Here is a 72,089-nt window from a genome sequence, read left to right as displayed (position 1 = left end):
GTAGTTTAAACCTATTAGTGGAGAAATACCGTAGAGCTTGTTGAAACTGGGTTGCATGATTGGTCTCTCTAAGGTCTAGATATTTTCTGGTAGAAGTGTTTGAGCAACAAGGAAGACAGTGTAGAGTTTTATAATGCTTGCAATATGTTCTTATGTAAGTTTTGCTGTACCGGTTCATACTTGTGTTTGCTTCAAACAACCTTGCTAGCCCAAAGCCTTGTACTGAGAGGAAATGCTTCTCGTGTATCCAAAACCTTGAGCCAAAACCTATGCCATGTGTGTCCACCATATCTACCTACTATGTGGTATTTCCTGCCATTTCAAGTAAATACTTCATGTGCTACCTTTAAACCTTCAAAATGCTTCTCAATTTGTGTTGATGTTTTATAGCTCATGAGGAAGTATGTGGTGTTTATCTTTCAATCTTGTCATTTACTCCTGACAGACTTTCATAATGGACTAGTGGCACATCCGCTTATCCAATAATTTTGCAAAAAGAGCTGGCGCGGGGTTCCCAGCCCCCAATTAATCAACTTTCATTAATAATTCTCTTCACATGTTTTGCTCTGATTCATCAGTAAGCAACTTAATTTTGCAAATAGACACTCCTTCATGGTATGTGAATGTTGGAAGGCACCCGAGGATTCGGTTAGCCATGGCTTATGAAAGCAAAAGGTTGGGAGGAGTGTCAACCATAAATAAAACTAAAATACATGTGTAAACAAAAGAGAAGAGGGATGATCTACCTTGCTGGTAGAGATAACGTCCTTCATGGGAGCCGCTCTTGAAAGTCTGGTTGATGAGGTAGTTAGAGTGCCCACTATCATTCGTTGACAACAACAAACACCTCTCAAAATTTAACTTTTATGCTCTCTATATGATTTCAAAACTTAAAAAGCTCTAGCACATGATTTAATCCCTGCTTCCCTCTGCGAAGGGCCATTCTTTTACTTTATGTTGAGTCAGTTTACCTACTTCCTTCCATCTTAGAAGCAAACACTTGTGTCAACTGTGCATTGATTCTTACATACTTGCATATTTGCATTCATCATATTACTTTGTGTTGACAATTATCCATGAGATATGCATGTTGAAAGTTGAAAGCAATTGCTGAAACTTAAATCTTCCTCTGTGTTGCTTCAATGCCTTTACTTTGAATTTATTGCTTTATGAGTTAACTCTTATGCGAGACTTTTGATGCTTGTCTTGAAAGTACTATTCATGAAAAGTTTTGCTATATGTTATCTATTTGTTAGCAACTATAGATCATTGCCTTGAGTCACTGCATTCATCTCATATGCTTTATAATAGGATGATCAAGATTATGTAAGTAGCATGTCACTACAGAAATTACTCTTTTTATCGTTTACCTACTCGAGGGCGAGCAGGAACTAAGCTTGGGGATGCTGATACGTCTCCAACGTACCTATAATTTCTGATGTTCCATGCTTGTTTTATGACAATACTTACATGTTTTGCTTGCACTTTATAATGTTTTTATGCATTTTCCGGAACTAACCTATTAACAAGATGCCGAAGTGCCAGTTCCTGTTTTCTGCTGTTTTTGGTTCCAGAAAGGCTGTTCGGGCAATATTCTCGGAATTCGACGAAACGAAGACCAAACATCATAATTCACGGAGACGGACCAGGACACCGAAGGAGACCCGGAGAGGAGGCCCAGGGGGCCCACACCATAGGGCCACGCGGGCAGGCCCCTGGCCGTGCCGGCCTATGGGGAGGGCGCCCTGGTGCCCCTCCTGCGCCGCCTCTTCGCCTATAAGACCCCTTTCGACCTAAAAACGCGACACCAATTAACGAAACTCCAGAAAGACTCCAGGGGCGCCGCCACCATCGCGAAACTCCAATTCGGGGGACAGAAGTCTCTGTTCCGGCACCCTGCCGGGACGGGGAAGTGCCCCCGGAAGCCATCTCCATCGACGCCACCGCCTCCATCATGCTCCGTGAGTAGTTCCCCCATGGACTACGGGTTCTAGCTGTAGCTAGTTGGTATTCTCTCCCCCATGTACTTCAATGCAATGATCTCATGAGCTGCCTTACATGATTGAGAAGGTTCTAGAAAAGTCCGGAAGAAATCACCATGGAAAGTGGAGTCCCGGAGGGACTCCACCTTGCATGGCCGGCCAACCCTAAGGGGGAGGAGTCCCAGGTGGACTCCCCAATGGTGGCCGGCCAACCCCCCCAAGGAAGGGGTGGGAGTCCCACCTTGAGTAGTATTCCCCCCTTGGGTAGGTTTTGTCCCTATGGAAGGTTTTGGTTTCGGGTCTTATTCGAAGATTTGGATACCAACACTTGGGGATTTCCACCTATATAATGAGGAGGAGAGGGAGGGGGCTGCCCACTCTTGGCCGCTCCACCTAGGGCCCCCCATGGCTGGCGCCCTACCCCCTCTCTCTCCCCAAACCCTAGCGTCCCTCCTCCACATACTACTCCCGCAGCGCATAGGCGAAGCCCCGCCGGAGTTCTCCACCACCACCGCCACCACGCCGTCGTGCTGCCGGGATTCCGAGGAGGATCTACTACTTCCGCTGCCCGCTGGAACGGGGAGGAGGACGTCGTCTTCATCAACACCGTACGTGTGACCGAGTACGGAGGTGCTGCCCGATTGTGGCACCGTCAAGATCTTCTACGCGCTTTTGCAAGCGGTCAAGATCTTCTACGCGCTTTTGCAAGCGGCAAGTGATCGACTACATCCACCACGAGATCTAATCTCGTTAGGCTTTGGAAATCTTCAAGGGTTAGTCTCGTGATCCCCTCGTTGTTACCGTCTTCTAGATTAGATCTTGGCTTGTGTTTCGTTCTTGCGGTAGGAATTTTTTTGTTTTCTATGCTACGAATCCCAACAGTTTTCCGTCAAAAAAAGATCTAAACTGTTCAGCAATATGAACACCAGTCTATTGCGAGTACTACACCAGGACATTCACTAACAAAATCCAGAAATATTTTTTTCGAAAAGGGGGAAAAATCGCCCCAGCTTCTACATCCAAAGGATGCACACGGCTTTTTATTAGATTATTCGCAAACCTTACAAGAAGCAATACAAAAAATCAAACTCAAAGCCACCTCACTAGACCTACAGTGGGATGAAGGGGGTGACAATACACCACCTGACATCATCCAAAAATCAAATGCCTTCCCAAACCGCCCAATAGCAGGTGAGAAGCACATCCAGTCAAGCAGACTTTCCGCGCACGCCAACGCACACGCCACAGAAGTTGCTACCACCGTCTTCCTCGACTCCATCTTCAAGAGAGATCATCGCATTGACCATGTCAGGCCTGCCATCGATGCCGCCAAGGCACCAAACGACTCCACCATCCAGCGCATGTCCATCACACTGCATCCGTCCCGAGACATCACTGCACCATGCCGTGGCGACTCGACGACTCCGACACAGCAAACGCACACCGCTCCACCTTAGCACCACCGCCATCCGTTGTCTGCTCCAAAAACGATACCCCCAACAGGGAGAATGGCGTTGCACGCCGTCATCGTTCGATCCGGGAGACCCGAGTAAGGGGTTTCCCCCGGAGCAGCCCAGACGAATATAGCTGCAGGAACAATGCCTTCAACAAGGATGCGACGATCAGGCGCCGCCATCGTCCGCCATGACTGCAGTCTAGGCCGGTTTTCACCGGCAGCCACGCCACGCCGTCTGGGACTAACGCAGCTGCAGGAACAATGCCTTCAAAAAGGATGCGACGAACAGGCGCCACCATCGTCCGCCATGACTGCAGTCAAGGCCGGTTTTCACCAGCAGCCACACCTCGCCGTCGGGGACTAGATGACGAATCGCGAGACCCGCCAAAATAGCCACGAAACTGGCCGATCCCCTTCGACGAAAGAGGTGACCGCCACCGCCCAAGCTTCCTCATGCTGCAGCCCTGACCCAGGAACACCGCCGACAGCCCACCCGGGACGCCAGAGCTGCAGGTGTATAAGCCCGACCAAGCCCAAATGGGCTCAGACCTGGCCCGCCTACCCGCCGCCATGGCCGTCCGCCGCTGGAGATCCTGAGGAGCCCTGGCCGCCACCGCCGCCTGCAGCAGTGCCGTTGATGACCGGAGCGGGCTATAAATAAATTCCGCTCCATCAGTAAGACGAAGTGCATACCACATAAATTGAAATGTTGATCTTGAGAACCTCCTCGGGGTGAAGATGTGCATTGCCACCGTTAGTGCCAGCTTCCAGCTCAGAATAAGTTTGGACAAAATAACGATATATTATGGAGCATTTCCAACAAAAACATCTGCGAATTGTGATACAACCCAAAAGTACCAGCCTTCAATATGGCAATCCCTAAATCATAGTTTTTTAACATTAAAACGGATTGCAACTTTGGTCTAGGGAACATCTTGACCAACTTAATAAGCAAGTCTTCAATATATACGTGTGTATGTGCTTCCCTCCACTACACCATCCAGATTCAACCCCGCCGGTTTCATCTCATCAAAACATTAGGCTTCAGTCTAACATCTGCCATTTCTTCTAGAACCTTTTGTGCGCTATACAAATTGTAGAAGAGTATTGGAGATTGCGGAATATGATGGATGTATTATTGAGCCTCATGGGCAAGTATATATAGGCGTACAAGGATCATCTTGGAGTGCAAGATAAGACACAAGATCTATCTCTATCCTAGACTACCTAAACCGTACGTATACTCTAACACTCCCCGCAGTCGTAGCGGGAGCGTCATGAACAACATGAACGGCGTGGACGGTCAGACTGGAGATAAAACAAAGTGGACCCCAGAAGGCTGACACTCCCCCGCAGTCGTAGCGGGAGCGTCGTGGACGGAGTTGCGTCGCAAGCGAGGTGGTAGCCCTTTATGCCGACGTCGAGGTAGCCGAGAGTGTGGGTGCTGCAACCTTGGTCGAGGGAGCCGCACGAAGGGGGTGCCGTGGTCGATGTCGTGGTCGGGTGCCGGTGTCGAGGTAGCCGCACATGAAGCCGCAAGCGCGTAGTGCGCGAGGAGAGTGACGGAGACGCGTCGAGGCAGTCGTGGAGAGGGTGTCGATGCCGAAGTCGATGCAGTCGGAGCCGTCGAGGACGAAGTGCAACCATAGTTTTGCCAGAACCAGGCGCACGTGACGAAGGCATACTCTGGTTTTGCCAGAACCGAGTACGCATAGAAGAACTCGGCGGTGACGCGGTCGAGGCAGTCGTAGAGGCGATGCCGATGAAGACGTCGTCGAAGCCGATGAAGACGAGGCGCTAGTCCGAGCTTGCCAGGCCCGGGGACGCGTCGGGGATGAAGGCACGTACCGGTGTTGCCAGTACCGGGCGTGCGGGGGTAGGCAACATTACAAAGTGCGCGCCATGTCGGAGTAGACTAGTAGAGGAGGTCTCGACGACGGTGTCAGAGTAGAGGAGCAGGTGGTGTAGTTGGGGTAGAGGCGAGTCTCGACGACGGGTGTCAGAGTGGAGAAGCAGGTGGCATAGTCGGGGAAGAGGCGAGGACGCTGACAGCAAAGCTGTAGTGTACGAAGACGTAGAAGGCGGCTAACCCAGCGGTGACCTGGGGTGGTCATGCTGGACGCCTAGACGGGCGTTGCGGTGGTCGACGAGCCCAGCGCGACCTGAAGTGGTTGGCGAGCCCAGCGGCGACCTGGGGTGGACGAGCGGCGGCGGTACACGAAGTAGGCGAGGAAGACCCGGCGGCGTGACGAAGACCATGCGCGGACAGAGGCGACCCACGCCGAAGGGACGGCGCTGTGGTGGCCTCGAACATCGATGCGCGGGGGACGGCGAAGGTGACCGCGTGCAGCGACGGCACGGCCCGAGGGGCCGGCGTAGCTGCAGGGCGCAAGTCGGGGCAGCGGCGGGAGGCCACCAGCGATGTACACGCCACGGAAGGCGCGTCGGAGGCCGGTAGCATGGACCAAAGGCGGCGGCGCTGCGGCCCGAAGGGGCAACGCAGCGGCACCCCGATGCTCGATCGGTGGTAGGCGCGTGCTCGGGGACGTGCTTGGCGTAGACGTGCGTGGGGTCGGTTGAACAGACCGACGGCGGCTCGATACGCGCCATGGCGTGGACGACGCGCAGATCGGAGCCGATGGCGCTGCAGAACTGGACGCCTAAACTGCCGGATGCACGGCTGGAACGGTCGGTTTGGGGTCCGGTACGACCGGCCTGGGCGCCGGTCCAACCGGCATGGGGCCTGGTCTGACCAGCCAGGGCGCCGGTCCAACCGGCCTGGAGCCCGGTTTGCCAGCCTGGGCGCCGGGTGACTGGGCGGAAGCCCCTGGATAGCGGACCGGTAGGGGCCGGTTCTGGGCCCGGTTTAGTCTGGTCCGACCCGGTCTGGAAGCCGGTCCGGCCGGTTGTAGCGCCGGGTAATCCGGTCAGGTGGCCGGTCTGCCGGCCGTGGCGCCGGCCCGTCCGGTGTTGAGGCTGGTCGGCCGGGTCGTGGCCGCCTGACGGATCTGACCGACGGCGGCTGATACGTCCAAAACGTATCTACTTTCCCGAACACTTTTGTTATTGTTTTGCCTCTAATTTGTGTATTTTGGATGCAACTAACACGGACTAACGCTGTTTTCAGCAGAACTGTTCTGGTGTCTCGTTTTTGTGCAGAAATCCAACTTTCAGGGAAATCCTCGGAATTTATGCGAAAGGTCCTATTTTCCCAGAATACTGATGGAGCCAGAAGGGCAAGCCAGGTGGGGGCACGAGGGCCCCACACACTAGGCCGGCGCGGCCCAGGAGGGGCCCGCACGGCCCTAGTGTGTGGCGGCCTCGGCTGGCCCCCGACGCCCTCTTTCGGACTACTTATTGCCTTCGACCTAAAAACGCAGGGGGAGAAGTCGAAGTCACCAGAAACCCTCCAGAACGCCGCCACATCGCGAAACTCCGTCTCGGGAGCCAGAAGTCTCCGTTCTGGCACTCCGCCGGGACGGGGAATTGGAGGAGATCATCGCCATCATCGCCACCGACGCCTCTCCATCGACCAGCCATGTTTCCCCCATCCATGTGTGAGTAATTCCCCCGCTGTAGGCTGAAGGGGATGGTAGGGATTGGATGAGATTGGTCATGTAATAGTATAAGATTGTTAGGGCATAGTGCCTAGTGTCCGTAATTGGTACTTTGATGATATTGTTGCAACTTGTTATGCTTAATGCTTGTCACTAGGGCCCGAGTGCCATGATCTCAGATCTGAACATGTTATTACTTCATCATGATATTCATTGTTTATGGTCTTACCTGCAAGTTGTATACACATGTCGCTGTCCGGAACCAATGGCCCCGAAGTGACAGAAATCGGGACAACCGGAGGGGATGGTAGTGATGTGAGGATCACATGTGTTCACGGAGTGTTAATGCTTTGCTCCGGTACTCTATTAAAATGAGTACCTTAATATCCAGTAGATTCCCTTGAGGCCTGGCTGCCACCGGCTGGTAGGACAAAAGATGTTGTGCAAGTTATTGCGAGCACGTACGACTATAATTGGAACACATGCCTATTGATTGCTTTGTACTTAGACACTGTTTTATTATTATCTGCAAATGCCCTGCTTGATTGTTACATGAGTTTCTCTCATCCATGCAACACCCGTTATCCGTCCCCGTGCCTACAGTATTTTAATCCTGCTGTTTACTATAATCACTACTGCTGTCTCTGTTACTCTGCTGCTGTTATTTCACTACTGCTACTGCTATAAACCGTTACTCTTGATAAACTCTTGCGAGCAAGTCTGTTTCCAGGTGCAGCTGAATTGACAACTCCGTTGTTAAGGCTTTCAAGTATTCTTTGTCTCCCCTTGTGTCGAATCAATAAATTGGGTTTTACTACCCACGAAGACTGCTGCGATCCCCTATACTTGTGGGTTATCAAGACTGTTTTCTGGCGCCGTTGCCGGGGAACATAGCTTTATTTGGAAGTTCACTTGGATTGATATTGTTCGCTGCAAATTCTCCATCATGGGTAAACCTCGCGATCCTAAAGTCGCCATATTACCATCCACTACAAGAAAAGGTACAACTCTGAGTACCTCTGCTACTCTTGATTCACCATCTGTGATAAGTCGACTTGTTTCACCGCCACAAACTTCACTTGCTGGTACTTCTGCTGAATCTGAAAACTCTCATAATATTGATAATGTTTCTGCTGTGCTTGATGATAGTGGTTCATTGGGATCTTTTCTAGATGCTACAATTGCTAGGTCTAGACAAATTGAAAATACTGAAACTCCTAATGCTACTACACCTGTTAATTCACCTAAACTTGATTATTCTAGTGATGATCCTGATGAAGATTATGTGGAGCTTAATGATGATTTTATTAATAGATGCAATGCTACTGCTGATGCAAGTAAAATTAAAAAGTTTCTCACACAATATACTGTTAGACATAAGTTATCTCCTGATCCTAACATTGCCACCTCTCCTATATGCAATAAGGATAAAGATTATGATTTTTCTCTTGATCTATCTCATATAGCTATTGTAGAGAAAGCACCCTTTTGTGGTACTGAAAAAGAAAGTGCTGTAGAACACATGATTGAACTTTCTTCTATGAGTAGTTTGTTTTCTGATGATGTCAAGATGCGTACTTATTTTGTCGCTAAAATTTTTCCTTTCTCATTAAAGGATGATGCTAAAACTTGGTATAATAATTTGCCTCCTGGTTCTATTAAAAGTCCAACTGATTTGCGTGATGTTTTCTTTCGAAAATACTTTCCTGCTAGTGCTCAACATGTTGCTTTACAGAAAATTTATAGATTTGACCAGGGAGATGAAGAGAAATTGCCTGAGGCCTGGGCAAGATTTTTTTCTCTTATCAGAGCTCGACCTGGACATGATTTAGAAAAAATGATCTACTTGATATATTTTATAGTGGACTAACCATTGAGTCTAGGGCATATTTGGATAGTTGTGCTGGTTGTGTTTTCAGGAAAAGAACTCCAGATTTAAGCTGAAGAATTATTGGCTAAAATAGGCCGGAATCATGATGATTGGACTACGCTGAACCAATTCCAACGCCAATATTGAAGAAGAGGGGTTTAATTAAATTGAATGATGAAGATATGAGGGAAGCCAAGAAGTCTCTCAAGGAGAAAGGTATTAAATCTGAAGATGTGAAGAATCTACCTCCCATAGAAGATATATGTGAGATAATTCCCCCTTCATTCATGATTGAGGTAAACTCCCTTCAGCGCTTTACTAGGGAAGATATTCCGTATTCAAAACCTCCTGCGCAATGCTTAGATGAGTTTGATAATTATATTGTTAAGCAAGAAAATTTTAATATGAGAGTAGAGAATCACTTAATGGAAAATTCTCGAGCTATTGGTGAATTGCATGGTATTGTAGAGAGAACCTCCAATGATGTTAAGATGCTTGTTAAACATTTTCAGATGGTTCAAACTCAAATTGATCAACTTACTAAAGTGCAAAATGACTTATTAAAAAATAATTCTAAAGAGAAACATGCTTATGAAGTAACAACTAGAGGTGGTGTCTCTACCCAGGATCCTCTATATCCTGAAGGGCATCCCAAAAGAATTGAACAAGATTCTCAACGAACTGAAACTAGTGCTTCATCTAAGAAAAAGAAAAAGAAACATAAAACTGTTGTAGAATCCTCTGAGCCTGTTAATGATCCTAACAGTATTTCTATTTCTGATGCTGAAACTGAAAGTGGTAATGAACATGATAATAATAATGGTAATGATAAGAATGATGCTTCTGATAAAGAAGAGGTTGAAGAAGAACCTGAAAAGCATGCTAAAAATAAAAAGTATACTAAAGAAGATTTTATTGCTAAGAAACATGGTAATGAAAGGGAACCTTGGGTTCAAAAGCAAATGCCTTTTCCTGCTAAGAAACTAAAATCAAAGGAAGAAGAACACTATAACAAATTCTGTGATTGGATGAAACCTTTATTCCTGCAAATACCTTTGACTGATGCTATTAAATTGCCTCCTTATTCAAAGTATATGAAAGATATTGTGTCTAACAAAAGGAAAATTCCTAATGAGGAGATTTCCACTATGCTTGCTAATTACTCTTTCAATGGCAAAGTTCCAAAGAAGTTGGGCGACCCAGGTATACCGACTATTCCTTGTTCTATTAAGAATAATTATGTTAAAACTGCTCTATGTGACTTGGGAGCCGGTGTTAGTGTTATGCCTTTCTCTCTTTATAAGAGACTTTACTTAGATAAGTTAATACCTACTGATATATCTTTGCAAATGGCTGATAAATCTACTGCTATTCCTGTTGGTATATGTGAGGATGTTCCTGTTCAAGTTACTAATAATTGCTTGATATTAACTGATTTTGTTGTGTTGGAAATGCCTGAAGATGATAATATGTCTATTATTCTTGGGAGACCTTTTCTTAACACTGCAGGGGCTGTTATTGATTGCAATAAGGGAAAAGTTACTTTCAATATTGATGACAAGGAGCATACCGTTTATTTTCCCAAGAGGATTGAGAAAGCATGTGGAGTTAATACAATTTCTAATGTGAGAACTATCAAAGTGGGAACCATTGATTGTCCTATATATGAGCCTAAAGAAGAATATCAAACTCTCGTGATTGGATCCATATCAATACAATTCAAGGTAACATGATTGATTTGAGGTTTATTTCTTCTTATGCTATGTAAAATTTATTTGGTGGTAAGACTTGATCAACCTTGTTAACAAATACTTTTTATATGCATAGAGGAGGTAAACAACATCTCTTTCTTCCTCCACTTGTTCTACTTGCTGTAACACTTTTGTTTTGTAAAGTTCCTCAGTTAGTTAGAGATTTCAAAAAATTTCCTGGCCAGTAATAATAAACTTAATACCTAGAAATGTGCATTTTTCAAAGTTTTCAAAAATCCACAAAAATTATACCATTGGTCCTATTTTTCGATGAGGCACCTGGGAGCACCTGGGGATGACCAGTGGGGCACCTCAGGGTGGCACCCCACAGGCCGGCGCGGCCAGCAAGGGGGGCGCGCCACCCTGGCGTGTGGGTCCCCTTTGCCCCACTTCATCATCTCTTCCTCCCACTCTCTTCTCTCTCCCGAAAAAACTCGCACCAGGTTCCTCTCACTCGCGTTTTTGCTCAAGAGCTCCAGATTTCTCGATCTCTTTGCTCAGCCCAGATTTCTGTCTGAAATTTGGCACATTTGCTCTTCGGTATGTGACTCCTCTGATTATCCAAGTAGAATTTTGTTTGGTGGAGTATATCTTGAATATTTTGCTGCTGTAGGTAACATGTTTAGTGAGCTTGCATGCTTGTTCTAAGTGGTAGAAACTAGTTTTGATGCATGATTAGTACTCTAGCAAGTTCCTATGGTAGTTTCCCTCAATTATATGTCACCAAATCAGATTTTATATTGTTTGTTGAAAAATTTCAGAAAAGGGGGATGGACAACTTTAACTTTGGAGAAGTGTTCCAAGGGGAGACAACAAGCACGGGGAGGCCCTCGAGGTCATCTACCCGATTCAGGCAATCCTACAATGAGGATCTCATCGCACCAAGCTTCGCACCCGAGGAGGACAATGGAGTCCCTAATGCTTCATCCTTCCCATGTTATGACTTTTTGAGAAATGCAGGTTTGTTGGATGATTTCTTGACCCTTGTCGGTAAGGCAGGCTTAACCACCTATGTGGGAGATGAGAGTGAGCAATACTACACGCTCACTAAAATCTTTGTGGAGAGCTTCAAGTTCAACAATAAGCACTTTCATCCGACAGTCTCGTTCAAGATCTATGGTAAACCTATTACTATGAAGTTGGAAATTTTTTGTGCTGCATTGGGTATTGCCCCTGTAGGTACAACAAGGAAGATCGAGGATAACCCCAAGGAATTGCTGGAGCTCTATCGAGGGATCACCAATGATGATTATCGCACCATTCAGCGTGGCAAGATAAGAAACATTCAACTCCCCGCCATTAAGTATTTTGCTTATTACATCGGTACTAGCATTCTTGGTAGGGAGAATACTAGTAACATATCTAGCTATCACCTTGGTTTCTTAATTGCTGCACTCACTGGGGACACACCTTATCATCTTGGTGCTCTTGTTGCTCGCCGCTTGTCTAACAAGGGGCCTATATTTGGAGGAATTATTGCTTCGCGCGTTTTAGCATATTTAGAGCTTCCTCTTGACCCTACTGATGTAAAAATAACCCCTATGAGGCTCGATATTGCTGCTATGAAGAGTCACCAATTTGTTACGGCCGACTCTAGTTTAGATAACATTGTCTATAGAATATTGTTTGTTGACGGGGAAGAGAGGGAAATCCTTTTGCCGCAGCTAGATTTGTTCAGCATTGACAGGAAACCATGGTCGCGCTCTAATGAGGAGGTGGATGAGCAATTGATGATACAAGGCTTCCACCAGTAGCATGACTCCGAGGACGCCGAGCCCTCTTATGACTACACCGTCACGTATCCGGGTGCTTCTTCCAGCACATACCCGGAATATGATCCATCTTCGTCGTACTACGAAGGTGCTACTTCATGGGCACCATGGGATTGATCTCCACTTAGGCAAAAGCCTAAGCTTGGGGGGAGGTATACCGGCATCACTCATTCTTTGCATATTATGGTTGCTGGATACTTGTATATACTTGTTGAGTTTCTTTGAGTGGTTTTCTAATGAGAGGAAGATGATATTTGGGGAGGTGCTGCCTGAAAACAGATTCTGGACTATCACTAGAAAAATTCGTGCGCACAGACAGAACGTTATTTTGAGCTGCCAATTTTTGTGCATGTTCCCCAGGTTATTATCTAACTTTCATTAGTTGAACACTTTTCGAGCTGAGCAACGGAAGATTTTTGTAAAAATCGATTTCTGTACTGCTGTCAAGTTTTGGCAGATTTCTGCCATCTTGCTTTTCTGTGTTTCTTTTAGTTTTTATTTTCTTATTCTTACTTTGTTTCTTTCCTAAAGCACAAAAAGACCAAAAATATTTCTGTTGTTTCTCTTCACCACTTGTTTATTTTAGTTTCTTGATTTTATCTTGCTTTATTTGCTATTGCTAGTTTGCTATAAGAAAACCCAAAAAGATTTTGCTTTGTTTGCTTGCTTCCTTTTGTTCTTGTTTCCAAATTTGAAAACACCAAAAATATTTGCTGTTCTTCTTTGGTTTTGTAAAGTTCTTTATAAGTTCAATGGTCTTCGGTGGCTGGAGCGTGGTTTTCGTTCCATATTATTCAAGCTACACAAGTGAAAAGGCAATAATGACGATCTACGACAATCTGATTGTGGTGAGAGGCTGGTATGAACTCTATTTGTTTTCATTTTTGTACATATACTCATCCATGTGAGCATGCTTGGTTGGTTCATGTGAGGTATATGTCATTTAAGAAAGTCTAGTAGTTCATGATCTCTCATGTTTAGCTCCAATCTATTAATATGAGTAGCATGTCATGAATGTTTGCTTGCATTGTTTTATCCATAAATAGGTATGATATTGTGGTATCCTCCTCTGAATAATTCGTTTGAATAAACTTGGCACATGCTCACGCATGCATATGACTGAACAAGAGTCAATTAAGCCTCAATGATTTACATTGTCTCAGAGTTCTTGTATCACTTTTATGCCTCAGTTAATCTATTTTGCCGCAAGTATGATTATGACAGTTACTGCTCTCTTGATTGCCGCTTCCTAGTCTATTGCTAGCCTTCACTTGTACTGAGCGGGAACGCTGCTCGTGCCTCCAAACACATGAAAACTAAGTTGTTCCAAAGTGTCCACCATAAATATCTATGCATGGCATTTCAAACCATTCTAAGTAAATTCTCATGCGCTACCTTTAAACCTTCAAAATGCTTCTCAATTTGTGTTAATGTTTCATATCTCATGAGGAAGTATGTGGTGTTTAACTTTCAACCTTGTCATTTACTCTTGACGGACTTTCATTATGGACTAGTGGCACATCCGCTTATCCAATAATTTTGCAAAAAGAGCTGGCAATGGGGTTCCCAGCCCCGATTAATCAAACTTCCTTAATAATTCTCTTCACATGTTTTGCTCTGATCCATCAGTAAGCAACTTAATTTTGCAAATAGACACTCCTCCATGGTATGTGATTGATGGAAGGCACCCGAGGATTCGGTTAGCCATGGCTTGTGTAAGCAAAGGTTGGGGGGAGTGTCACTCATAATAAAAACTAAAATACGTGTGTAAACAAAGGAGAAGAGGGATGATCTACCTTGCTGGTAGAGATAACGTCCTTCATGGGAGCCGCTCTTGAAAGTCCGGTTGGCGAGGTAGTTGGTGTACCCATTACCATTCGTTGACAACAACAAACACCTCTCAAAACAATTTTACTCCTGTTTTAAAAATGAAAAGCTCTAGCGCATGTTAATCCCTGCTTCCCTCTGCGAAGGGTCAATCTTTTACTTTTACATTGAATCTCCATCCTTTCTTTGAGTACTTTCTTGAGAGCACAACTGTCATTCTTAGTGTAATATGCTTGTCTCAAAATATGATTGATTGTGGTATAACTTTGATGCTTTTATCTTTGACAATCACTATTTCTAGTCTTTCTATGAACTTCAGAGGTGCCTGAGCATTTATGTTTTGCTGATCAAATATGGGCAAGCGAGATACCACTCTATCATACTCTTTTATGAACATTGCAATCCTGCTTATATACATGATTCATGATGCTTATTATTAATTGTTGGTACCTTTCCATGATTGACATAGCTATTAGATGATCTTATTTGCATGTATCTTATTATGAACTGCCTAAGTGTTAGCCATAGCATGAGAATATTTACATCATATGAACAAATGTGTTCGTGAAAGTTCTTTTATCGCTCAGTTGTTAACTGAATTGTTTGAGGACAAGCAATAAGCTAAGCTTGGGGGGGAGTTGATACGTCCAAAACGTATCTACTTTCCCGAACACTTTTGTTATTGTTTTGCCTCTAATTTGTGTATTTTGGATGCAACTAACACGGACTAATGCTGTTTTCAGCAGAACTGTTCTGTTGTCTCGTTTTTGTGCAGAAATCCAACTTTCAGGGAAATCCTCGGAATTTATGCGAAAGGTCCTATTTTCCCAGAATACTGGCGGAGCCAGAAGGGCAAGCCAGGTGGGGGCACGAGGGCCCCACACACTAGGCCGGCGCGGCCCAGGAGGGGCCCGTGCGGCCCTAGTGTATGGCGGCCTCGGCTGGCCCCCGACGCCCTCTTTCGGACTACTTATTGCCTTCGACCTAAAAACGCAGGGGGAGAAGTCGAAGTCACCAGAAACCCTCCAGAACGCCGCCACATCGCGAAACTCCGTCTCGGGAGCCAGAAGTCTCCGTTCTGGCACTCCGCCAGGACGGGTAATTGGAGGAGATCATCGCCATCATCGCCACCGACGCCTCTCCATCGACCAACCATGTTTTCCCCATCCATGTGTGAGTAATTCCCCCGCTGTAGGCTGAAGGGGATGGTAGGGATTGGATGAGATTGGTCATGTAATAGTATAAGATTGTTAGGGCATAGTGCCTAGTGTCCGTAATTGGTACTTTGATGATATTGTTGCAACTTGTTATGCTTAATGCTTGTCACTAGGGCCCGAGTGCCATGATCTCAGATCTGAACATGTTATTACTTCATCCTGATATTCATTGTTTATGGTCTTACCTGAAAGTTGTATACACATGTCGCTGTCCGAAACCAATGGCCCCGAAGTGACAGAAATCGGGACAACCGGAGGGGATGGTAGTGATGTGAGGATCACATGTGTTCACGGAGTGTTAATGCTTTGCTCCGGTACTCTATTAAAAGGAGTACCTTAATATCCAGTAGATTCCCTTGAGGCCTGGCTGCCACCGGCTGGTAGGACAAAACATGTTGTGCAAGTTTCTCATTGCGAGCACGTACGACTATAATTGGAACACATGCCTATTGATTGCTTTGTACTTAGACACCGCTTTATTATTATCTGCAAATGCCCTGCTTGATTGTTACATGAATTTCTCTCATCCATGCAACGCCCGTTATCCGTCCCTGTGCCTACAGTATTTTAATCCTGCTATTTACTATAATCACTACTGCTGTCTCTGTTACTCTGCTGCTGTTATTTCACTACTGCTACTGCTATAAAACTGTTACTACTGATAAACTCTTGCGAGCAAATCTGTTTCCAGGTGCAGCTGAATTGACAACTCCGTTGTTAAGGCTTTCAAGTATTCTTTGTCTCCCCTTGTGTCGAATCAATAAATTGAGTTTTACTACCCACGAAGACTGCTGCGATCCCCTATACTTGTGGGTTATCAGCGGCACGATACGCGCCATGGCGTGGATGACGCGCAGATCGGAGTCAATGGCGGCGTTGTCGATGTAGTCCCGGTCGATGGCGACGAAGACGGACAGGCGATGGAGACCGCGCGAGCAAGAACAGCCTGCTGCGATGCACGTAGGGGCGCCCCGTGTGTGGCGCGTGCGGCTGTGCCGTGCGGTTGATGACCGTGCAGGTCGATGCCGTTGTCGGAGTAGAGGCGCAAGAGGACGACGGCGATGGGCGACTCAATCCGATCTATGATCGGTAAACCAAAAAAGAAAAAAACGCCGGTCGCGACCGGCGGCGCAAAAACAAAACCAATCTACGAATTGGAAAAAAGACTCGAGGGCAGCGGATCAACGGATCGGCGGACGAACCCTCATACGGGTTGCGCGGCCCTCGGAGTAGGCTATGGAGATTGACCTCCCCGGGGGCGGCGCGGGTGGAAGCGCGGGCGGCGGCTAGGTCAAGATCAGCGCCGCTCTGATACCATGTAGAAGAGTATTGGAGATTGCGGAATATGATGGATGTATTATTGAGTCTCATGGACGAGTATATATAGACGTACAGAGATCATCTTGGAGTGCAAGACAAGACACAAGATCTATCTCTATCCTAGACTACCTAAACCGTACGTATACTCTAACACAAATAAATCATTTGATTGAGATTCCTCACTGGATGGTCTACAAAAAAGGACCCAAGAGAATTACTCATGTCAGATAAGATGGGCCCAAGAGAATTACTGTGAGTACTCAGGTCAGTTGAAATTGTAATATCATTGTCACGTTGTCAATTTGTCTCTAGCTTGCGATCACAATAAGCTTAAAAAAAGTAAGAATCAGTTCCATACCCAGAAACTCAATTCGGCACATGGGAGCATATGTTCCTGTCACCGGAAAAACATTTTAAAATGTCAAAAAAATTCGAATAAAAAACTCCACGCTTTCGTATCGACATTGTATGTACGTACATCAAGTTTTACAAAAAACCAAAAAAATTTATGACTACTAAGTAAGAATCAGTTCCATACCCAGAAACTCAATTCGGCACGTGGTAGCATATGCTTCCATACCTGCATGTGCATGTCTACGGCTTTGCATCATGCATTTATATAGGACGTATATGTATGAATGTTAGGAGTGACTCCTTCCTTTCATGCAGTCTGCTGCCTACTTGTATACATGACTTCCTTCAGATATGCGCCCGACTACTACGACATCTGTAGCGTGGATGGGGGATCTTCCGTGGCACCTGCATGCTCATGTTCTCATCAGCCGTATGGAACAAAGGGGGCGAAGAGAAGGGGATAGCCGCCGGAGGTTAGGGCGATGGACAAAGAGCTGCAGCAGTCCCGGTCGTCACCTCAATGGAGACCGAGCAGACCTCCCCTGGTGAGAGGCAACGCGAGGAGGAGCCGAAATACGTCACCGGTCGGGAAGCACAGTAGACACGGGAGAAAAGGGATCTGGGTTCGGGAAATGTACGAAGCTTTGTGAAGAACACTCCACGACTCCTTCCGCAGAAACCGGTTGCTGTCACCGCTGCCGGCTACGGCTTCGTCGCCGCCCGCCGTCGCAAGCACCTCTTCGTCGAAGACCACGGCGGTGTCGTCGTCTTAGAGGTATTGATACATCCACTTGACAACCTCCCTCCCCTTGGGCGTGGAGAGGCGTGGAGGCGTGGATGTAGGGGCGGCGCAGCGGCCATGGAGACTCGATCGTGACGATCCGGCCAGGCACAAGTGTGACAGCTTCGTGATTTGGGGAAGAGGGACCTCGTTGCTTTCCAGTCGGGAGTCGGGAGCTGTTTTCCATGAGTTCCTTTTTTGACGCCGGGCGCTGGTTTTTCGGCAAGACCGCAAGATATCTGGTGCATGCAGTCTCGGCTTTGTTTTCTTTGCGCGTTGGTTGTTAGAAGTGTGACATAAAAAAAAGTGTGACATCAAAAGAAATGTGACATTACATGTTTCACTTTAATAGTAAAGATTCTCATGATTAGGAAACCTGGTCCTAATTCAACACATGAGCTAGTCCTAGAGGTAAACTAGGAACAACTTGTTTGTTTATTTTCTTTACATGTGCATATATGTTTTCCTCTGAATCAAGACACATAGCAGATAAAACATTAACAATAAACATTAGTCATAAATTTGGAGTTGAAAATAATATGTATTATTATCTCTAGGGCATATCTCCGTTAGTCACCCCCACGAGACGGACTGGGTAATTGTGTTTTATGTTTGTACACAGTGAAACCATAGAAGCATACAAGCAAACAACAAGCCAAAGAAATAGCAAAACTTCATAGGACAACTAAACGAAGTGCAGATCTTGGCCCAGGTTGCCTTTTACTTCATGCGGGATCTTGCAGGACACATGCAAAATCCCAAAATTAACCGTGGCCAATCAAACATGGCTATACTAGCGCAACAAAAATGAAACATATGCATGCAATACCATAAGTGCATATCCTCGTGTTTACATGGAAGTGCTACTTCACAATTTACTAGCGATCGTGGCGAGATACTTGGTGTGCCGTCCGTGCGCGAGCACCTCTCTGGTGGACTTCCTCCTCACCTCCACTGTCACACATCCTGTTGTCTTTCCGATGCTTAGCACCTTCGCCTCGATCTCGATTTCCTCCTGTGTATTCATGTCATTCAAAGTCATTTGTCAATTGGAAAGTGAATCACCATGGAGAAGCTAGGAATTAACTCACTCACATTTGCACGCATGGCGTTGAGGTAGGAGACGGTGATTTCCAGGGAGACCCCTGTCGTCGGTGATCCGCCGGCGAAGATCACCGCCGACCCCACCAGGTCTACCAGGGATGCCACTGCGCCTCCATGCATGTGCTTCCGTGTGTTCTTCAAGATTTGGCGTATACCGCAAAGTCACATGTAAAAGATGCAGGCATATATGAGACTTCAACAATTAATCATCATCAAATGTCATACATGAGGAGTTACCTAGGATTTGTTTGCTTTTTTTTCCCAAGATTGTCCTATTAAAATTTTGGCTAGCCAATATTTTGGTTGAGCTATTTCATTCCCACAAATTGATCAACACTGGTTAAAAAAAATAAACTAGAATTGGCAATGGCATGCCAGTAAGTTAGTAGCTATCTAAACAAGAACCTACTATGTGGCCATATCCAAAAAATGATAGGGGCACACTTTGGTGTAGCAATTCAAACACATCCCTTGTTCTTTTAGGAACGTGACCTGTTACCTCCTTCTCGTATGTAGAACTCTTTGGGTTTATTTGTTTTTATAAGTTATGAGAAAGCTTAAGGTTTTTAGTCGATTGGCCACGACATGAACCGGCTCACACATAGGCAAACGAACCAACATAGCTCACAGTTGATCAATCAACGAGAGCATATATGGTCGTCATTTTTGTTTGATCAGACATCGATTGGTTCGTCTGCATGTTCTTTGATCGTTCTTGCTTATGGGTGTGTTTGGCTTTTTCTCAAGATTATCCTTCCAAATTGTTTGGTTTAGCTTTCCTTACCCATAAGTTAGCAAATATTGGTTAAAAACATGCATTAGAGTTGGTAGTGAAGCACTAACATGGTTAGCAACTATCCAAAACAAGATCCAACCTTTTGATCATGACTAACAAAATTGTAGGGCACTCTTTGGTCACAGTCCAAACATACCCATAGTACACTAGTTAATAAAGGAAACTAGATTTAGGCCCGGTTCATTTTGTTCCTTGTATAATTCCATCTGAGTTGTTTTTAATATAATTATATAACAATTATAAGTTTCATCTCTTGTTTTATTTTGAGGAAAAGATAGTTTTATCTGGAAGGTAACTATTTTGCGAACCTGTAAATATCAGATTTATGAGAAGAAAACAATGATTTTTTTTTTTTGAGAACACAGTACAACGCAGACGCTCACAAACACGCACGTACAAACACCCCTATGAACGCAAGCATGCACACCCTACCCCTATGAGCACCTCCGAGGGACTGAGCCGGCATATCTTGAGGTTGACGAAGTCACCACTGGCGCCTCGCTGTTGACGGGCACGTCACCTACCACTGAAAGCATAGCGCCGGTTAAATCCTGGAATAAATCCAGGTAAATGCAAACACCCATGTCAAGTCTAGGACTTGAACCTGGGTGAGCTGGTTCCACCACAAGGGACCAAACCACCAGAGCCAAGCTCTGTTTGCAAAACAATGATTTATTAGTTGTTATCATGACGAATAAATAACTTAGGAGAGTGTTGTTACCTTCTCAAGCTACTTAACTAGATATTTTTAACATAAATCTTCTTGTTTCAGAAACGAGGAAGCAACCTATGCTTGTAATTAAGCTTGAACAGATGTGAGTGAGCTTCATACACTTAATTAATCTAAACATGTTACTACAATCCTAAGAAATAGTTTCATCATCGCATGGTCTGAAGGTGGTGTTTTGACTCACATGTACATATAAATCTATTATGAGAAATGTATAAAAACATCTAATTGTCAAAAAGATCTTTAAGACGACCTGCAGATTGCTAATCTCAAGTTCCTCCTCCCTATGCTTTGAGAGTATGTATGGACTTTGCATTAACTTCCATAAAAGCGAGGTCATGGTTATGGGAACCTCAGACATTGAGCAACAACGTGTCGTTAACATGCTGAACTGTCAACTGCACGCCTTCACATTTAGTTAGGACATCTCCAGCGGGCGACACATTTTGGACGCTAAAACGGACGTTCACGTCCGTTTGCGTCGGGTCGAATGGTCGAAATCGACCGCACGTCCGTTTTCGTCTAGGGGTGTCCCCAGCGGACCGCCGCATAATTTTTTCCATTGATAAACCCATAATTTACATTAATAAAAATACATAAAACTTAAAATAGCTAGCAAGGTGTATGCTAAAACCTAGCTATGGGCTACTGCTCGTCGTCGCTGACAAGGTCGATGAACTCCGGCGTCCGCCATGGAAGCTGGTACGCCGGCGGTGAAGGAGCAACGGGAGCCTGCGGCAACTACGGCCAGGCCGTCGGTGGCGCAGGAGGCTATGTTGAAGGTGACCACGTATCCCAGGCCGTTGAAGGAGCAGGAGTCGGTGCGCGGTCATTGGAACGCGTCGGCGTGACCGGAGGAGTCGTCGGTCTCCCCTGCGCGATCGCCGACTCGCACAGCTGGATGGCGAGCCCGTCCCACATAGCGAGCTCCTTGAGCTCATCGAGCTCCCTATTGGTCAGTGCCATGACAATGGCCTCCTCCTCGCTAATGTCAGGCGGCTAGGTCTCCGGATCCCACGCCGGCCCGTCGTCGTCGTGGTCACCTTGAACATGGCCATCTGACGAGGTCCCACACTCGGCCTCAGCAGCGTCCTCGTCCATGTCGTTGTGCTCGCCCTCGTCGTCGTCATCATTGTTGTCGTCTTCATCCACGACGAGCTCGCGGTCGAAGTAGTCGAGGTCATCGAGGTATCCCGCTCGGCGGCGCGCGGCGAACTCCCACGTCCCGAACGAGATCCATTTATAAGAGTTGAGCGCGTACGTCGTATCTTCTCGGATATCGGCCAGCAAGATGGCTAGGCAGCGACGCACCTCGTCACGGCGCTCTCGGCCCTCGCGTGGCACAGAAGGGACCGACACATGCCTGGAGTTGCGGTACCATCCTCCTCCAGGCAGGCTAGCATCCGGCCATGGCACCGGCCGGTTTTCCTCCCAGAGGCGGCACACAACTCGATGCGGGCGTACCGCCCGACCCGTGACTTCTTGTCGGACCGCGAGCCGCTAGCCTCGTGGTCGTTCTTGGTTTTGCGGAAGGACCAAGATTTCTTCCCCATGGCATCGGTCAGGCGGACACAACAGCTGGCAATGGCGTGATCGAGAAAATGGGCGTCGCCAGCGGACCTTCAAAAAGCTCGAACGCCACCTCGCCTTGAATATCCTGCCACTGTGACGTCGCCCACCAGCGCACGCCCGCGGAAGGTGAGGCACGCCATTAACGTGGGTCTGAAAATCTGAAGTGCGTCACCCGTAAGTTATGCCGCCCCGAAGACGAAACATTGTGCCGCTGTCAGACGGGCTGTCGTCTGCGCATCGTCATCGTAGGCACAAACGTGCCCGCACATTTAGATCGCGTTTACATCTCGGCGAACGGGTTGGACACTATGCATAGAACCGCCGGAATGAGGTGCAGAGTATTTTCAGTCCTCGCGGTCACATCGCTCCGTTGAGATGTCCTTACTCCCTAATAACATTAGGTTGGGGTCCTCCGCAGCTAGACTCACACTAATCATTGCGTGTTTATCCACTCTTCCACTGCATGCCATGGGTTTTTGTCTGTTGGGTGACGGGTGCACCAAACCATGCGCAAGCATCGCCCCACGTTGGAACACTGAGTACGTTGGGACATTGTATGCATGTCGATATCTATGGGAGGTTTGGGTATCATGGACACTAAAATCATGAACAACTGCCTTATGGCTAAGTGGATTTGGAAGATCTATGTTAGGGAGTAGGGCCTCTAGGCAGATCACATCCGTAAACAAGTATCCAGGCCGGTGTCAAGGATCTGTTGGTTGATTCACGCCCATCTGGAACGCAGTTCTAAAATGCGCTTCAGAAAATCAAAATGATGTTCTGCTTGGGGCAAAACACTTAGTCCACAGTACATCCACTCGTATGTGGCACAACAGGTAGCTAGGACCGGGGCCGCTCAGAGACAGGTTCCCAGCCTTTTTGCCATCTTCGTGAACCCTGACGTCTCTGTGGCTCAGGCTGGGCAGAATGGTGTATGGCAGCTCCCCTTTCACAGGGAGCTTGGTTTGCGGTAGAGGGTGGAACTTGTGGACCTTCGCCGCGAACTGAAGGATGTCCACCTTGAGACAAGACATGATGTGTTGTTATCTTGGACTTTGGAACCCTTAGGTAAATTCTCCGCTCGCTCTCTCTACCGCAAACTCGGGCACACCGAGGAAACACTTTGGGTAGCTTTGGAGGATCGCCATTTCCCTCAAGATCATGGTCTTCCTCTGGCAGCTTATGCACAAATGCCTACCATCTAATGACAACATCCGCCATAGAAAAGGGCCATCTTCGGGTAGGTGTTCCATATATTCCTCAATTGCGTCCTGGCGAAATTCATGTGGAGTGGCTTGGGTATGCCCTGTTCTTACTGTTTGGACTTTGGATTTTGGATCTCTAGCATTGTATGTTAACTTGATTTGTATGTGGCCGAGGCTTCATTAATCTAAATCCGGGCTCTGCTCAAACCTTCTGTCTGAAAAGATCTTTAATAAAAAATCTCATTCACATCTAGGCTTTCAACATGTACACACAAGTTTTTGAAAAAAAAAATGTTATTTGTGGCGTTGTTCTGCTACTCCTGTTGGATAATTAGGCACAATTTCCATGATTAATTCCAGAATATAAAACATGATGGCAGCAACTACTAACATGTGAAACTCAAACATACTAGATGCATTAATCAACATGAGTAGCAGCAGCGCAAACGGTAAAGCATCCATCGCTAAACAGATCGAGAAATGTCGCACGTACCGATCTAGTGGAGGTGGCGGTGGAGGTGTAGCAGATGATGTTGCAGCAGTAACGTTGTTAATGACAACGTTGTTGACTACGGGGACGACGGGTCGAAGTAGACGGCGTTGAAGACGACGGTAGGCAGCACCGCCCGACTTGGACGGAAGGCGACCCGTGATGAAGAGCTTGAGCAGTCGCGCAGAGCGCTTCCCAAAAACCTAATTCGCCCTCTCCCGTACAGGATCGCAAGGACGAGCGGTTCCGGAGACCTGCTCTCCCGTTCGCCGATGCACGTCGGCTCACGGGATGGAGTAGGCTACGATGGCGGCGCAAGCAGAGAGAGGTGGAAACCCTAACTCGTGTATTGGATGTATTTCTGCGGTAGCCGGGCAGGAGATTATATAGGCTCGGGAAACCCTAGGCAACCCGAACCAACTAACTGCGACGCGTCCGTCTAGGACTATGTTCGTTTTCCTGAGCTGCAAAAAGTAAGGAAAGTCTCGGCTCGAGGCTCAATCCACTCACCACGAGCGCGGCGCGCGTCGTGTCGTGTCGTGTCGAGTCGAGTCGAGACGAAACGAGCGAGCGAGGAGGAGGAGGAGCGCGCGTGTAGCACTCCTATTCTCACTCACTTACTAGTGGTGGAACAACCCACCTTATAAGGTGGTCTAACTTCCTCCCAACTTTCCATGTGGGACTAAACTTCCCACCTCTTGCCACTGCCTAGTGAGCTGCCACCAACTTGGGCTCAAACTCACAAGGCTGCCACTATGTGGGCTTTGAGATTTATAAGAAAAACTGAAATCTAATTTGGGCCACTAAAAGTGGGCCCAATATTTCAACAATCCCCCACCATCTCAAATCCCCATTTAGAGATTTACCAATACTCGCTGCTTGTTTATATACCAGTGTTTCAGCGGAGACTGTTAAGTTGAACTTCCGCCTAGAACCTTAAGCTACATCCACTCACACTTGAACAATGGACTAAGCCTTGAATTGCAAGTTTTGCGTGAACAGGGTTTCACTCAAAGTCATGACCAGTACATGGCTGCCAGTAGCCTACCCCGCGGGTGAAGCATATGCGTCATACTTCATGGTCTCTTCATGAGTTTACTAGAGATCACCCAAATCTCATAGATTGCGACGTTTAACAATCGGACTCATATAGGTGTTATTTCAAGAATGCTCTGTAGGACAGCATCTTTGCTAAAATAGCCAACATAAACACATTAAGGCTTGTTGTCAACCTGCCTTACAGCAATTGAGAGTTGTGCATCTTCACATAGAGAGGGTTACATAATACTCTCCTCAATTAAACCACTAGTTTGTTCTTCCCAGGTCCTAATTCACGGGATCTCCGATCACAAAGGTTGGGTTACCACTATGGCATAACATCAACGGGTCTCAAACCCATCTCCCTCGATGCACTTTCTATCACATTACGTGATAGTCCCTTTGTAAAGGGATCTGCCAGGTTTTTGTCTGTTTGAATATATGTAACAGTTATTACTCCGGAGTTTCGCAATTTCCTGACAGACTTCAAACGTCTCTTGACGTGTCTTGATGACTTCGCGTTATCCTTAGAATTGTTCACTTTGACAATTACAGTTTGATTGTCACAATTCAAAAGGATTGCCGGAACAGGTTTTTCAACCACAGGCAAGTCCATCAAGAGCTCACGCAACCATTCTGATTCAACAGTGGTTGTGTCTAAAGCAGTAAGTTCTGCTTCCATAGTTGACCTCGTCAATATGGTTTGCTTACAAGATCTCCATGACACTGCGCCACCTCCAAAGGTAAATACATACCCACTTGTGGCGTACAGATCAGCTACATCTGAGATCCAATTCGAATCACTATATCCTTCAAGCACAGCTGGGTGCCCTGAATAGTGAATCCCATAACTCATTGTACCACATAGGTAGCGCATGACCCTATCAAGTGCATGCCAATGATCAGTACCGGGTTTGACATGAACCTACTCAACTTGCTAACAGCAAAAGAGATGTCGGGTCTAGTCGCGCTCGCTAAGTACATGAGTGAGCCAACGATCTGAGAATATCTCAATTGATCTATGGCAATCCTCCGGTTCTTGCGTAGTGTCACACTGGGATCATAAGGTGTTGAAGAAGGCTTGCTATCAATATAGCCGAACCGGCTCAAGATCTTCTCAACATAATGGGACTGCGTTAGAGTAATCCCACTCTCGTTCTTAATCAGCTTGATGTTCAGAATTGCATCAGCTTCTCCCAGATCTTTCATATCAAAACTCTTTGACAAGAAAGACTTGACCTCGTGTATTACTTTCATGTTTGTACCAAAGATCAGAATATCATCCACATACAAACATAGTATAACACCTTCGCCCCCACCATGGCGATAGTAAACGCACTTGTCAGCCTCATTGACAACAAAGCCTACAGAAGTTAAAGTTCTGTCAAACTTCTCATGCCATTGCTTAGGTGCTTGTTTTAGGCCATATAAAGATTTCAGCAACTTGCACACATTTCTTTCTTCACCTTTTACTACAAACCCATCAGGCTGATCCATATAGATTTCCTCTTCCAACTCTCCATTAAGGAAAGCTGTCTTTACGTCCATTTGATGAACGATAAGACCATAGGAGGCAGCCATGGATAGTAGTACTCGAATGGTGGTAAGTCTAGCGACAGGTGAATAGGTGTCGAAGTAATCTTCGCCTTCTCTCTGTGTGTAGCCTTTCGCTACAAGTCGTGCCTTGTACTTTTCAATAGTACCATCAGGTCTTAGCTTTTTCTTGAACACCCATTTGCAGCCTACTGGCTTGCATCCATGGGGTCGTTCTGACAATTCCCAAGTTCCATTAGAAAGAATCGAGTCCATCTCATTATGGACAGCTTCTTTCCAGTCATCTGCATCTGGAGATGCATATGCCTCTGCAATGGACGTGGGAGTATCATCCACAAGGTACACAATGAAATCATCACCAAAGGATTTTTCAATCCTTCGTCTCTTGCTCCGTTTAGGAGCTTCATTGTCATCCTTCTCAGTAACATTCTCATGTGATTGTTCAAAATACTCATTAGATGTCTTGGACTCGGGAATTATCTCGGTAGAAATTCTAGCAATGCTATGCATATCTTTCATAGGAAACATATTCTCAAAAAATGTTGCATCACGAGATTCCATAATAGTATCAACATGCATATCAGGTACCTCGGATTGAACTACTAAAAATCTATATCCTACACTCCGCGGAGCATAACCTAGAAAGATACAATCCACTGTCTTTGGTCCAAGTTTGCGCTTCTTAGTAATTGGAATATTGACTTTCGCCAAACATCCCCATGTGCGCAAATACGAAAGTGATGGTTTTCTCCCAGCCCACTCCTCGTAAGGGGTTTTATCTTTATTCTTGTTAGGAACTCTATTCAGGACATGACATGAAGTCAGCAAAGCCTCCCCCCACCATGCCTTTGATAAACCAGCAGTGGCTAACATGGAATTCACCAAGTCAGTCAGCGTGCGGTTTTTCCTTTCGGCAACCCCGTTTGATTGGGGTGAATAGGGAGGCGTCCTCTCATGAATAATGCCATGTTCCTCACAGAATTCATCAAAGATTTTAGGAAAATATTCGCCACCACGATCCGACCTAAGACGCTTGATCTTTCTCTCTAGTTGATTTTCAACTTCGGCTTTATAAATTTTAAAGTAGTCTAAAGCTTCATCTTTAGTTCGCAACAAATAAACATAGCAGAATCTAGTCGCATCATCAATCAATGTCATGAAATATCTCTTTCCACCTTTTGTCAACACACCATTCATCTCGCATAGATCAGAATGTATGAGTTCTAGAGGTGCCAGGTTTCTCTCCTCGGCCGCCTTGTGAGGCTTCTGAGGTTGCTTTGATTGCACACAACTATGGCACTTAGAACCTTTGGCAATGGTGAAATTCAGAATTAAACTTAAACTGGATAGCCGAGACATTAAACCAAAATTAATGTGACATAAACGAGAATGCCAAACACTGGTATCATCACTAACATTGCCACAAATATGGTTCACAGACTTATTGCTGAAATCAGAAAGCGAAAAGCGGAACAAGCCTCCGCACTCATAGCCTTTACCGATAAATTGTCCAAACTTGGAAACAACTACTTTATTCGACTCTAAAACAACCTTAAACCCATCTCTGCATAGAAGGGAGCCGCTAACGAGATTCTTGTTCATAGTAGGGACATGCTGCACGTTCCTCACCGCACGATCTTCCCGAAGTGAACTTCAGATCTACCGTGCCAACACCACGAACGAAGCATGTGACCCATTCCCCATCAAGACGGAAGAATCCCGGGCGACCTGGTAAGAAGTGAACATGGATATGTCGACACACATGAACATTAGCACCTGTATCAATCCACCAACATGGAGATTGAAATACCGAAAGAACAAGAAAGAGATTATCGTACCCATCAGCATTGCTAGCGGTCACCGTGTTGACTTGCCTCCCCTTTTTCTTGCGGTCTGCCCTCTCACGGACGAGTCCTTAGAAAGGTGGCCAGCCTCTCCACAGGTAAAGCAGCTCAGATCTGCTTTGTTTATCATCTTCTTCTTCTTGAAGGTTGTAGTCTTCATAGGCTTATTGAAGGAGGGCTTGTTATTCCCTTTGTTCTTGCTGTAGGGTTTATTCTGCACCATGTTGGCGCTAGACTGACCCTCTCCTTTCTCAGTATTATCCTTAGCCCGAGCTTTCTCCTCAACATCAAGAGACGCTATCAGATTTTCAACTGATATCTCATGTCTCTTGTGTTTGAGAGTTGTGGCAAAGTTCCTCCATGAAGGGGGCAACTTAGCGATGATGCATCCAGCCACAAACTTGTCAGGTAAGGCACACTTAAGGAGTTCAAGCTCTTTCGCAATGCACTGTATCTCATGAGCTTGTTCGACTACAGAACGGTTGTTTACCATCCTGATGTCATGGAAGCTCTCCATGATGTACGATTCATCATCTGCATCGGTTGCACCGAATTTAGCATTCGGTGCATCCCGTAGCTCTTTACCATCCTGTTATGTGCATGTACACATCACACGTACGATCGACAAGAATACTCAGAACACATCCGACGAAGAGAGTATTGTTTTCCTTGAACTTGTTCTGATCTTGGTCAGATATAGTTCCTTCAGGTAAACCATCACTAACTTCGAACACTTTCAGATGAGTAAGCCAGAGCGTGGCCTTAACTTGCCATCTCTTAAAGTGCACACCGGTAAACTTATCCGGCCTCAGTGCATCAGCAAAACCAGCCATTGTTAACTCAGGAAATTGCCTACAATTAGGTTTTTGGATTGTTGGATAATTAGGCACAATTTTCATGATTAATTCCAGAATATAAAACATGATGGCAGCAACTACTAACATGTGAAACTCAAACATACTAGATGCATTAATCAACATGAGTAGCAGCAGCGCAAACGGTAAAGCATCCATCGCTAAACAGATCGAGATATGTCGCACGTACCGATCTAGTGGAGGTGGCGGTGGAGGTGTAGCAGATGATGTTGCAGCAGTAACGTTGTTGATGACAACGTTCTTGACGACGGGGACGACGGGTCGAAGTAGACGGCGTTGAAGACGACGGTAGGCAGCACCGCCCGACTTGGACGGAAGGCGACCCGTGATGAAGAGCTTGAGCAGTCGCGCAGAGCGCTTCCCAAAAACCTAATTCGCCCTCTCCCGTACAGGATCGCAAGGACGAGCGGTTCCGGAGACCTGCTCTCCCGTTTGTCGATGCACGTCGGCTCACGGGATGGAGTAGGCTACGATGGCGGCGCAAGCAGAGAGAGGTGGAAACCCTAACTCGTGTATTGGATGTATTTCTGCGGTAGCCGGGCAGGAGATTATATAGGCTCGGGAAACCCTAGGCAACGTGGGCCACGCCCACGTCGCACGAACGTTTCGAGTCGGTTACAGATAGCCCACGAACCGGGAGCGACCCGATCCGTCTAGGACTCTGTTCGTTTTCCTGAGCTGCAAAAAGTAAGGAAAGTCTCGGCTCGAGGCTCAATCCACTCACCACTCACCACGAGCGCGGCGCGCGTCGCGTCGTGACGTGTCGAGACGAGCGAGCGAGGAGGAGGAGGAGCGCGCGTGTAGCACTCATATTCTCACTCACTTACTAGTGGTGGAACAACCCACCTTATAAGGTGGTCTAACTTCCTCCCAACTTTCCATGTGGGACTAAACTTCCCACCTCTTGCCACTCCCTAGTGAGCTGGCACCAACTTGGGCTCAAACTCACAAGGTTGCCACTATGTGGGCTTTGAGATTTATAGGAAAAACTGAAATCTAATTTGGGCCACTAAAAGTGGGCCCAATATTTCAACAACTCCCTCCATTCCAATGAATAAGACACCCTTGTTTTACGTATTTTATTAATTAAAAATTACTTGAAATATATAAAGATTATTAATATAATATTAGCATCGTTAGAAAGTTCAATACAAATTCAACGATACTAATTATGTACTACCTCCGTTTAAGAAATATGGCGGCACGCGTATTCCAAGATGAACTTTGACCATAAAATTTGAACAACAAAATCTTGATTATATTATATATAATTACTATCGTTAGATTCGTATTGAAAAGAAATTTTCAATGATACTAATTTCATACAAACAATGTTTATCTATTTGAAGTAATTCTTGGTCAAACAAAAAACACGTAAAATGAGGACGCTTTAATCCTTGAAATGGAGGTAGTATAATATAATCAAAATTTTATTAGTTAATTTTTTGTCAAAGTTGTCTTATTCATCGAAACGGACATAGTATACTTTAGCTCGGCAGCTAGAACAACCTTTTTTCACCCCCTACATGCATGTTATAGTTGCCGGACAGGTAGGCGACGCGTGTGTGCTAGGAAGTGGTATACGTGTTCTAGGAAGATGTGCAATCTTTTAAAACAATACACTAGTACGTGCTGGCGTGCTGGTTTGATCGATGTGACAAGATGTTCATATCCGGTGACTCTCTGAACATGGGCTGTTAACGTTTTCTTGTCTATGGGAAGAGTAGTATAGTTGCTCGATCTGTACGTACCGTGAGGCGAGGAGGGACGGTGAAGGAGAAGAGGGCGCGGCCGGGCTCGATGGCGTCGATGCGGAGGCCGGCGACGGTGAGGGCGTCGAACGGCCTGGTGCCGACGCCCCGCCCGTGCCACTCCCCCATCGTCTCGTCGACGCTGCCGCCTTCCAGCTTCGCCATCCGGTCGACACTGCCGCCTTCCAGCTTCGCCATTCGGACCACAGTACTGCTAGTTCTCACTTCTCACACTAGTTGGTACTGGTACGTACGAGCTGGAACTTGGAAGTTGGAAGTTGGAAGTTGGAAACACAAGGAACTGATGCGTTCAGCAGGAGTCCCGTGCTGTATATATGACCGACCGCGGCTAGCTAAGCTCCGACATACTTTTATTTTCGAACCCGGAGCGCTCCGAAGGACGTACAAGTTTCATTAACTAGATGATACCCCACGCGTTGCCACGGAATTTAGTAGAAGAATATTTTGTGATAACAAAATTCAGCACAACATGAGAGTACAGTAGGCTAAACAGATTATCATCGCTGTGAGCAATGATGAGTCCATAATTGAGTACTGGAGTAAATGATTCACGTGATTTCAAGAATTGACACCACAAATTTTAATCAATAAATTATATGCATAATATATTTATCTAACCTTTCAAGAACACATGGATAGGAAACCTAATGTGCACCAAACATTATATGGAACGTTGTGTGCACAAAACAGTTATTAGACGAATTAGATGACAGTGGAAATAATATATTGGAGATTTTTTAATGCTTCTAGTCATCTTAATTTTATAAAATAGTAACAGGTTATATCTTTGTTGTTTCACACTTTTCTATTTAATCTTCAAACGGGAAACAATATATAGCTATGATTATAGTAATGGGTGAATATACATAAGACTTGTCAATGTCTTCTAATAAGATAGTAGTGGTTTTCACTAATACAAATATCGTAATACTCCTTTTCATGCAGTTGAGTATTTGCTATTTGGGCATCCATACATCTGAAGATGAATTGTTGCAGGTCCTCCTCACGTAGCTAGAAATAGTGAATGCGCATCTAGCAAGATATATCTTTTGCTAATATTTTCAGAAGATCTGCCGCAACTTAAGGTGCATAAACCACAAGTTCTGCAACCTTTTGGAGGCAATGATATACCTGAAATCATATTGTGAGCAGTGATGAAATAGGCATGTACAATTTATAGTCGAAGCGGTTTACCCTTTCAGATTGCAATGAAGATCTAGAAATACTTGGCCAATGCGATGTTGAGATTGATTAAGTGTGGAGGGTAACATAAACCAAACTATATTTTGTATTCTTCAAACTGTAATTAAATCAAAATGCATAAGCAAACAGTTCATTGAACACAATGAATACAATCCTGTTTTTTTCTTTCCTTGCGACAGTAAGGAGCTTACAATAGGGCAACATAAAAAATAAAAGATGAGTAAATTTGCTTGAGCGTGATTGTCCAACTGTTTCTGAAAAATTTAAAGATGAAAGGAGAACATATAATACACAAAGATGGTCAGTTTGGAACTGCACAACTAACACATGGAGAAAAAAAATCAGGTTCAGTGTTAAGGACCTCGTCTTTCTTCGGGTACCTGTTGTGTGCTGCATTGGCAAGATTAACCAGGGGTCAACCAAGGAGAAAAGAGGTGCTAGTCTGCTCAAGACAACTGTATTTACTCACGTTCTAGGTACAATGTAAGTAATGGAGACGGGCTAAATCTTCTGCAATCAAAACATCGGAGGACAATCACAATCTGAGCAAAACTTCTCACATGTACATGAAGGATGCCCACGGGAGCACATGGGATGTACTGAGTGAGAGAACACTTGGCGACGTGTTAGGTGGAACACGACAGCTACCTCCGGCCGGCGCAAGCGCGTCACCAACAGCGAAAGTAGACGGGCTCGTCTGCACTCTTGCAAGCACTCTATTTGGGAACGAATGCTTCTTCTTGAGATGCAAGGCTGATGGAAGTAGAACTGGGCAGACTGGTACCCATGTCCGTCTGCCGCAGATGATTGCACTTCTTCTGGAGATGCAATGGATTTATAGGAGGGGTTGGGTCATGGGAGGCGAGCGCAGGGAAATAAAGTGGCGGCCGCCTGATCGCCTAACTTAGTTAATCATTAGTATTAATTCTTGGATCAGTGCGTTTCTAATGCGAGAAGCCAGGATACTGAAAACCGAAAGTGCTGCAAAGGAAACTAATCAGGTACACACTGAGGCAAACAATAGTAGCGCTTAGCGATGGATTTAATCAAAGGTGGCTAGACTATTGGATTTCTAATGACATGGCTTCAGCACATGGCATGAAGAGTGATGTGGTAAATACTTGCTGATGTGTATAGCTTGCATGTTGAGAGAAATCATGTAGTGGGGGTCTCCTATTTAGAGATAAAAGATTCCAAGCGGTGGTTGTACAAAATATTACAAAGGATCCCGTGAAATAGAAGATTACATATAGGTTCTTGGTTTTTGCAGAAAGACCTCACTAAAAAGTAAGAAAACACAATCAAGTCCTTCTCTTTCCCCACCGATGAGCACGAGGCCAGCAATGCTGACGTCGGACTCCAAAGCGGGGACGACACCACTTGCTTCGAAGCCGGCGAAGAATGCGACACCACAGGAAGGGCCTCCGATGGAGGTTGAAACATCACCGAAAATCGCCGGCTTGGATAACGGACGACAGAGACGCCGCCGATGTGTTGCTCAAATAGAGTGCTTCTGAAGAACTCCGACGCCACCTCCGCACCACACCTGCCCTGCAAACTCCCTTTCCTGTTGCCACCATGACGCCCGGAACCAGAGAGAGAAGCATAGGAGGTCGGCTCGAAGAAGCAGCGAGGCCATACCTACACCGCATCGAAGAAAATGGCTCGACGTCGAACCCGGAGAACCTGCCACGGACTCGGGGAGGCAAGCGTAGAAGATGGCGGCGCCGACGGACCCAGTGGAGAAGCTTATTGAAGAAACCATCCTCAGATCTTCCCCTTCCTTTGTCCGTCCACCATGGACGAGCTCGGAGAAGCAGACGATCTGCAACTTGGTTGCTGCTAAGAAGGCCTTATTGACAGAAATGACACGCCGCCTCTTCGCCACCTGCCGCCACTCCTGCCTTATTGACAGAAATGACACGCCGCCTCTTCGCCACCTGCCGCCACTCCTGCCACCGAAGAAGAGCACCAACGAAGAAGAAGACGAGGATGGGCCAGATCTGGGCGAGGAGACCCAGCCTCCTACTCCCAGTCTCCACAGGGGTAGATGACATGACTTGAAAACATTGACTACTATGTACAGACGGCCAGGCGCCTTCCCTTCCTCCGCACCGATCGGCATCACCGGCGGAGAAGATTCGGGATCGGGCCGGAAACAACGGTGGGAGACGGTGGACTCTCAATGGGGCGAGGCGGAGTGAGAGAGACATAGTTTTTTGAACGTTCCATTGATTAAGAAGATAGGTGCCCGGTACATGAGAGACCACGAACCTGCCGAGCCGAGCCGAGCCGCCAGCTCCACCACCCAAGTGGCCAGAGACAACACCCTACCACATCGGGGCCGACGCTCCGACACCCACACCTGCCCTGAGGCCACACACCCACGAGCCGACTACTCTGCCGCCCAAGAAACCAGAACAGTCACCCTCAAGCAAAGGATTTCGGAGCCGCCGCTCAGGCTACAACTTGAACAACACGCACACGAAGACCCCAAGGCCACCCACCGAACTAGTCGACGACTTTGTCGCCCAAGCGACCAAACTCGACACCCAGGAAAAGAGTCGCTGCTCCAAAAACCACGCCGACCCTGAGGCTGCGCCCCTGCCTAGCCGACGCAGAGCTCCTCGTCGCCATCCACCATCAGCACCAACTTCCGCTTGTCACTTCGGTCAAGGTGCAACTTCAAAAATGAAGTCCTCAAGAGGAAAATGCGACATTAAGTGCCTCCATCGTCCGATCACAAGGATCTAGGGGTTCCCCCGAAGTTGACCAAGGGAGGAACGAGAGCTTCACCTCTACGACGCCTCCAGGAAGGAAGTGATGCCCAACGGCGCCGACTTCATTGGTTTCATCTACCACCGCCAAAGACAAGGCTTTCGCATGGATCTAGTTGCGACATAGTAGTGCGCTAGTGACCGGTTAGTGGTTGTCGACAACAATAATTCATTGATAACAACATAATTACCGTCTTAAAGCTAGACTAAAGAGTAGACTAGATGGTTATTGCGAGGGGAGCTCCTATTCGTCGCTCGACCCGTGTGTTAACGCACCGACTCCGAACGAGTTTTCATATGGGATGGCCCACCTCATCCCCATCGCCCCCCCCCCCCTCCGCATCCGCTAGCAATCGCAACCGCCTGCTCCCGTCGCCCTACTTGAGCCACGACCACCACCGTCCTAGTCTTCCCTCTATATCTCCCATCTTATTCATCCGAACCCTAAGTCGCTGGCCACCGCGCCTCCCATCGTAAACCCTAAGGTTTTCTTCCTCATCTCCCCGTTTGTGAGGCCTTTTCCTCGACTGTCTGGCGACTCCTCGGCCAGCCGCATCATCCCTATCGGCGGCGAGGTCCTCCGGTCGTCACAGCGTGTCGCTGGTGTGCACCCATTGCGTTGGACGGGGTATGCATCGCCGCTAAGGGCATCTCCAAAGGGGCGACCCAAACCGCGCCCGCGCGTCCGGATGGGTCGAACCGGACAAAAACGCGGCCCAGCACGCGGACCCATCCCTAAAACGGATGGCCGCAGCGTCCGGGATGACCCAAACCCGGCCCAAATCTGGGACGAGTTTACGTGGCCGCGGACGCCGGATGCTGGTCGCTCGCGTCCTCCCCTTGTCCGCCCCTGGCCCGCCTGTCTGTCTCCCAAAACACAAACCCCTCGCACACATCTCCCGCCGCTCCGCCGCCAGCCAAGGACCGGCGATTTGGGAGAGGCGTCGACGCCGGCCACCGTCGTCGACACGCCGGCAAGCGGGGCGGAAGCATAGGTCGCGGCCCCGCGCTGCTTTCGCCGCGTCGTAGCAGAGTCGGAGGACGCCGTCGCCGTCGCCGCTGTCCTCCCACCGTCGCGAGACCTCCCGCCGTTCGCAGCTGCGCTGTTGCCGCCGGAGGTGAGCTCTCGTGCACCGTGTTTGCAGACCGCAAGTCGGCCGAGACGGCCATGGCCTGCAGGTCCCTACGGACGCACAGGATGGCCTCCGCGTGCGACGTGTTCGATGAAATGGGCATACTAAAATTTGTCCCTTTTCATCTGTAGATCATGGTGGACAGCGACGACGACTACTTCTTCAAGAACTTCATCGACACGTCGTCCGACGAGGAGTCGGACGACGAATTTTTCACGGATGCTGCGCTGATCATCCACGATCACATTGTCTCGCAGATCCCCGTGCACCGGGGGTCCTTGCCGGGGCGCGCCGCCGCCTTGGACCGCAAAAGAGAACGCGGGCAGGACCAGCTCTTCACCGATTACTTCCAACCCAAGGCATTGTACACGCCGGCCTTGTTTCGCCGTCGTTTTCGGATGTCCAGACCGTTGTTTCGCCGGATAATGGATGGCGTCAAGCTCTACGACGACTACTTCCACGCGAAAGTGGATGCAATTGGCAAGGTAAGCCTCTCTTCGTACCAGAAATGCACGGCAGCGATTAGGATGCTTGCATATGGCGTTGCCGGTGATTTCGTAGATGAGTACACCCGCATGAGTGAGTCTACCGGCTTGGAATCGATGTACAGGTTTTGCAGAGCTGTGATCGGTTCGTTCGGAGAACAGTACCTCCGGCAACTTAATGCAGAGGACACAGCTCGTCTGTTGTCAATCAACGCTTCCAGGGGGTTTCCTGGGATGCTTGGCAGCATAGACTGCACGCACTGGGAGTGAAAGAACTGCCCCTTTGGTTGGCGGGGGCATACGATGGCCATTACGAGGGTGCACAGTCATTCTTGAAGCTGTTACTTCACAGGATACATGGATTTGGCACTCATTCTTCGGAATGGCTGGCTCGCACAATGACATCAATGTGCTGCAGCGCTCTCCGGTGTTTGATAGGCTAGCGTACGGTCAGTCTCCTGACGAGAATTTTGAGATCAATGGGCACCACTACACAAAGGGGTACTACCTTGCTGATGGTATCTATCCACCTTGGGCTACACTCGTGAAGACAATCCGAAAACCCAACTCAGAGCAGGAGGCAAGGTTTGCCAAAGAGCAGGAGGCAGCCCGGAAAGATGTCGAGCGGGCGTTTGGCATCCTCCAAGCTCGTTGGTCTATCGTCAGACATCCCGCCAGAGCCTGGGATATGCAAACTCTGTGGGAGGTTATGACCGCATGTGTAATCATGCATAACATGATTGTTGAGGTAGAGCGGGATGATTCACTCTATGATAATGACTGGGAGGGCCAGGGAGAGTTGGTTACTCCTCAAGGTGGCCCGGCATCATTCCAGGAAATTCTTCATGCACACCATGAAATTCGAGATCTAGCTGTACACAACCAGCTGCAGGCAGATTTGATCGAGCACGTCTGGCAGCATGTAGGAAACAATGATGCAAACAACAATGATGAAGGAAATCCGGAAGCCTAGATCATTTGTATCGTTTTTTCATTTTTTTTGAATAATACTTTATCCTTTATTACGTGGACAATGTAATGTGTAATAAATTTTGAGCATTTGAACTATTTTACATATTTTCTACAATTTATTTTGTGTTTTTATAGTGGATTTACAAGAAAACGTACTGTACGGGGCCGCGACCCAAACCTACCGCGTTGGGCGCAGGGCGCGACCCAAACGGACGCGCGGACGCGGGGCTCTGTCCGCGCGTCCGCTCGGCCACCCAAACGGTCCAAAACGGACGGCCCAGCGCGTCCGTTTGGGTCAGCCGGTTGGAGATGCCCTAACCGACTCATCGGGCGTCAAATTCAAATAAAAAATGCCAATGGAGAGAGGGCTGACGAAGGCTGTTCGTTGGTGCATGCGGGCCTGTTCCGTATCTTGGCTCTAGATTGTGGAGCCAGGCCCGGACACAGGAAGGAACAGGCCCAGACACAGGCGACGACGAAACCAGCCCAGCCCTTCGCTGGTTCGCGGCACCACCCTTCATCGGTTTCTCCTCTAGGCCGCGCGCAGCCTCGTTTCAACCACCGGCTGACCGGCGTCGCACTTGCCGATCGATATGCATATGCTGCATCGTGCGCTCCAACGAGGTGACATCTGCTGTGTAAACTCCGTCCTCCTCCCGTAACCCAGAAACCTCGGCCTGAGCGCGCGGCACCTGGCCTGGCCAGCAGGCTTTAAAAACACCACGCGTACGGCGAGGCTTATCGGGTGCCGGGATCAAGCCAAAGCAGCCCAGCGCCATCTTCTCAGTCGATGCTCAGTTGCTCACTCCCACTGCCCCACAGCCTCCTCCCTGCCGCATCCCCCGCTGCCAGTGCCAGCGACGCACCACCAAGCTCGGCCCTTGTTTCAGTTTTGCCATGACTGGCTAAATCACCTAGTATGTAGATTGCACAATTAATTAACTAGAAATCAGTCAGATATTACGGTACAGACTGGTAGTAGTACACTTGTGTCTGCTGTAAAATTATAGTAACAATCGACAAACAATGCTCACCAATATAAATTATGTTTGGCTGGGCGAGGAGTAAGAGTGCCGGGCCGGAATCAACGCCATCGCAGCCTGAATCTAGCTATGTACCCGTGTAACTGAGGTTGCTGCCAATGGGCGTCGTCGTAGCTACAACAGATCAGATGTGGATGAAAAGGGTTGTGGACTGTGGTGGAGAAGGAAAAGGCAAAGAAGAACATGAAGTCATAAGCGTGGGGAGCTGGATTTTGGACACACAAATCTAGGGAGGTCATAGATTCTCAGATCCGATTTTCACAACTCAGTCATGACTCCTATTAAGAGTTCTTTTGATTTATAGGATTTCCAAAAGATTTGTAGGATTGAAATCCTATCACAATTTGCTTTGGAAAGCCACTTGCTTCATAGGATCATTAGGTTAGACGTCATTTAATAGTATGTCGTAAGATTCAACTAGATGTGGCATCTCAATACGGTAGGTTTCCTATTTCTACGGTCCGCGTTTCCAATAAATCAAAGGAGCCATGCAATGTCATTCATAAACCACTTTGTAATTGGTGAAGGGAGTTTAGAACATAGGTCTAATTTACATCAAACAGTTTGACATCGTACCTAGACCAAGTTCTAAAATTTACCTAACAACTTAGGAAAATTAGTTTAAGCTTCGGAAAATAAAAAATACCTCTCATTTTCGAAAACATCGCAGATGATTGTATTACTTTGAGAAAAAGAATACATGGGTTCGTTTCAACTCAATATCTATGTGTGTTTGTTTTTCAAGATTTTACAAAATTACATACTTTTTGCTAAAATCTTATATGTTTTGCCACCAAAATATCTTTATTATTTTTTTGGCAGGATTACAAAAGGAGACCAGAAGGTGGTCGAGATCTTGAGTTCGGACGTATATAGGAGGACGGAAGCAGATTTAGTTTTTGTCGCTTGATTCAGCTCGTTCTGAAGTTCATTGCAAGAGAGTAATCACTGATTAAGTTGTGTTTTCGTACAACAGTAGCGGTTTAAATGCATACTTTATCATCTTAGACCAATCATAAAAATCAATATAAGTACCTTTTCAAAATATGAGACCTTTGAGGCTTCATTAGTGAGCCTCGGGTGCGAAGCTACACACTTATTAAATACATTCATATTATAACATTTTTCTTAAAAAAAACAGAAGGCCATACATTCGGCTATAATTTACAATTTAATTATGATGTTCCTAGTGAGATCACATTGTCTCTTTCTTATGCCACTTTTTCTTCGGAAATTGTGTGTTTATTACAATATTAGCGCCTATCGAAAACAAATTTCCTTTTTAGAGTGTAGCACACAAATTGAGGATGTCGATCAAAAACCAAGTTGGCAATGCTATTTTTCAATTATTTGTATATTTTTCTCACTCAATATTGTATATACAGAGGCATGAACGCATTGTTTTTTGTAAAGGAGGGCATCTAAATATAAATATCATTAGCATATGTGCATCGAGAGGAGAGGTACGTGTAGAAAAGCCGTATTTTATAGTAGTGAAATATTAAGAAAAACGTACATTCTAGATTCAGATTAGGTAGCAAATATTAATAAACGTCTTTGGCAATGGCCTACGAGAGAGGTATAGAAATGACAAATAGGGGTTAAGTCATCTCAAAATGGAGTAGTATATCAATGTATCTGAGATCAAGTTAAATTTTTTTTTTTTGACGTTTCACCGGGGAGAGCGAAAGCTCTCGCCTGAATATTTAAATTTTTTTTTTGACGTTTCACCGGGCAGAGCAAATCAAGTTAAATTTGAATACTAAAAGGCATTTGGAGGGAGAGTACCTTGCAACCTTGGTTTAACCATTCATAATCGGAGCCTTCAAGAAGGACCAGATGATGCTTATATAGAAATCATAAAAGTATTGGAAATTTCAGCCAAAGGTTATCAAGTGAAAGGGGGCAACTTATATGAAATGACCAGTTCGTTACAACTTATACGCGAGCGCCCCAATTTCCTGCGAAATTTCCCTCGCGTCGTCCGCCGGCGATACCGTCCGCCAGCGACGCGACAACTGCAAACTGCTGCGGTTCGCCGCCGCTGCCGCCTCGGGCGCTCCTCCGAGATGCCATATATTCGCCCCCGGTGCCTTTGAGATCCCCCCCGCGCCGGCAGCCTCAACACTGGATGTACTCTGTGTTCTCGCGAATATTCGCGGTGGCGCGCAGCCGTCTCGAGGTACTAATACCCTCGCTGGTCGGCGGTCACAATGGCAGCAAGAGGGACGCTCGCCGCCGGCGCCGGGACGAGCGGAGCAGGAGCAGCGCCACCAGCACCCCCGTCAGCACGCCCATCTCGATGTACTCGGCCCTCAGCCCGGGGGACTACCAAACCGCGGCGCTCCTCGCCATGTCGGAGGGGGGCAACCCGGGCGCGATGCCGGTCGCCCTGTCGCCGCTTCTGCCGCCGCCGCAGCTCGTGGTGGTGGCGCTTGACGCGACCCGCGACCACCGGGAGGTCGAGGTCAGGATGGCGCTCAGAGCGCTGGTCGCCCGGGGCGACATTCTTCGCGGCGGCGACTCCCTCGTCGTACTCGGCGTGCTCCACGCTATCACCAATCCGAGTGAGGGCCAAGCTCCCCCTTTAGGTCTCTCTTTCCCGTGCGGGTTACGATCTCTAGCCCTTTTGCTCAACTTAACCCACTCTTGTTTAAAACTTCCCAAAATGTGATCTACTTGCACCTCACATAATTCAATATCGCTTACATGCTTATACATAGGTGCTACAAAAATATATTAATTTTACGGTTAATCTAATGAAACTAATTTAGTACTGTACACGTTGATGTTTTTTTATATAGACTTGCTCAAACTTAAAGAAATTTGACCTAAGACTACGCTAGAAAATTCAATTAATTTCGAACAAAGGGATTAGATTTCAAGTGTGAATGTGTCATACTGGAAGTTGATTCTTGATTTCTGTCATCCACATTCAGTAAATGATCCTTGTAGTAGTTAGGTACATCATTTTTTTTATCTGAATCCTCTTACTCTAGAAATGTTAGGGGCTTAGGGTGCATTGATACTTGCCGACAGATTCTTGCATATATTTGTGCCACTCGCTTTCAGTCCTGTTGGTGATTGTTCATTGGTTCACCATCAGTGAGTAGTGCTGCTTATAGGTGTCCCTGGATGGAGTATTATCACATTGAGAATCACCACCATGGTAGAAGGACGTCGTTGCTGAGTTTCATAAATGATGTAATGTCAAGGAAAATAAATAGAATAGCAAGATTAAATGTCTCATGCTTAGTAACAAACTGCTGGAGTCAAATTTGTAATACATTTCATATGGCCGCAGCTATGAAGCATATAATCCTAGTCATCATGAGATAGTCCAGTAATGCGATGTCTGCCCATTTGTTTAATCTAGTCTTCCTGCTATCTGTTGGTGTTTTACAGAAATTTTGAGTTAATGTTGACTTTATACGGTGTATATCATGACTCGTATTTCGAATTAATGCTTCTGTATTTCCTTTTTGTGAGCAGTGGGATACCAAACCAAAGCATCTAATGATTCTTTTGCCGGGACGAACGCACGGTACCTTAAAGATCAGGTTGAGAAGAAAGCTGAAGACTACAGAACCAAGCTCCTTCAGGATGTGGAGGAGCTCCGCAAAGTCGGGGTAATATTACCTATATCTATTTCTCACTGATTTTTTTTTAGAAAAGCAGTAGCTTTTTCATTTTGAGTAGCACCTCGAAAGAGGGTAGGGGGTTCCTGCATTGCCATATAGCTATTTGTTTTGATACCTATCCCATAAGCTTATTCTCTGTCAGGGTAAGATGCTGTTTTACCAGTTAGATTTGTAACATTCTTGAAAATATTGGCTACACTCTGATGCTCGTTTTGTTCTACTTCAGATAAGTGTAACCCTTAAAGTATCTCCTGGATCACCAGCAAAGGTTGTCATTATCCATGAAGTCAATTCAAGTAAAGCTGCTTGGGTTGTACTGGATAGGTATGTGGTCATTTATTATTTAATCATTGTTGGCATAATAACCTTATGGAGCCTAATGAAGCACCTGTTGGTTCAGTACTTAAACTTGCATCAGTTTATGATGACTTTATAGGCACTTCAGACGAGATTTCAAGCACCTAGAAAAACACATAGCCTGCAAGGTTGCAGCATTTCAGGATAACCTATCAGTGCAGACAATGAAGTCAATTAGAACAAATCTTTCAAGCAAAAGCATGGGTCAAGCGAATGACCTAGAACATTTAGTAGTGTCACTAGATCTGAGCTCCAAGACGCTAGATACTGACAAGGTTCGTGTGTCGATCAAGTCATCACCTGTAAGTTACTTTGCCTCTCTAAGCAATCATGAGATGCACTACACCCCCAGTGTGGTTGGTAGCAGCATGCAAGACTTCACACCGTCAATGAGCATCGCGTCAATCACGATGATTGATGAGACTAATGGTATGATATGTTTCTTCAATAAACCAAATCATAACTTTAAGTTACTTGTTGAAATGTTTAAACCGGATATTGAACAAACAATAAAAAGGAAGATACCAAACTATGTCTTCCCTAGTAGGGAGAGCTCATGTTGTACCATAGTGGTAACACACATAAGTATGGTGGTTGATGTCACAAGCTAAAAACCATGTAGTTCCTCATGCACATTCTTCTCCCCTCCTCTAATTTCTGACATAGTAGTGCTTAAAATATAGAACCTATTTTTCTGGTAGCTCACTCATGCAGAATCCAGGAGCTTGGTTACATATATTATCAATGTTGGCACATTATATGTAGCTTAACTTCCAAAATTTATGTTACACAGGCCATGTGCAATTTAATAAATAGTCATAATATGCATGCTCCTGTGATCAGGAAAATTTATTGAAGATAATATGATCGCCAACAATGATTCATCGGAAAGACCAGTTCTATGTGCTGGTTGCGGGCTAAGATCAGTGCTTTACATCAAGGAATCCATGAAATATCCCTTCTCAGAGATTCAATCTGCAACATCTGACTTCTCAAGGGAGAAGTTGGTGGGCGAGGGCGGATTTGGGCATGTATATAAAGGACAGCTCAAGGATGGCCAGGTCATTGCAGCTAAATTGCGTAAAGAAGCTAGCTCACAGGGGTATACCGAGTTCTTCTCTGAAGTGCAAGTGCTCAGCTTTGCCCGGCACCGAAACATTGTCATGCTACTTGGGTATTGCTGCAAAGAAAGCTACAACATCTTGGTGTATGAGTATATATGCAACAAATCTCTGGAGTGGCATTTGTTTGGTATGTGCTTAGTTGGTATGCATACAATTAATTTGTAATATGAAGATGGTAACAAACTTATTATTGACTTGCTCGTTTCTCTTTTCATGTGGTGAAATAGACCAGGAGGCGGGCTTACTTGAGTGGCACAAGAGGCATGCTATTGCCCTTGGTATAGCAAAAGGGCTGCGCTTTCTGCATGAAGAGTGTCGCGCCGGTCCGATAATACATCGGGATTTGCGCCCAAGCAACGTACTTTTGACACATGACTTTGTTCCTATGGTAAGCTGGAAGGCACTAGACCTCACTTCTTACTGGTGCATTGGAAAATGCAAATGCCCTGTGTGCTCTGTTTTGATTTTTATGTCCTATCTTCGACAGCTTGGCGACTTTGGTCTTGCAAAATGGAAGGCTGTCAATAATTCTATCCACACGAGGATTCTGGGGCAATCAGGGTCAGGACAACTCTAATCGTTGCACTGTTAATTCACTCTTCCATTTTATGATACCCTTTTGCTCCTGTATATCTGAAAATGCCAGGATTTTTTTGTCATGTCCCTCAGGTACTTGGCACCGGAGTATGCTGAATATGGCATAGTTTCTGTCAGAACAGATGTTTATGCATTTGGAATCGTTCTTTTCCAGCTGATATCTGGTCGCAAGGTGCTCGAGGAAAGTGAAGGACAGTGTGCACACATATTACAATGGGTATTACTTTCAGTGCATTCTTCTTTTTTCCATACTTGCTTACAATAGACTTGCACTGTTGATTTTCTTGCCCCTCTATGATGTTTCAGGCAGAGCCTTTGGTTGAGAGTCTGGCACTGCACGACCTCATCGATGAGCGCATTGCAGATACATACGACACATATGGGCTATATCATCTAGCCAGAGCAGCGTATCTTTGTGTGCGGACAAACCCGGAACAGAGGCCTTCAATGGGAGAGGTTGTTCGTCTTATCGAGACTGAGAATGAGCATATCAGGGACTTGTCCCGACAGTTCATTCCACATTTTACAAAGTGAAGTAATATCCTGAGGAAATCAAGTGTCCTGAGATCGCTACCTTGGTGTAGAAAAGGGACATCTCCAGTTCTCTCCGGTGAAACCTGCAACACTTCTTGCTATCTTGTTCAGTTCTTCTTTTGTTTTGTTCTTCCACACATATAAGGAGGTGTATTTAGGGGAATTACTAGTTCCCTTCTTAGTACTTGGTGCTTACTTTTGTAAAAATGAAATGTGTCGACTTCTCAGGGTATTTTCCCAGTTGTGTTCAGCTTCTCTAGTTTATACGTTTACCATAAACTGTGTCTGCTGAAGAGTTCCGTCTGCAGAGTGCAATGCGACAGTGACCTTTGAATTGAAGAGTTCTGTCAGCTAGGCTCGCGGAAGAAATCTATTGCAACATCTACAGACTCCACCGAAAATGAAGCTAGCGCTGCAATTTAGGCCGCTGTTTTCGTCTACTGTCTCCATCAAGTTGCCCTTTCAAGCGAAAGTGATGGCCACCAGTTCAGAAAAGGATATGGACAGACAGCAGAAAATTCATGTTGGATATGATAAGGTATTGAATAGTACTACTATGCTGTATTGATCCCGGTCCATTGGTTTTGGAAAAAATTCTGATTAAATAAATATGAAATCATCATGCTCAAAAGCAATGAATAGACATGTGGGCTACTATCAGCCATCCTTTTCCAGGCCTGCGAGTTGGCAAGGGAACCAATCGCTCCGTTGAGAGAGAAGTCTGGAACTTCTGAACCATCATTAGGCCGGAGGCCAAACTGTTCCCATGATCTGGGTTTGGGAAGAATAAGATGCCATGTGACTAAATGCCTATTCCCAGGAGGCAATTCTAGAAAATGAAGCAATGCATATCACTTTTACCTGAGAACCTGCAAAGCAGTAATATTCTGTGAGTGCATTTAGGACAAAAGGGACCTGTGTGCTCTGCTGGGAAACTGTACCCTTACATCCTGCCAGACTTTATTTTTTCGACAATATTTTTGTTTTGCAAAACAAAGAAGGTGTATGTATCTTGGTGTGTACTGTAAAAGGTGCCTTTGCCACTACTGAAAAAACAAAGACCCAGGTTAATGTTTTCTATGATCAAACGGCATCAAATACGCAGGTGATGTGAGTTAATTAGCAGGTTGCTGTAAAGCTTCTCTCGGATAATGACTTATATGTGTGAAGCTGAAGCTGAGTTTAGTTTAGTTAAATGGTTAATAGGCAGCTTTGCAGCCGAGGAATCCGAAGAGCAGAACAGCCACACACGCTCCCTGCCGATGACATCTCCTATGGCTAGATAATGGAAGCTTTGCTATATGACATGGATTGATCGGACTACACGAGGGTTCCTTTCCTCCAGTGTACAAGGTTCGCACGTATAGATCACGTCGTCCATTCTCTCTTCACCGTGACGCTCGCGCGTAGAAAAAACCTTTACGCAAAGCGAATTCGGACAGGTCAAAGAAGCAAAATGTGCGGTGCGGCGGACGACATCGTAGCTCCATTTTTGTCTTGTGGGCAGCCGATGATCGGTGGCCGCAGAAACAGGGGATTAAGAATCTAAGATGAGGAGCTTGCGTTCACGTCAGCTACAAATTAATGAAAATATGTCATCTTCAGGTCTTCAAAGATTATTTAGAGAGAGGAGAAAGCTAGGCTTAGTCCAGGGTAATCCAACTAGTTTTGCTTCTTGGTGATCACGTTAGTGCAAGCCAGCGATGATAATCTGAATACCACTAAATAGAAGTACTCACCTCCGTCCCATGAATGTTGTTTATGATTTATTAAAATTTAGATATATTTACATATATTTAAATTTTGATAAATCTCTGACAAATTTTATAGGACTGAGGGAGTACAATGGTAGCCCCCCCCCCCCCCCCCCCCCCCCTCGCCATTTGCATTTACAATGGAACTTGCTTGTCAATTTGTCATGCAAAGATTTTAATATTTTTATGACGTCTTGTATCAATAAGGTTTTAAAAAGATATTCAAGAAAATTTCATGAAGCGCATGGCTACAAAACTACACTTTTAGTAGCACTTCGCAGTCTAAGAGCATCTCCAGTCGCGTCCCTCAAAGCGTTCCTAAACCGATTTGGGGCACGCCGGATAAAAAAACGGTTTCAGCCGCATCCCCCAAAGCCGATTTTTGTCCGGCGCGGTCCGATACGGTGTCCGGCGCCCTGAGCCCGTCCCCGTCCCACAGGGGACGTACCGGGCACGCCGGACACAATGAAAAGCGAGGCGAAGCGACGCGGGCCCGACGCGTCAGCGGCACAGGGAAAATTCGTCTGCCACTCCCGCCAAATCCCGCCCCTCCCGCCACATCGCGCCAATCTCGCCGCGCATTTCTTGCCTCCCAACACATATCCCGCCGCCGATTCATTTCTCCTATCCCGGCGATTTGTTTCTCCCTCCCGCCGTCCACCCGCCGCGCCCATTCCATGGCGCCGCCGATAGCCCCCAAAAGGATGTCCAAGAAAGCGGCCAAGAAGCCGTCGGGCAATGGGACGAAAGGGGCGAAAGCGCTTTTCGCGAAGCCGCGGAAGGCGCCGGCTCCGAAGAAGAAGCCGGAAGGATGGACCGATGATCAATGGCAGCAAGATTGTCTGCCCCGGAAGATGGCGACAGCGGAGCGAAAAGGACGGAGGGCGGCGGAGCAGGAGAAGAAGGCTCTGGCGGCGCGCCAGCACCAGCACATAATGGCCGGGTGTATCGTCGCCACCAACGCGAGCCCATGGAGTACGTCCTTGCCGGTGTACGTTTCGGAAGTGATTTCTCCGTCGACATCCGCCTTCTACAACGACGGCCCCTCCGCCACTCCCGGGTGTGTGACGCCTAACTTGTCGCCCCACTACCAGGATGCGCTGCCGCATGGCGGCTTCAACCCCAACAACCTCTATTCCCCGGCGTACGAGCAATCGTCTCAGCGCGAGCCAGGACCCGGTCCGGACGGCGCCCCGTTCACTGGCCGCAGGGGCCGCTCGAATTCGACGGCGCCGGTGCTGAGAAAGAGGAGGACGGGGTGAGGACGAGGAGGAGGAGGAAGAGGAGGGGGTGGAGGACGACGACGAGGACGATGACGAAGAGGGCAGCGATAAAGAGGACGAAGAGGGTGCCGGTGATGATGATCTCGTGGAGGTAGACGCGGACAGCGTGAGGACTAGGAAGAAGAAGAAGAAGGCGTCGGGCACACGAGGCCCCAAGTGGACGGTTTTGGAGGATCTATGTCTGTGCGAGTCGTGGGCGCAGGTGAGCCATGACTCCATCATCGGCGCCAACCAAAAATACGGGAAGTATTGGGCGAGGATCAAGGCCGAGTTCGATGAGCGCAATCTCATCAACAACGACTACAACAAAGTGACAATGAAGAGGAGCCAAAAGGCAATGTCGACGCGATGGGCCATCATCTAGGCGTTGGTGAACTCCTTCCATGGGTACCATCACGAGTTAGTGACCAGAGGCGACAGCGGCGCCGACGTCTCCCAACTGGTACGACTCTTTCTTACATAATCTGTAGGGCCTACATTGTGTTCGATGAAATGATTCCGCTTCCTTTGGTTAGTTTGACGGGGCCATGGATATTTACCGGAAGAACTCGGAAGGTCACAAGTCTTTCACGCTGACGCATTGCTATAGCAAACTCAAAACGAACCACAAATGGCAGTTGACGCACATGTCGTTGTCCAAGGGGAAGGACGCCATTGATTTGGACACGCCGCTGGCAACGTCGGTAGGCCGTCCTACTGGCAACAAGGCTGCCAAGGCCACCTTGGCCGACGTTGCGTCGTTTGAGAAGACGCATGCGTCGATCACGAAATGCCTCGCCGACGTCTCCTCGACCTTTCTCTCTCGCGACAAAAAGGCCGACGAAAGGTGGGCGGAGCTGCTCAAGAGGCAAGAGGAGAAGTTGGAGCTCAAGAAACGCAGGGACGACATGTCCCTGCTGAGAGCGTCGACAGAGGGAATGTCTCCCCGGACACGGGCTGCGCACAACTTCTTCAAAGGCCAGATCCTCGACGACATCGAAGCCAAAATGGCGGCGGCCGAGGCTGCGGCCGACGCGGCGGCCCAGGCAGCAACCGCGGAGCAAGAGCCGGCAGACGCGTCTTCTACTACTACACCTGCGTCGGCCTCTGCCTCTGCGTCGGCGACGGAGCAGACGGAGCTGCACAACACCGGGCAGATCGCGACGAGGTGATCGTGATCGACGGCCCTACGTCGACTCAGGATACGTCGCCGTCGGCCAACCCCTTCTTCTAATTTAGCATTCACCACCGGTCTGTAATATGATCGCGCTCCCAGTACTTTGATCACCGCCACTCTGATCGCGATGATTCGGCGGGAACGATCTCCTTTGAATGCAAACTATTTGAATTTCTGATTGGGGGCGGCGTTTGGGGGACGCGGCTGGGGAGCGACGTCCCCCAAACGCGGCACAAACAAAACATGTCCCCCAAACGCTCGATCCGACACTCTTTGGGGACGGTTTAGGCGACGCGACTGGAGATGCTCTAAGACTTCCTTTGTTTGATGGACTCTCCAACGATGCACATGAACATGCATGGATGCCACGCAATTTGCTTGTCAACTGCTATTTTTTTTTTAACTGGATAGGCCTCGAAGGTCCTGGAAGCTCATATTACTCAAGCGGACGGTAAAAGATTACATCGAGCCTCCTACAGAAAAAGAAAAAGCCAACACAGGGCTTGAAAATTACAAGCAAGACCCCAAAACTCTGAGAGAAAAAGCAATCCAGTCCCTGGTCCTCTCCGCCGCATCTGGGAGACCTCCAAGTCCGGGTGCCGCTGCCGTCACCAGGGAACATGCCACTAGGGACAGCGTCAATGATGAATCCCGAACCGATCGATGAAGATCCTCACCAGGAGGAAGAAAAGCCGTGGAAGAACTCCGCTTCCCAGCGTGGAGTGGTTCCTTTCACCAAGAGTAGCACCGGCGCCACGCATCCAGCGCTGACGAACTCCACCATGAGCAGCTTTCGATGCGTGTGCAGGCATACGCGCACCAACTGTTGGAGATATGCCCAAGAGGCAATAATAAAGTGGTTATTATAATATCTTTGTGTTTATGATAAATGTTTGCATACCATGCTATAATTGTATTAACCGAAACATTGATACATGTGTGTTATGTAAACAACAAGGAGTCCCTAGTAAGCCTCTTGTATAACTAGCTTGTTGATTAATGGATGATCATGGTTTCGTGATAATGAACATTGGATGTTATTAATAACAAGGTTATGTCATTAGTTGAATGATATAATGGACACACACCCAAATAAGTGTAGCATAAGATCAAGTCATTAAGTTCAATTTGCTATAAGCTTTCGATACATAGTTGCCTAAGTCCTTCGACCATGAGATCATGTAAATCACTTACACCGGAAGGGTAATTTGATTACATCAAACGCCATTGCGTAAATGGGTGGTTATAAAGATGGGATTAAGTATTTGGAAAGTGTGAGTTGAGGCATATGGATCAATAGTGGGATTTGTCCATCCTGATGACGGATAGATATACTCTGGGCCCTCTCGGTGGAATGTCGTCTGATTAGCTTGCAAGCATGTGATTGGATCACAAGAGATGACATACCACGGTACGAGTAAAGAGTACTTGTTGGTATCGAGGTTGAACAAGGTATGGAGATACCGATGATCGAACCTCAGACAAGTAAAATATCGCGTGACAAAGGGAATCGGCATCGTATGTAATTGGTTCAATCTATCACTAAGTTATCATTGAATATGTGGGAGCCATTATGGATCTCCAGATCCCGCTATTGGTATTGCTCGGAGAGGAGTCTCGACCATGTCTGCATAGTTCACGAACCGTAGGGTGACGCGCTTAAGGTTCGATGTCGCATAAGTAGATTCGGAATATGAGATGGAGTCCGAAGTTTTTGTTCGGAGTCTCGGATGGGATCCAGGACATCACGAGGAGGTCCGGAATGGTCCGGAGAATAAGATTCATATATGGGAAGTCATTTTCCGGGGTTCGGGAAAGTTCCGGTGTTTTGACCGGAGCTTCTAGAATGTTCTAGAAGGGTCACCAGTGGGCCCACCACCCCGGGAGGGACCATGTAGGCGCCACATGGCATGGTGGGTCCTGCCCACTATGACATGTGGGCCCAGGCCGGGCCCCCTTGGAGATAAGATCTATCTCTAGTTTAAATTGTTTAAATCTAGAGATAGAATCTATCTCTAAAAATTAAAAGGTTTAATTTAGAGATAAAGAGGAACACTTGGGGGTTTCCCCCCCCCCCCCTTCATGCGCCGGCCAAGGGGAGGGTGGGCCCTAGGGGAAACCCTAGGCCGACCCCTCCACCTATATAAAGAGGGGAGGGGGTGGCCGGCCAAAGCCCCCCTTCATCCAATCGTAGCCGCCCCCCTCTCTTCCTCCTACATACGCTGCTCAGGCTTAGGCGAAGCCCTGCAGTATTTCTTCTCCACCACCACCACCACACCGTCGTGCTGCTGGGATTCGGTGGAGATCTACCACACCTCTGCTGCCCGCTGGAACGGGGAGAGGACGGGCTTCATCGACACCATACGCGCGACCGAGCACGGAAGTGCTGCTGGATTGCAACACCGGGACGATCGACTACATCAACAACGAGATCTGATCTCGTAGGCTTTGGAAATTTCAAAGGTTAGTCTTACATACATCTCGTTGCACCGATCTCATAGATTAGATCTTGGCTTTTCCATAGATTAGATCTTGGTTTTATTCGTCTTTGCGGTAGAATTTTTTTGTTTCTATGCAACGAACCCATCACCGACTTCCCGCGAAGCTCCAGCTCGAGGATCAACAGAGCTCTCTTCCCCCACCTGCCTACCACCATGACTGCAAGGTGGGATCCATGAACTCTGTAGATCTCCACCATTTGTAGCTCCGCCACCAAGCGTTATTGAAGGGGGTGCAAAGGAAGCGACGTTCCTCGCGTTTGGCTCCGACCTCCAGAGCTCAGCAAGAAACCACCCTTCCTCAACCTCCGCCAGAAGCAGCTCCCAAGCCCCCATCGGCATAACGCCAAACCAGCACATAGGCCGAAAACTACTACTGCACCTACAGTAATATACATGGGAAGACCGGCCTCCCCTCCCCCACCAACTCTGGCCAGCGAGGCCACCAGATTGGGGAGAGAGAGGAGCCGTGGAGCACCAGACGATTCATCGCTGATAAATAAATAAATAATAAATGAATCGATGTATACCAATGATAATTAATTCTTCATAATGCTAACGATCCTATCATCACAATTCTTTTTTGTCTTCTGTTGCTGGCTGGCTGGTCGACGAGCTTCCTGGGGGAAGAGCTTCACCCTTCAGGTAATTGCCAATGTGGGTTGGGTTCGGGGCTAGTTTCATGGTTATACCGCAAACGAAAAAGAGCTGGTGATAATTATAGCATGTATAACGGTAGGGAACACACGTTTTCTCTTAGTAATTCACATCATTTATAGAGGACGATAAATATAATGCAACACATTATCTTCTATTATCATCCCTTGCAATAAATAAAATTTAATTATTTTTAGTAGGAAATTATATGGTTAAAGGAAGACAAGTCGTACAACGGGGAAAATAAACTTCTCTTATTTCATAAAAGATCATCTCCTAACTAAGAAAAGACAACTTTCTCTTTCTTCATTCTCTTCTCCAACTAAGTAAAAATCCGATGTGGCAATCGTAAGAAAAGGCATTGTACATGGGACGCGAATTTTTGGCTCCTGGGTGCGCCAGCACCGATTTTAGCAATAAAATGAAAAAATACTAAAATTGATTCAACAAAAATCGGCATGAATCATGTGTGTGGAGTACATATGTAGGTATGTGCATGTCAAGTTTCAACATGAAATATGAAAGTATGAAGCCTACACAAAAATAACAAACTATACTATTCATAGTATAATGATTATACATATACTATTCACAGTATAACAAAACTTCATTTTCCCTTTTTTTGTATGAGTCACGTACGGCCGTATTTTTTTCTGAAAATTTTCCCAGATAAGTATAGAGATGAGATGTACGCGTGGTAATTATTTCAACTTTTTTTGAAATATCTAAATAACGTTTTTCAATTTTTTTGAAATCAAGTGCGCTGGTACCCATATTCTCCACCATATTTTCGATTGTACATGCCCAGAGGGCCTTTCTCATTACAAGGATGGATGTAAACTTCATATCGTAAGCTAAAGTACAGACTGTATAGTGGCTGAATGAGGAGTGACACTGCCCACTACGCACCACTGGGGTAGCAGGACACCAGATAAAAAGGTGTCTCCCGTTTGGATATTATTGCAATCAATCAATGGAGGTATGATTGGTTTTGTTTTGTACGTTTATAGTTCATTGAACTTGGACGGCACCTTTCATCAAGGTCTACCACTATAGAGGTGTGTGTTTGAAAAGAAACAATGGTGCCGAGAATAATGAATATTTCATTTTACATTTTGAGTCTACCGGATCCGTTCCACGACGGTATGTTTCGTAATATAAATACGTTTATATTTTATTATAAATAGCTTATAGTAGTACGATTCATATGTTTATGGTATATACTAGAGACGCTCTTAAAATTTCAGTTTTGTTTTGAGAAATTGTAGCACATATATAAGAAAATGTCGAAATAAGGTACACATTAAAGGATATACAATGTGTGCGTGTCGACCAATGAGTAATGTTCGTTTTTTTTTTTTTGAAAAGGGAAATGAGTAATGTTCGTTTGTCAAGATTAACACAAAGAACATTAAGAAAGTTGAACAATCGTTCATTGAACCTGGACAACTCGTTAGTTGGATGACGCTTGTCAGATTTTTAAGATCTTTGTAGTTGTACAATTATGGTTCTTTTGGAAGGTACACAAAAAATGATGACATCGCTGTAAAATCCCGCGGAATATCTAGGTGAGACAATGGAGAGATTTTTTACAAGACATACGGAAATAAAGTGTATAAATATGATTGTCAACACAAAATAATAATGTCATAACTTAATCAACTAATAAAATTTCCCATTTGGTTTCTAAATAATTAAAGTTTACTTAGGATATCAGATCATATGTTAAATTTTCAACGGTGATATAACCGATATCTGAATAAAATGCAAAATAGTGATGACATCAACACATGACTTTAGATAAATGTTAATCTGAACAAACTGTACATCGTGAGTATGTGCATATGCCAGAAATTAGAGGTATAATGTATGCATACTAGACTTAAAAATATCAACTCATATAATTTTTTAGAAGTGCTTCTTTGAATGAAGTGCTATATGCATGTCATAGACACATAATTTATTTGAGATAAAAACAAAGGTGACAACTAAGGAAAATGATGGACAAGCAAGTGAAAATGATGTTTAAAATGTGTATCAATATATTTCATTAAACAAAACGACAAATTTTTGGTGTGCAAATATAAAAAGGAAACCGTATGTACGTCAACAATATATATTAAACAATAACCACCATTATGCTGTACATTTGTTATAAATGTACACCATATTAAACATGAAAACCTACTAAAACTAAAAAATATATTGTGCACATTAGTGTTTACTATTACATATCATAATTGCAAAACGAAATGCCCTCATATGATAATTTAAACACATTTGCGAGAGCAAGACACACGAACAAAATCCAGGAGCATGTGAACAGATAATACAGTATACACGAACGTGCAAGAAAACTAATTTTAAAAAATTGTAAGATGTGTTTTTATACGAAAATTTGACATTGTTAGTGTTAAATATAAAATTATCCATCCACAATGTACTAGGGATATTTGTAGACTAGAAAAATCAAAACAAAAAATGATATACTCCGCATCAAAACTATTAATATTTTAATATTTTAAAGTGAGATATATTTGATGCACACCTTATAAAATAACACAACTCTGTCAACTCCTAGAGAGAGATGCGAAATGGTGAATGCGATGATAAATAATTAAAAGTTCTTAAATATGTCACATGTTCAAACAATCCTATTATTATTTTTCATGTTTACATATTATTATAAGGTATATATAAAAGTGTCATTGACTATAGTAAACATCGATTCTCTAGGAAAAGTAAATTTAAGCATTGCACATTTGTACGATATTTTACATCCACGAGAGGACGTGGATATTGGTATTAACAAATTTTCCTTTTCATAATTATTAGTATTTTCTAAGAGATGTAATACATGCAAAACGTTCTCATATGAGAACTGTCTGTCTTGTATGATGCCAGATCCTGTTATGGTGCCCAAAAGTGTGTGATCGAAGGATCATACAACAACCATGGTCTTGTGATGGGCTAATTATTTTTAGGTACTGAAATTCTCTGTCACACATTCAATAAAACATAGTTAAATTCAATTGATCGTAAGTATCGCAACTTTACCGATCCAATTGTAAGATACTTTTTTGGCAGAACAATTTAAAGGCTCGTTTGGCATCCATCATTTCATTTGATTTGACAAAAAAAAAATGATATCACTTCATTTGGCAAATCCAAATAAATGACATGGTACCAAGATGTAAGGGTATTTTACCCTTATCCATTATTTTGGTTACAATGACACCGTGCTAGAGTATTTGGCCTAATACATGTTTGTAAGGATAATCTCAGGTATTAGCCAAAGAGGCATAAATGGTGTATCAAGGAACAAGAAGGCTAAAGGAGACCCCCCACTTCGACAACAATCAAAAGGGGTTCTCCAGCAGGCAGCCGGTCATAGGCCCGGTTGGACCGGCCCGTGCGTCGGCAGCCTCCGGTCTGCCGCCCGGTCGACCGGGCGCTGGGCCGGGCGCTCCGGCGCCAACCGGCTCCTGCGCTGACGCCAACCGGGCGACGTACTGGAAGACACAAAGATGTCCCCAGTCAAGGTCAGGTCTGCCGTCCGGTTTGGACCGGCGGGTCCGGTCCCTGGCCCGGTCCGACCGGGCTCCCGACCGGGCGCCCGACCGGGCGCCCCGGCGCCAACCGAGCTCTGCGCTGACTGCAACCGGAGGGAGTACTGCGCGACATTTCGAGGGTCCGGTCATGGTCCGGTCTGCCGCCCGGTTTGGACCGGCGGGTCCGGTCCCTAGTCCGGTCCGACCGGCCCCTGCGCCGAGCTGTACGGTCTGTGGTCCGGTTGACCGGGATCCTCGGGAGAAAGCTGATGTGTCAACTGAGCAACGGCCATATTTCAAGTGACACTATAAATAGCTCTTCTCCTACCTCTGAATAGTTAGGCACTACACTAGAAACTGTTCTTGAGCTCTCTCTCTCATACTCCATTGTTAGAAACACCAAAAGCCTCAGATCTCTCTCCTCCTCCACCCAAACTCAAATCCCTCCGGGGAAACGATAGAGGAGGACCCGATCTACTGTTCTACCAAGCCAAATCTCATTCCCCCTTGTATTCATCAAGAAGCTTGCTCTCTAGGGTTCCTTGGAAACCCTAGGTGGGCAAGAGTGGTCCGGAAGCATCAGGGCTGTGGGTTTGCTCCTGATAAGATTGTGAAGGTTTGGAGGCTACCTCAAAGTCTACCACAAGTGAGTGAGCTATTCCTTCGTGGGATAGGCTCCGGAGAATAGGGTGAGCCTTCGTGGCGCGGGGAATCCTTTGTGGGACCTCCACTCCTCCAAACGTGACGTACCTTCTTGCAAAGGAAGGGAACACGGGAATACATCCTCGTCTCCGCGTGCTATCGGTTATCTCTAACTGAACTCCTTACTTGTGATATAACTGCCTGTGAGAGCCTTCGTGCTTGAGTTGCTTGTATCCTCATATAGGTTGTTTCACCTAGTTTGCATTAGGCTCATCTTTATATTCCGCAAAGCCTAATATTGCAAAGAAAGAATTAAAATCTGTAGAAACCTATTCACCCCCCCCCCCCTCTAGGTTTACCATCTCTGATCTTTCAATTGGTATCAGAGCCTGGACTCTTATTAAGGGCTTCACCGCCTTAAGAGTGAGATGGAAAAACTATTCGTGGGTCTAGATGACTCTAACCTTTCGGTTAGAGAAATGAAATCTAGATTCTTGGCATATGATGCCGAGAAGAAGAAGAGAACTTGCTACAACTGTGATGAAGATAGCCACTTTGCAAATGAGTGCCCTTATGAGAAAAGGGTAGACAAGTCAAAGTTCATCAAAGGGGTCAAGCCAAGATCGAAGCCAAACCCAATCAACGATCGATACAAGAAGAACAAGGGAAGAGCCTTTGTTGGGGCCGAGCACTTGTCCGATGAAGAAGAGGAAGATGAGGAGAAGGAGGCCGGAGTGGCCGGCTTGGCTTTCTCTAAGCCCGGGTCACTCTTCACATATGACTACTCCAAGGATTACTCCACGGAGAATGATGTTGGTTCTTCCTTCATGGCAAGAACAACTCAAGATGATGACTCCGATGACTCTCCCTCATCTACAATCGTTGGCTCTTGTCTTATGGCAAGAGAAACCAAGGTAATGGAACCCCCACCTTCTTTATCTAGTGTTCTTGATGATGAAGCTGAAAATCAAGAAGAATTAACTGTGCTTAAGGAACTTTACAATGTTAGATGCACCCTTCGTGGTGAAGCTCTTGTCAAATTTGATTTCTTGATGGACCCCCTCAAAGAAAGGATGAGTCCATTGAGGAATTAGAATATCATTTGAATGATAAGGAAAGGAGATTCAATCTCCTAAGACAAGAGCTAAAAACCGAAAGGTGCATATCTCAAGGTCTTAAGCAACAAATTGAAACTTATGAAATAGATAAAGTTAAGGATCATGAAACTATTGAAAGGGCTCAATCATTGACCCAAGAACTTAATGCCTCAAAGGAGGAGCTTAAAGTTGTTCATGCTTCTCTCACTAGGGATCTTGACCACCTTGAAAGAGCTAACAAGCTTGTTAAGGATGAGCTCAAGAAACTTGAAGAGAACCATGATCTTCTCCAAGAAACCTACACGAAGGCTCTTGAATCAATGAATGATCCCATTATTGATAAAGATGTTGCTAGTTCCTCCACCTCTTTCACTAGTGAGCATGCTAAGCTTGTTATGGAACATGTTCGTTTACAAGAGGAACTATCTTTGCATGTTGAGACCAATACATATCTTGAATCTTTGGTAACCAAATATGGTCTCAACTATCATCCTAATGAATCGGCTTGTGAGCAAGCAACTATTCTTGAGGAAAATGTTAGGTTGAAGAAGGAACTTGCCAAGTTCACCACGACCAAGAATAAGATGGGATTGGATGACCTCTTGAGTAAGCAAAGGTCAAACAATCAAAAGCATGGACTTGGGTATGTTCCCAAGCCCTGCAAGAAGAACAACTACAAGAAGGAGAAGCCCGCTCAAGAAAAGAACAAGAAGGTCACTAATGATGGCAAAGCCCCAAAGGGCAAAGCCACTAGTGGTGACCGCACGGGGCCAAACAATCACTATGCTTTATTTATTGATTATTATGGTGATGTTTATGCTAACTATGTTGGCCCTCGTAATGGCTATGCTTATAGAGAGTACTCAATTTGGGTACCAAAAGATATTGTTGCCATTGCAAAGGAACCCATTAATCGATGGGTTCCTAACTCCTCTACTTGATTTTGTAGGGGTATTCCTCCGGTGGTCCAAAATGGGTGTTTGATAGTGGATGCACCAATCATATGACCGGAGGAAGAGGTGTGCTTGGTCAATTCATTGAGGATATCAACAAGAAGTCAAGCATCACCTTTGGTGACAACTCAAAGGGAAAGGTACTTGGGTATGGCAAGGTGGCAATCTCTAAGGACTTGTGCCTTGATACGGTCATGCTTGTTGAATCCCTTGGCTATAACTTACTTTCTATATATCATCTCGCCGATGCCGGTTACAATTCATATTTTACTAAGTATTATGTGAAAGTCTTTAGGAGTGACAATCTCAAATTGGTCCTTGTTGGATATGTGGAGAACAACCTTTACGTGGTTGACCTCTTGAAAGAGAGCCCATCTCTCTCCACATGTCTAATGGCGGCCAAACATGACGAAGGTTGGTTGTGGCATCGCCGCCTTGGTCATGTCAACATGAGAAATATTAAACAACTCCTAAAGGGTGAGCACATTGTTGGACTAACCGGCATTTCTTTTGAGAAAGATCGTGTATGCAGTGCATGTGTAGCCGGAAAACAACTCAAGAAGAAACATCCTATCAAGAGTATCGTCACCACATCTAGGCCTTTGGAGCTCCTTCATTTGGATCTCTTTGGGCCATCACATTATGATACTCTTGGTGGGAGCAAGTACGGACTTGTCATTGTTGATGATTACTCAAGATACTCTTGGGTCTTTCTCCTTAAGTCTAAGGATGAGACCCATAGAGAGTTCATCACCTTAGCCAAGAAAGCTCAACGTACGTATGAATCCGAGATCAAGGCGATTAGGACCGACAATGGCACCGAGTTCAAGAACTACACCATGCAAGAGTTCGTTGATGATGAGGGCATCAAGCATGAGTTTTCGGCGCCATACACCCCTCAACAAAATGGTGTTGTTGAAAGGAAGAACCGGACTATCATTGAGATGGCAAGAACCATGTTGAGTGAATTCAACTCACCCCACAACTTTTGGGGAGAAGCCATCTCTACAGCCGTCCACTACTCCAACCGGCTCTTCCTCCGCCCCCTCCATAAAAAAACTCCATACAAGCTTCTCACAGGTAACAAGCCTAATGTCATGTACATTCGTGTCTTTGGATGCAAATGTCTTGTTAAGAACAACAAAGGGAAGCTCGGTAAATTTGAAACTAGAACCATAGAGGGCATATTTGTTGGATATGCGGAGAACTCTCACGCCTATAGATACTACAACCGGTCCACTGGGACTATTGAAGTATATTGTGACGTGGTGTTCTTGGAGGATAATGGCTCCCAAGTGGAGCAAGTTGTTCCATGTGTTGCAGGTAATGATGATGATCCATCTAGTGCCATCAAGCATATGGGCATTGGACACATCCGGCCCATGGAAGTTCATAATGATGATCAAGATGATGGAATAGAAGTATCAAGCTCACCTCAAGTTGAGCCTAGCCCAACTCAAGTTGAGCCATCAAGTGCAACTCAAGATTTATCCTCTACTCAAGATGAGTCACTTTCCGAAGAACAAGAAGAAAGCCCTCAACCCACTGAGCAAGACCATGATGATGATCAAGAAACATCCTCAACTCATGTTCAAGCTCAAGTTGTCCCTCATGATCAAGTACTAGCAAGAGATGAATTCATTGATCATGAAGGAATCATTCGGAAGATCAAGGCGGCTACAAGGGCAAGTGACATGAAAGTAGATCAAGTCCTTGGAAGCATCTCAAGAGGAGTGGTAACTCGTAGACACCATGCATTACTTATCACTTATTGTCAACATCATGCTTTTGTGTCTAGCTTTGAGCCACTCAAGGTACATGAAGCCTTGGTTGATCCGGATTGGGTTATTGCCATGCAAGAAGAATTGGAGTGTTTCACTCGTAATGAAGTATGGTCTCTAGTTGAGAGACCCAAGGATCATCGCATCAATGTTATTGGGACCAAATGGGTATTCAAGAACAAGCAAGATGAGAATGGCATTGTCATTAGAAATAAAGCAAGGTTAGTGGCGCAAGGGTTTGCCCAAATAGAAGGTATGGATTTTGAGGATACCTTTGCGCCGGTAGCCCGTCTTGAAGCTATTCGTCTTTTGCTTGCATTTGCATCTTTCCACAATTTCAAACTATATCAAATGGATGTGAAAAGTGCATTTTTGAATGGTCCTCTAAAAGAAACTGCATATGTAGCTCAACCCCCGGGTTTCGAAGACCCAAGCCGACCCAACCACGTGTATTTACTCCATAAGGCACTCTACGATCTCAAGCAAGCTCCACGTGCTTGGTATGAGTTCCTTAGGGATTTCTTACTACATGATGGGTTTTGCATGGGTACGGTCGATTCCACCCTTTTCACCAAACGGGTTAAAGGGGGTGGCTTATTTATATGTCAAATATATGTTGATGATATTATATTTGGTGGAACTAACCCCAATCATAACAAAGCTTTTGAGATATTGACGACTAGGAAATTTGAGATGTCCATGATGGGAGAGTTGAAGTTTTTCCTAGGCTTCCAAGTGAGGCAACTTGCAAAAGGCACCTTCATCTCTCAAGAAAAGTATGTGAAGGACATTCTCAAGAAATTCAACATGACCAATGCAAGCCCAATGAAGACACCCATGCCCGTAAAGGGGCAACTTGGCTCATGTGACGGTGAGAAGGATGTGGATATAAAGGTATACCGCTCCATGATAGGATCCTTGCTCTACCTTTGTGCCTCTAGGTCGGATATCATGCTAAGTGTAGGGATGTGTGCTCGTTTTCAATCCGCTCCTAAGGAGAGCCATTTAATGGCGGTCAAACGGATTCTAAGATACCTTGTTCTCACTCCTACTCTCGGGCTATGGTATCCAAAGGGGTCAACCTTTGAACTCATTGGCTATTCGGATTCCGATTGGGCCGGTGATAAGGTTGACCGGAAGTCTACCTCCGGGGCTTGCCAATTTATTGGCCGGTCATTGGTGAGTTGGTCATCCAAGAAACAAAACTCCACCACTTTATCCACCGCCGAAGCCGAATACATATCCGCAGCATCTTGTTGCACTCAATTGTTATGGATGAAGCAAACCTTGAAAGACTATGGTGTGTCTCTTGGTACGGTGCCTCTTCTTTGTGACAATGAAAGTGCAATTAAGATCGACAATAACCCGGTTCAACATTGTCGCACCAAACATATTGACATTCGCCCTCACTTCCTACGTGACCATGTTGCCAATAAGGATATTGATCTCACTCATGTGGGGACAACCTACCAATTGGTGGATATTTTCACTAAGCCTTTGGATGAAGCCCGGTTTGTTAACTTGAGAGAAGAACTTGGTATTCTTGATCCTAAAAACTTAGATTGAATAACTTCTTGCACTATATTCTTGCATTTATCTAACTATCTAGCTTAGAGGCACAACACATATGGGGATAGTCATCTTACCATGTCTTGGTATGATGCATACCTATGTGTGCAACATAAATAGACACAATGTCATTATATGGACCCAAGCATGTCTCTTCGAGGTCTCATGAAATTTGCACTTTCACATAGGGGGAGTAATCCCCCGCCCCTCATTGAGCCTCAGTTACAACTTGATTTGACTATATAAGGCTAAATGATCTTATTGCAAAAACTATTTCAAAATGTTTTATGGTTCTTGATATACTTCGAATCATGCCCATTGTCGCTATTTATATCTTGTTTGGATTTTCACTCCAATGGGTATGCCTAGAGAACTTTGTGTTTCCAACCCCATGTCTATGCTCATCTCATCATCATCTATCTATCTATATGTACATGTCATCATCTGAGCATACATACACATTTACACAAAGAATAGGGGCAAAACGAGGCAAAACAAGACAAAACTGGGCAGAATGTCCCTGGCCGGTCTCTGGCTCGGTTGGACCGGCCTCCGCGCCGGGCCAGATGGCGCCAGGCCCGGTTGACCAGGCGCCAAACCGGCCGTGCGACTGGTTAAGTGGGAGGAGGTTACCCCTTGGGGGTTCTTCTTCCTCACTTTCCCCCATCCACCCCACACACCATTGCCGCCGCCTAATACGTCTCCGACGTATCGATAATTTCTTATGTTCCATGCCACATTATTGATGTTATCTACATGTTTTATGCACACTTTATGTCATATTCGTGCATTTTCTGGAACTAACCTATTAACAAGATGCCGAAGTGCCGATTCTTTGTTTTCTGCTGTTTTTGGTTTCAGAAATCCTAGTAAGGAAATATTCTCGGAATTGGACGAAATCAAAGCCCGGGGGCCTATTTTCTCACGAAGCTTCCGGAAGTCCGAAGGAGAGACGAAGAGGGGCCACAGGGAGCCAAACCATAGGGCGGCGCGGCCCCCCTTGGCCGCGCCGGCCTGTGGTGTGGGGCCCCGTGCCGCCTCTTGACCTGCCCTTCCGCCTATAAAAAGTCTCCGTGACGACACCCCCAGGACCGAGAGCCACGATACGGAAAACCGTCCCGGAGACGCCGCTGCCGATCCCATCTCGGGGGATCCAGAGATCGCCTCCGGCACCTGCCGGAGAGGGGAATCATCTCCCGGAGGACTCTACGCCGCCATGGTCGCCTCCGGAGTGATGTGTGAGTAGTCTACCCCTGGACTATGGGTCCATAGCAGTAGCTAGATGGTTGTCTTCTCCCCATTGTGCTATCATTGTCGGATCTTGTGAGCTGCCTAACATGATCAAGATCGTCTATCTGTAATTCTATATGTTGCGTTTGTTGGGATCCGATGAATAGAGAATACTTGTTATGTTGATTATCAAAGTTATATCTATGTGTTGTTTATGATCTTGCATGCTCTCCGTTACTAGTAGATGCTCTGGCCAAGTAGATGCTTGTAACTCCAAGAGGGAGTACTTATGCTCGATAGTGGGTTCATGCTGCATTGACACCGGGACGATGTGACAGAAATTTCTAATGTTGTGTTTTTCTGTTTCCACTAGGGATAAAAAATTAGTGCTATGTTCAAGGATGTAGTCACTAGTTACATTACGGTCCATACTTAATGCAATTGTCTGTTGTTATCAACTTAATACCGGAAGGGGTTCGGATGATAACTTTGAAGGTGGACTTTTTAGGCATAGATGCAGTTGGATGACGGTCTATGTATTTTGTCGTAATGCCCAATTAAATCTCACTATACTCATCATGATATGTATGTGCATGGTCATGCTCTCTTTATTTGTCAATTGCCTAACTGTAATTTGTTCACCCAACATGCTGTTCGTCTTATGGGAGAGACACCTCTAGTGAACTATGGACCCCGGTCCAATTCTCTTTACTGAAATACAATCTACTGCAATACTTGTTCTACTGTTTTCTGCAAACAATCATCTTCCACACAATACGGTTAACTCTTTGTTACAGCAAGCCGGTGAGATTGACAACCTCACTGTTTCGTTGGGGCAAAGTACTTTGGTTGTGTTGTGCAGGTTCCACGTTGGCGCCGGAATCCCTGGTGTTGCGCCGCACTACATCCCGCCGCCATCAACCTTCAACGTGCTTCTTGGCTCCTCCTGGTTCGATAAACCTTGGTTTCTTTCTGAGGGAAAACTTGCTGCTGTGCGCATCATACCTTCCTCTTGGGGTTGCCCAACGAACGTGTGAAATACACGCCATCAAGCTCTTTTTCTGGCGCCGTTGCCGGGGAGATCAAGACACGCTGCAAGGGGAGTCTCCACTTCTCAATCTCTTTACTTTGTTTTTGTCTTGCTTAGTTTTATTTACTACTTTGTTTGCTGCACTAAATCAAAATACAAAAAAATTAGTTGCTAGTTTTACTTTACTTGCTATCTTGTTTGCTATATCAAAAACACAAAAAAATTAGTTACTTGCATTTACTTTACTTTATTCATCATGTTTCCTTTTAATTTTACCACAAAAAACATACCGGTAGGACGTGGGTCTATAGTTGGGAGAAATAATATAGAAGAATTTTTCAATCATGTTAGTACAATTGAAAATTTTGAAGATAGACACTTGGTAGACCTTGCGCCTACTTATGAAATTGCTGCTGTGCATTTAGTTCGCCTGTTGGAAACTAAATTTGTTAATCTTAATCCTATAATCCAACACATGTTCTTCACACTTGGCGATATGGAAGAAGGAGAAAAGAAAGATTTTGTATTAGAAACCCTTCTTAGAGAATTTGGTGGTCTAGCAAGAGAAGCTAGAAAGGTGTTTGCTAAATTTAATATGCTTGGTTCTCCAACTAATTTTGTTAGTCTCCTTGAAAAGATGGATATGGATAGAATAAGATACACTAATAATATTGATGATGGAGGGGAGATCAAAGCACCAATACCATGTAAGCTCCTAGCTATGAATGATGCACTAGAAAATAACTATGCTTGGCTAGTTCCTGAAAATTTGTTTGATGAGAGTAGCACGCCTAAGACTAATGAAAAGGGAGATGCTAAAACTTATGTATCTAATATACTATGCCTGGTTGAGAAAAGCCCGCACCCCGCTGTAGAAGTACCATCCTTCGATAATACTTGATACACACTTTCTGCGCCTAGCTGAAAGGCGTTAAAGAAAAGCGCTTATGGGAGACAACCCATGTTTTTACCTACAATACTTTGTTTTTATTTTGTGTCTTGGAAGTTGTTTACTACTGTAGCAACCTCTCCTTATCTTAGTTTTGTGTTTTGTTGTGCCAAGTTAAGCCGTTGATAGAAAAGTAAGTACTAGATTTGGATTACTGCACAGTTCCAGATTTCTTTGCTGTCACGAATCTGGGTCCACCTCCCTGTAGGTAGCTCAGAAAATTATGCCAATTTACGTGAGTAATCCTCAGATATGTACGCAACTTTCATTCAATTTGAGCATTTTCATTTCAGCAAGTCTGGTGCCATTTTAAAATTCGTCAATACGAACTGTTCTGTTTTGACAGATTCTGCCTTTTATTTCGCATTGCCTCTTTCGCTATGTTGGATGAATTTCTTTGATCCACTAATGTCCAGTAGCATTATGCAATGTCCAGAAGTGTTAAGAATGATTGTGTCACCTCTGAATATGTCAATTTATATTGTGCACTAACCCTCTAATGAGTTGTTTCGAGTTTGGTGTGGAGGAAGTTTTCAAGGGTCAAGAGAGGAGAATGATGCAACATGATCAAGGAGAGTGAAAGCTCTAAGCTTGGGGATGCACCCGGTGGTTCACCCCTGCATATATCAAGAAGACTCAAGCGTCTAAGCTTGGGGATGCCCAAGGCACCCCCTTCTTCATCGACAACATTATCAGGTTCCTCTCCTGAAACTATATTTTTATTCCATCACATCTTATGTGCTTTTTCTTGGAGCGTCGGTTTGTTTTTGTTTTTTTGTTTTGTTTGAATAAAATGGATCCTAGCATTCACTTTATGGGAGAGAGACACGCTCCGCTGTAGCATATGGACAAGTATGTCCTTGGTTTCTACTCATAGTATTCATGGCGAAGTTTCTCCTTCGTTAAATTGTTATATGGTTGGAATTGGAAAATGATACATGTAGTAATTGCTATAAATGTTTTGGGTAATGTGATACTTGGCAATTGTTGTGCTCATGATTAAGCTCTTGCATCATATGCTTTGCACCCATTAATGAAGAAATACATAGAGCATGCTAAAATTTGGTTTGCATATTTGGTTTCTCTAAGGTCTAGATAATTTCTAGTATTGAGTTTGAACAACAAGGAAGACGGTGTAGAGTCTTATAATGTTTTCAATATGTCTTTTATGTGAGTTTTGCTGCACCGGTTCATCCTTGTGTTTGTTTCAAATAAGCCTTGCTAGCCTAAACCTTGTATCGAGAGGGAATACTTCTCATCCATCCAAAATACTTGAGCCAACCACTATGCCATTTGTGTCCACCATACCTACCTATACTACATGGTATTTTCCGCCATTCCAAAGTAAATTGCTTGAGTGCTACCTTTAAAATTCCATCATTCACCTTTGCAATATATAGCTCATGGGACAAATAGCTTAAAAACTATTGTGGTATTGAATATGTAATTATGCACTTTATCTCTTATTAAGTTGCTTGTTGTGCGATAACCATGTTCACTGGGGACGCCATCAACTTTTCATTGTTGAATTTCATGTGAGTTGCTATGCATGTCCGTCTTGTCTGAAGTAAGAGAGATCTACCACCATAGGGTTAAGCATGCATATGTTAGAGAAGAACATTGGGCCGCTAACTAAAGCCATGCTCCATGGTGGAAGTTTCAGTTTTGGACAACAATCCTCAAATCTCAAATGAGAAAATTATTAATTGTTGTTATATGCTTATGCATAAAAGAGGAGTCCATTATCTGTTGTCTATGTTGTCCCGGTATGGATGTCTAAGTTGAAGAATAATCAATAGCGAGAAATCCAATGCGAGCTTTCTCCTTAGACCTTTGTACAGGCGGCATAGAGGTACCCCTTTGTGACACTTGGTAAAAACAATGCATTGTGATGATCCGGTAGTCCAAGCTAATTAGGACAAGGTGTGGGCACTATTAGTACACTATGCATGAGGCTTGCAACTTATAAGATATAATTTACATGATGCATATGCTTTATTACTACCGTTGACAAAATTGTTTCATGTTTTCAAAATCAAAGCTCTAGCACAAATATAGCAATCGATGCTTTTCCTCTTTGAAGGACCATTCTTTTACTTTCAATGTTGAGTCAGTTCACCTATTTCTCTCCACGTCAAGAAGCAAACACTTGTGTGAACTGTGCATTGATTCCTACATACTTGCTTATTGCACTTATTATATTACTCTATGTTGACAATATCCATGAGATATACATGTTACAAGTTGAAAGCAACCGCTGAAACTTAATCTTCTTTTGTGTTGCTTCAATATCTCTACTTTGAATTATTGCTTTATGAGTTAACTCTTATGCAAGACTTATTGATGCTTGTCTTGAAGTGCTATTCATGAAAAGTCTTTGCTATATGATTCACTTGTTTACTCATGTCATATACATTGTTTTGATCGCTGCATTCACTACATATGCTTTACAAATAGTATGATCAAGATTATGATGGCATGTCACTCCGTAAATTATCGTGTTATCGTTTTACCTGCTCGGGACGAGCAGAACTAAGCTTGGGGATGCTGATACGTCTCCGACGTATCGATAATTTCTTATGTTCCATGCCACATTATTGATGTTATCTACATGTTTTATGCACACTTTATGTCATATTCGTGCATTTTCTGGAACTAACCTATTAACAAGATGCCGAAGTGCCGATTCTTTGTTTTACGCTGTTTTTGGTTTCAGAAATCCTAGTAAGGAAATATTCTCGGAATTGGACGAAATCAAAGCCCGGGGGCCTATTTTCTCACGAAGCTTCCAGAAGTCCGAAGGAGAGACGAAGAGGGGCCACGGGGAGCCAAACCATAGGGCGGCGCGCCCCCTTGGCCGCGCCGGCACGTGGTGTGGGGCCCCGTGCCGCCTCTTGACCTGCCCTTCCGCCTATAAAAAGTCTCCGTGACGAAACCCCCGGTGCCGAGAGCCACGATACGGAAAACCTTCCGAGAGACGCCGCCGCCGCCGATCCCATCTCGGGGGATCCAGAGATCGCCTCCGGCACCCTGCCGGAGAGGGGAATCATCACCGGAGGACTCTACGCCGCCATGGTCGCCTCCGGAGTGATGTGTGAGTAGTCTACCCCTGGACTATGGGTCCATAGCAGTAGCTAGATGGTTGTCTTCTCCCCATTGTGCTATCATTGTCGGATCTTGTGAGCTGCCTAACATGATCAAGATCGTCTATCTGTAATTCTATATGTTGCGTTTGTTGGGATCCGATGAATAGAGAATACTTGTTATGTTGATTATCAAAGTTATATCTATGTGTTGTTTATGATCTTGCATGCTCTCCGTTACTAGTAGATGCTCTGGCCAAGTAGATGCTTGTAACTCCAAGAGGGAGTACTTATGCTCGATAGTGGGTTCATGCCTGCATTGACACCGGGACAAAGTGATGAAAGTTCTAAGGTTGTGTTGTGCTGTTGCCACTAGGGATAAAACATTAGTGCTATGTTCAAGGATGTAGTCACTAGTTACATTACGCACCATACTTAATGCAATTGTCTGTTGTTATCAACTTAATACTGGAAGGGGTTCGGATGATAACCTGAAGGTGGACTTTTTAGGCATAGATGCAGTTGGATGACGGTCTATGTATTTTGTCGTAATGCCCAATTAAATCTCACTATACTCATCATGATATGTATGTGCATGGTCATGCTCTCTTTATTTGTCAATTGCCCAACTGTAATTTGTTCACCCAACATGCTGTTCGTCTTATGGGAGAGACACCTCTAGTGAACTGTGGACCCCGGTCCAATTCTCTTTACTGAAATACAATCTACTGCAATACTTGTTCTACTGTTTTCTGCAAACAATCATCTTCCACACAATATGGTTAACTCTTTGTTACAGCAAGCCGGTGAGATTGACAACCTCACTGTTTCGTTGGGGCAAAGTACTTTGGTTGTGTTGTGCAGGTTCCACGTTGGCGCCGGAATCCCTGGTGTTGCGCCGCACTACATCCCGCCGCCATCAACCTTCAACGTGCTTCTTGGCTCCTCCTGGTTCGATAAACCTTGGTTTCTTTCTGAGGGAAAACTTGCTGCTGTGCGCATCATACCTTCCTCTTGGGGTTGCCCAACGAACGTGTGAAATACACGCCATCACCGCCCCCTTCATCCCCACCTCTTCCTAGGGTCTTCCCACCATTAGAATCCTCCCAAACTCCACCACATCATAGATCGGGACCCTTGGAACATCTCCACCAAAGGATTTGGTCCCTCTCAAGCTATTTTGGGAGATCTTGGGGATTTGGCTCTCAAGCCCTACCTAGGTGTTCTTCTTGTTCTCTTGATCAAGGAGGACCATGTCTTCGGGTAATTTGTTCTCCCTTTCTCTCTATTTTCTTGTCCTCATCACACATTGCACATCTTTGAGAAGATTTGAGGAAATTTTAGGGTTAGGGTTAGGGTTTGTAAGTCCTCATGCCATTAGAGTGTCTCACAGCACAATGCACATATTCCACTCTATTGCTATAGTCTATGTTCAAGTTTATGAATCTTTGCATGATTTTGTGGTAGAATTTCTAGGCAACACCTCACAATTTGACAGACCCGGTCATAGGCCCGGTCAACCGGCCTCTCAACCGGCCGGTCCAGCGTGCGGCCCGGTCGACCGGATTGGCAACCGGCTCGTCCGGTCTGTCATCCGGTTGGACCGGCCTGTGCGCCAGCTCGCCCATTTTTCGCACAACTTCGTCAAAACACTTGAATATATACTATGCTTTTTGGCTTCCCTATTTACTGATGACATGTACACTTACCCCACTGCTATCCTTGCTCTATTGACTCATTCACAGATAGTTGGAGTGGTGAAGACTGTGGCAATGTTGCCAAGAGAGGAAAGTCTGCGGTGCCTCCATGTGGTGACCCGGCATACCACTGCATGGTGTAGTATGCAAGTCTGATATAACACCAATGAAACACCGTTCCACTAGTATTATATCGCTCAGAGTGGTACAACAGAAACATATGCGGGTCCAAGGCATGTCTATAGAATTACACACAGACTCTGTTACAAAAGATCATCACAGCCTCCTACTTTACAATGAGGTAAAACTGCAAATAAACTCCAGAAGAACGACTCGTAGTCTAAGCTTATCACGAACTCTATTTGTAGAGTATTTAACTAGCTACAGAGGCTATGAATAGATTCTAGCTAAATAGGATCTAAGTTTAGGAAGCTAGTTCCCTTCTATTGCTAATCTAGGTTGTCTCCTTGTTGGATGTGGTGTTTGACTCCTCTGACGGGTTCATGTCCCTTGAAGTAGTTGTTGACTCCTCGGTCTTCGAGTTGCACTGTAGATCCTTCTTCGTGGCCTCCATATCTAAGCAGGGGATTTAAGAGTGGGATGAGTACGAGCGTACTCAACAAGTTCATTATAGGAAAGAGGTGTTTAATGCACTAGCTACGGCATTAGACCAGAAAGTCTAATACCAATGCAGGTTTTCATAACCATTTCTTCAAAAGGTTGCTTTTATTCAGAAGAACTATGTCCGTCAGCCTTCACCGGTTTACTAGAACTTCATGGAGTTCCTTTCCGGCAGCGTTCGCAGTTCCATATCCTGGAACAGGGAATGCCAGGTCACGATTCATTACACTCTGCAGATGTGTGTTGCTTTACCCATAAAAGATCTTAACCTTGGTGCCAACCGAGCTGCAGGCTCGTCCACACTTCCTTTGGTGTGAGGCCCGGTATAAGGTCATAGCCAATCATATTCCTCCGCTACCTCATACACCCACCCTTTGTTGCATCCCCGACCCTGGGTCCTCGCCGGTCCCATTATTCCCATCATAGGGTGGACCCCGACCACGACGACAGTCTGGGATCGAACCAAACTCCTTCACCGGTAGATGCAACCCCTCATAGACCGCAATACCGTGGGGACTGATACGTCTCCGACGTATCGATAATTTCTTATGTTCCATGCCACATTATTGATGTTATCTACATGTTTTATGCACACTTTATGTCATATTCGTGCATTTTCTGGAACTAACCTATTAACAAGATGCCGAAGTGCCGATTCTTGTTTTCTGCTGTTTTTGGTTTCAGAAATCCTAGTAAGGAAATATTCTCGGAATTGGACGAAATCAAAGCCCAGGGGCCTATTTTCTCACGAAGCTTCCAGAAGTCCGAAGGAGAGACGAAGAGGGGCCACGGAGGGGCCACACTATAGGGCGGCGCGGCCCCCCCCTTGGCCGCGCCGGCCTGTGGTGTGGGGCCCCCGTGCTGCCTCTTGACCTGCCCTTCCGCCTATAAAAAGTCTCCGTGACGAAACCCCCAGTACCGAGAGCCACGATACGGAAAACCTTCCAGAGACGCCGCCGCCGCCGATCCCATCTCGGGGGATCCAGGAGATCGCCTCCGGCACCCTGCCGGAGAGGGGAATCATCTCCCGGAGGACTCTACGCCGCCATGGTCGCCTCCGGTGTGATGTGTGAGTAGTCTACCCCTGGACTATGGGTCCATAGCAGTAGCTAGATGGTTGTCTTCTCCCCATTGTGCTATCATTGTCGGATCTTGTGAGCTGCCTAACATGATCAAGATCATCTATCTGTAATTCTATATGTTGCGTTTGTTGGGATCCGATGAATAGAGAATACTTGTTATGTTGATTATCAAAGTTATGCTATGTGTTGTTTATGATCTTGCATGCTCTCCGTTACTAGTAGATGCTCTGGCCAAGTAGATGCTTGTAACTCCAAGAGGGAGTACTTATGCTCGATAGTGGGTTCATGCCTCGCATTGACACCGGGACAAGATGTGTGAGAAAGTTCTAAGGTTGTGTTGTGCTGTTGCCACTAGGGATAAAACATTAGTGCTATGTTCAAGGATGTAGTCACTAGTTACATTACGCACCATACTTAATGCAATTGTCTGTTGTTAGCAACTTAATACTGGAAGGGGTTCGGATGATAACCTGAAGGTGGACTTTTTAGGCATAGATGCAGTTGGATGATGGTCTATGTACTTTGTCGTAATGCCCAATTAAATCTCACTATACTCATCATGATATGTATGTGCATTGTCATGCTCTCTTTATTTGTCAATTGCCCAACTGTAATTTGTTCACCCAACATGCTGTTCGTCTTATGGGAGAGACACCTCTAGTGAACTGTGGACCCCGGTCCAATTCTCTTTACTGAAATACAATCTACTGCAATACTGTTCTA

At 45.7% G+C, this 72,089-nt stretch overlaps 2 protein-coding genes across 3 annotated transcripts; one reads left to right on the top strand and one right to left on the bottom strand.

The window, feature by feature from the left end:
* Window positions 1-18,755: 18,755 nt before the first annotated feature.
* LOC127338799 (uncharacterized) lies at window positions 18,756-31,034 on the bottom strand. Its single transcript, XM_051364774.2, has 3 exons — window positions 30,847-31,034; window positions 18,983-19,126; window positions 18,756-18,902 (listed from the first exon to the last, which is right to left on the bottom strand). Exons 1-3 carry the CDS (start codon window positions 31,009-31,011, stop codon window positions 18,756-18,758), a joined length of 456 nt encoding a protein of 151 aa, XP_051220734.1. The 5' UTR covers window positions 31,012-31,034.
* Window positions 31,035-40,403: 9,369 nt separating this feature from the next.
* Window positions 40,404-45,675, top strand: LOC127345186 (uncharacterized). 2 transcript variants are annotated; one of them, XM_051371624.2, is made up of 9 exons: window positions 40,404-41,047; window positions 41,973-42,109; window positions 42,348-42,445; window positions 42,558-42,907; window positions 43,322-43,729; window positions 43,830-43,990; window positions 44,090-44,163; window positions 44,272-44,416; window positions 44,506-45,675. In XM_051371624.2, exons 1-9 carry the CDS (start codon window positions 40,612-40,614, stop codon window positions 44,731-44,733), a joined length of 2,037 nt encoding a protein of 678 aa, XP_051227584.1. In that variant the 5' UTR covers window positions 40,404-40,611; the 3' UTR covers window positions 44,734-45,675. The 2 variants fall into 2 exon arrangements, with proteins under 2 accessions (XP_051227584.1, XP_051227583.1); XM_051371623.2 differs by having other exon boundaries at window positions 40,404-41,071.
* Window positions 45,676-72,089: the final 26,414 nt, after the last annotated feature.

This window comes from Lolium perenne, chromosome 3 (assembly GCF_019359855.2).
Source record: "Lolium perenne isolate Kyuss_39 chromosome 3, Kyuss_2.0, whole genome shotgun sequence".
NCBI lineage: Eukaryota > Viridiplantae > Streptophyta > Magnoliopsida > Poales > Poaceae > Lolium > Lolium perenne.
This window is presented reverse-complemented; position numbering and strand designations above follow the sequence as displayed.

Coding starts and splice junctions, on each gene's coding strand:
- LOC127338799 (XM_051364774.2), bottom strand. CDS start 31,011: ATGGCGAAGCTGGAAGGCGGCAGCGTCGACGAGACGATGGGGGAGTGG. Junction 19,127..30,846: donor CCGTCCCTCCTCGCCTCACG/GTACGTACAGAT, acceptor CAAATCTTGAAG/AACACACGGAAGCACATGCA. Junction 18,903..18,982: donor TCAACGCCATGCGTGCAAAT/GTGAGTGAGTTA, acceptor ATGAATACACAG/GAGGAAATCGAGATCGAGGC.
- LOC127345186 (XM_051371623.2), top strand. CDS start 40,612: ATGTACTCTGTGTTCTCGCGAATATTCGCGGTGGCGCGCAGCCGTCTC. Junction 42,908..43,321: donor GATGATTGATGAGACTAATG/GTATGATATGTT, acceptor TCCTGTGATCAG/GAAAATTTATTGAAGATAAT. Junction 44,164..44,271: donor AGGATTCTGGGGCAATCAGG/GTCAGGACAACT, acceptor CATGTCCCTCAG/GTACTTGGCACCGGAGTATG.